This window comes from Saccopteryx bilineata, chromosome 3 (assembly GCF_036850765.1).
Source record: "Saccopteryx bilineata isolate mSacBil1 chromosome 3, mSacBil1_pri_phased_curated, whole genome shotgun sequence".
Classification (NCBI taxonomy): domain Eukaryota; kingdom Metazoa; phylum Chordata; class Mammalia; order Chiroptera; family Emballonuridae; genus Saccopteryx; species Saccopteryx bilineata.
In genome coordinates this window covers 180,105,264-180,177,352 of record NC_089492.1, presented here as the reverse complement: position 1 = coordinate 180,177,352, position 72,089 = coordinate 180,105,264, and the positions used below count along the sequence as shown (strand labels likewise).

The 72,089-nt window shown below is 41.4% G+C and overlaps 1 protein-coding gene and 1 non-coding gene across 2 annotated transcripts; both read left to right on the top strand.

Annotated features, from left to right (window-relative positions):
* Positions 1 to 26,190: 26,190 nt before the first annotated feature.
* On the top strand, positions 26,191 to 49,455 carry MYLIP (myosin regulatory light chain interacting protein). Its single transcript, XM_066268339.1, has 7 exons — positions 26,191 to 26,501; positions 27,629 to 27,819; positions 42,428 to 42,613; positions 43,897 to 44,094; positions 45,010 to 45,174; positions 46,326 to 46,746; positions 48,023 to 49,455. The coding sequence occupies exons 1-7, from the start codon at positions 26,415 to 26,417 to the stop codon at positions 48,110 to 48,112; spliced, it is 1,338 nt and encodes a 445-aa protein (XP_066124436.1). The 5' UTR covers positions 26,191 to 26,414; the 3' UTR covers positions 48,113 to 49,455.
* A 4,829-nt stretch (positions 49,456 to 54,284) lies between these two features.
* On the top strand, positions 54,285 to 54,390 carry LOC136332710 (U6 spliceosomal RNA). Its single transcript, XR_010730871.1, has one exon. It is a non-coding gene; the product is annotated as a U6 spliceosomal RNA (small nuclear RNA).
* Positions 54,391 to 72,089: the final 17,699 nt, after the last annotated feature.

Sequence of the window (72,089 nt, the reverse complement as noted above, 5' to 3'; positions counted from 1 at the left end):
GTCACCTTATTTAAGCAGAAAAGAGACATTGCTGCTCCATTTCTTCTGACTGCTGTTCTGTGGAAGAGAAGGGAGAAAGCTGAACATGGTTGCTCCCTTGCTGTACATCATGGGGTATACATTTCCTGTGCCTGCTATAACCACAAACCGGTGGCTTAGAGCAACAAGAATTTACTTTCTCACAACTCTGGATGCTAGAAGTCTGAAACTGAGTTATGGGCAGGTTTGGTTCCTACTAGATATGCTGAGAGGAAATCTGTCTCATGCTTCTCTCCTACCTTCTGGTGGCTGCTGGCAATCTTTGGCATCCTTTGTAAGTGCAGCACTCCAAGCCTCTGTCTCCATCTTCACAGGGCATTCTCCTCTGTGTGTGTCTGTATCTCTGTTTTCTCTTTTCTTTAAAGATATAGCTATTGAATTAAGGCCCACCCCAATCCAGTATGAACTCAACCTGATTACATCCGCAAAGACCTTTTCCCTAAATATGGTCACGTTCACAGGTTCTGGGGATTAGGACTTTAAAGTATCTTTTGGAGGACACTATTCAAACCATAAGATAGGATGGCAAAAAACAGCCATTGTTTCTGTTTAGTGTTCAATTTCCATCAGTGCCCTGGAATACCTTCTACCCTTTGCCTTAGCAAAAGCATAGCACAAATGATAGAATATTCCCCATAGAGAAACTGAGATCAATTAACCTATGCTCAGCAGCACTTGGGCCAGTTCCCCTGAAAGCAGAGCAGTACCTGCCAGGGTCTTGAATGACAGTTTATTGCCCTCTTTTTACTGATAAGTTTTGAAGAGAAGGACCTAGTATTGTCTACCATTTCTACATCTCCTTCCCTTGACCCTCTGTTTTGACTGTCAGCATAAAAACAAAAGAACATGTTGAAATTCTTCCTGCCCTGATCACTAGTGATATGGCACATAAAAAATTGTTGCAACTAAATAGGCTTTCTTCTTCCAGCTCTGTGGGGAAAGGTTTGAGGAATTATCATGGGGTGTCTTTTTTAAAACCTGCTCAACTCTCTGAGTTGACATTCTAGCTTTATATCAGAATGGATAACACCTCTCAGTTATGCTTGTCAACACCCAAACATTGGTCTACACTGCCACACCTCAATTATTTTCTTCTTGGTCTGCTAAATTCTTCTGTGTCTGTCATAAAAATAACATTTGGAATGAATGACATTCTTTAAAAATACCAAACTATTTGCATGCAAAATTTTAAACATTTTTTTAAATTATTTAAAATAACAGAATTGCTGAGAAAAAATTTTAATTTTAAATCACAAGCACGTTGCAAGATCTTGGGATAAAGACCAGGTATCTATCTGTAGGAGCTATTTAAATTTTATCAAGATCAGCAATGACCCAAATGCCTGTGGTAACACTCAGAGATCTTTAAGATAATATCAATTAGGCTGATGCATAAGAGTAGGTACCAATGTGGATTAGATCAATTCTTTGCTGTCTTACCTTCTATGAAAATAAGGGAGCGCACTTTCCCAAATTCATTCTGGGCACTATTTTAATTGTTGATAAAATGATTTGTCTTACAGATAAACAAAGGAAAGTAGACCATGGTGTCTGTATTATTGGCTTTTTAAATATAATCATTCAAGTTTTTTGTTTTGTTTTTTGTATTTATAAGAAAAAAATTAAAAGCACACAACACAGAATTCTTTAAAAGCAGCAATACACTTCAATTTCCCATACTGATTTTATTGGGTTATTTTAAATTGCTTTGAACCCTCAAGTAAGGCCATATTCACATCAAAAACACTTTGGCCACATTGAAAACATTCATAATCAATATTAATCTTTCAGCTCAGCTGAACAACAATATCTGATTTGAAGTATAAGTGTGAAGTCAGCCTTTAGAGGATTAAAGCTGATAGGCAATACAGTACAGGTCAACCTTGTTTCCAAAGTGAGACAAAGTCCAACAAAAGACCAACAGGTATGTGAAATCTGGTAGGCTGCAGTACATAATAGTCTGAAAAAAAGTCAGAGCCAACGCTTTGGTGGAGACTTGTTAATTATGACGTTAAATTTTGATGTTGTTGTACTGTCTTAGTCCATTCAAGCTGCTATAATAAAAATACCACAGACAAAGTGGCTTATAAACAACCAAAATGTATTTCTCTCAATTCTGGAGGCAGGAAAGTCCAAGGTCAAGGTGCTGACAGATTCAGTGTGTGGTAAGGAGTGCCCACATCTCTGTTCATAGACATTTTTTCACTGCATCCTTATATGCTAGAAAGGACAAGGAAGTTTTCTGGGGCCTCTATAGGGCACTAATCCTATTCATGGGGGCACCACCCTCATGAGCTCAACATGTCCAAAAGACCTCATCTCTTAATACCATTAATTTGGGGGTTAAGATTTAAAAATATAAATTTTAGAGTGACACAAACATTGAGCTCATAACATGTCCCAAGTATATTCCAAGTAGGTTTTTTTTTTTTCCAAGTAGGTTTTTAACTTAGTTTCCTCTAACCTTCAGAAATCTTTAAGATAATACCAATTTGGCTGACACATAAAGGTAGGTACCAATGTGGATTAGATCAAACAAGGTAATTTTTATATCAATTAAAAATACTGTATAACAAGCCCTGGCTGGTAGGCTCAGCAGTAGAGCATTGGCCCAGCGTGTGGAAGTCCTGGGCTCGATTCCCAGTCAGGGCACACAGGAGAAGCACCCACCTGCTTCTGCATCCCTCCCCCTCTCCTTCCTCTCTGTCTCTCTCTTCCCCTCCCGCAGCCAAGACTCCACTGGAGCAAAGCTGGCCTAGGCACTGAGGACGGCTCTGCAGCCTCCACCTCAGGCACTAGAATGGCTCTGGCTGCAACAGAACAACGCCCCAGATGGGCCAAGCATCGCCCCCAGGTGGGCATGCCGGTTGGTCGGGCGCACGCAGGAGTCTGACTGCCTCCCTGCTTCTAACTTCGGAAAAATACAAAAAAAAAATACTGTATAACAATTTTAGCTTTCTTTATATCATTAGATATATTGTTTATGAGTTATGCCAAAATAAAATGTTCAAAGAAAGACTACCTAGTCTATTAGTTATAATGGAAGCCAGGCTACTATTTTCTCTATATGGCAAAACTTAACAAAAAATAAAAAATTAAGCCATGGCTTTTATAAAAACAAATAAAACATCCGAAAACATGAACTATCTCCACTTTTTAAAATGTTTTTCTAAATTAGGAAAGGGGAACTGTTGTCTTTAAAACTGAATTGCTTCTTTTTTTAGTTTAACATATTACTGAAATTTATGGCTCTGTCCTAAGGTATAATTGACTAAAATTTAGCATGTAAAGAAAGAAGAAGGATTTTTAGATAAGCATGTAAAACCTGGGAATGGAGAAGTTTCTGAAGAAGTTATTTTGTTGATAGCTAATTAGGAGAAAGCATGTGAAGGTGAGGTTTTAGATAACTTCTTAATTCATTATTGACTTCAAACTAACATGTGATACATAAGGATGATTTATTCCCATTAATTTGATTTACCAAAGGATGTTTTCTATTGTAGTGCTGGGAAGAGTGGAAGAATATCTTTCTTTGGCAGACATAAAATGCCAAATAATATCGTCAGTCACAACTTGTTGTGGTTCAGTATACAGATCACAGAAACATAATGTGTTTTTCTATTTTTATTTTCCATATTGTAAAGAAAAAATAGCAGACTAGATGGTCATCTCTCTGGCCTCTATTCCCACAGATCCTCTGCCAGATATCTGAGGAAGCACGTGGTAAATTCGTTACCTAGGGAATGGCATTTTTCTGAGGGTCATTGTTTCTCCTTACTTTCTGCCCTGGAACTCTGGAGCATGCACCAAAGGTCTGATCACACTGTGGTCCTATCACAACCAGAGGATGCCGGAGTCCCAACTAAAAGTTTTGGAATTGTCGTACCAGATGATGTGTGTGACGGTCTTCTCCAGCAAGGACTGAGTTTTATCATTGGCAAATTGAAAACATTGATTGATCCAATAATAGCTGAAAAGAAACTTTCCTCTTTCTTCCAGGCACTATTTACAGCCTCTGTAAATGTTCATTTCCTTAAGTAAGTTGAGAGGCATTGGTTTTGGGTGCACTAACAATGATAGAAAGAATTCTGCTGTTAAATCCTTTTGGTCCTGGTAAGGAAATCCAGTAAAAGCATACTCTTATTGTGGCTTGAAAGTTGATTCATTCTCACTCAACTTGAAGAAGCTAAACTTTATGTTACTTTCAATCTTGCTGCTGTGCCTAGATGACTATCAAGTATTGCATTATGATAGTTATTTGTTGGAAAGTCTGGTTTGACAGGAGTAGGAAGATGAGTGGGAATGATCCTAACATGAAACTAGAGGTTTACATATTAAACAGACTGTTTTTGTGTAATTAACTGCAAAATTTCTCTTATTGGACAGAGAGCCAGAAATATGTTCACCTGCTAAGATGCTAAAGTTATGTTCAGAGAGCAGCTTATACCCACCAGATACAAGAGAAACACACGCACATTTGAATGCTACCTCTCATTAAATTGCTAGCAAGGAGTGTGACAGAGGTTCTGTTTCTCATGACCCCATAGGAGCTCTGAGTATGCAAAGGGGCAGGGAGGGAAATACACTCAGGGGCTGCAGGCTCATCTCAGGGGACATGCAGCACTACTGCAACTGTTTTCAGCTGGTGCCTCCAGGGTCTAAGACTGGGTGACTGACCTCTCTGTCACGTTAGTCTGCTCCAGAGAGAGAGGACCACCAGATTCTTTTTTTTTTTTTTTTTTTTGTATTTTTCTGAAGCTGGAAACGGGGAGGCAGTCAGACAGACTCCCGCATGCGCCCAACCGGGATCCACCCGTCACGCCCACCAGGGGGCGATGCTCTGCCCATACGGGCGTTGCTCTGTTGCGACCAGAGCCAGTCTAGCGCCTGAGGCAGAGGCCATGGAGCCATCCCCAGTGCCCGGGCCATCTTTGCTCCAATGGAGCCTCGGCTGCGGGAGGGGAAGAGAGAGACAGAGAGGAAGGAGAGGGGGAGGGGTGGAGAAGCAGATGGGCGCTTCTCCTGTGTGCCCTGGCCGGGAATCGAACCTGGGACTTCCGCACGCCAGGCCGACGCTCTACCACTGAGCCAACTGGCCAGGGCCCACCAGGTTCTATTTTTAAAGAGTCATCAGTCATTAAGAATAGCCAGGCACAAGCAACCCACCAGTATTTTAAGACTATATTGCCGTACACCAAAACCACCCTTTAGGTTTAATATAACATTCGCAACTATATTCAAACTGCTGCCCTATATCTAAACTGCATGGGCCATATGGCTATGTGAGGTTCACCAACTTCAGCTAACTCAGTGTAGTCTGCCAACCAAAGGAAGGAAGTCTGCTATAAAGCAAAATTTGTTTGAGAAAAATACATACCTAAAAAGTCCCAGAATTCTTGGGCCAAACACAGTGTTAATATCAAAGTTATCTGGCCTGTGGTAGCACAGGAAACAGAGCCTCAACTTAGAGTGCTTAGGTTGCCAGTTCAAAGCCTTGAGCTCTCTGGTCAAGGCACATACAATAAGCAATCAATGAACAACTAAAGTACAGCAACTATGAGTTGGAACTTCTCATTTCACCCCTCCCCATCATCTTTCTGTAAAATCAATAAATAAAGTATTTTTCAAAAAAAAAGTTTTCAGAGTTTCCATGGACATTTGGAGAATACCAGTTTCCACTGCAAGTCCCTGGCTGTTTACTCTTGAATATAATCTAAAAATAGCATTGCAGAGGAATCCTGACCCACTTCACTTTAAGAGGTAAAAGCTCACTTTCTGATTAAAGCTGTGTTAATTCAGAACCTCCTCTACTATGCTATTGTAAATATAGGAGGTAATTAATACCTGAATTCCTTCCCATGGAGACTGAAGGAAATAGCACGATATTCCGGAGGCAATTGTAGAACAAGGAGCTGTGGGTTCTTCTACTGCGCCAAAATTAGCTGTGTGATCTTAGGTGAAGGCTTTAAATCTCTGGGCCTGTTTTCCCTATCTGCACAATGAAAAATCATGTCTGGGTCTTCTAAGATCAGATTCAGTGCTAAAACACTAGGAATGTCTAATTGTGCTATAGCCTAGAAAACTTGTCCAGCATTTATTTTCAAGTCTTACATCTAGAAATTTACTTTACAACTTTTCTTGACTTCTTGAATCAATATTTGCACAGAAGAACTTCCACAATAATATTTTATAAAGATAGTCGCTCTTCCAAAAATGCAGAACTCTGAAGTGTTTTATCACTTTGTTTTTACATTTTCACATTGTGTTTTTCATGAGATTTTTTTCTTTTTCCTTTAGTTTTTAACATTTTAATATTGTTAACAATTACATCAGCCATGAGGCCACAATGTGCAGGAGCCAGAGTTGAGCTTGTTTGCATAAGAATGGGACCATATCAAAATGCTTGAAAGGTTCTCACTAGCCAAATCTGGGACAATTTTAACATCAAAGTAAATAACAAATTATGTACAATTGAATAAAATTGTTAAAAGTAAATAAATTGAAAAAATGAATGAATAATTGAAAAAGCCAATCTCTTTTAGATAGTAAGACATCAATAAATAAATGAAAAGAAAATGATGAATGAGAAAAATAAGTATTTGGTTAAATTTATAGTAATGATTGATTCATGCAAAAACTGTAAATGGATGCTAAAAACTACTGGGTGAGAGTTTGGTGAGGAATAGAATATCTACATAATCTTATAATATTTCTACACAAGGTACTTATTGATCAGAAAAGGGGAAATGATAGCATTACAGAAGGAAGCTGGTAGATACCACCTAGACCAAGTGACCAATATTAGCATCACTCATAATGGAACAAACTGATATTCTGCCTCTGTTTATCATGCATTGAGGACAAAATATTATTTTAGTGGTATTCCTGCTCAACATGCATAATCTCAATCTAATCTGAGAAAATATCACACACATCCAAATGAGACACATTATACAAAGTGGCTAGCTTGTACTTATCAAAAATATCAAGATTACAAAAGACAAAAACAGACTGAGGAGCTATTCCAGATTGAGGGAAGCTGAAGAGATCTGGCAATATGTGATCCCAGAGTGGATGGTAGATCAAATGTTTTTCTTCCTTTATTTTATATTATTTTTGTTTTAAAGCACATTACAGAGACAGCTGGCAAAGTTCAAATAAGGTGTGCTGATTAGATAACAAAAGAATCAGTGTTCATTTCCTGATTTTAACACATTATACACTGATTAATAAAAGGATATCTTGTCTTAAGAAATACATACTGAACCAAAAAATTCAAGAGGAAGAAAGACTTCCAAGCTCCTTTTATGAGGTGAGCATAATTCTGATTCCAAAACTAGGCAAAGACAACACACACAAAAAAAAAATTATAGGCCAATATCCCTGATGAATCTAGATGCTAAAATCCTCAACAAAATCTTAGCAAATCGGATCCAGCAATATATGAAAAAAATCATAAACCATGATCAAGTGGGATTTATTCTGGGGAGGCAAGGCTGGTAAAATATTCGCAAATCAATCAATGTGATTCATCACATAAACAAAAGGAAGGAGAAAAACCACATGATAGTTTCAATAGATGCAGAAAAAGCAATTGATAAAATCTAGCACCCATTCATGATCAAAACTCTCAGCAAAGTGGGAGTACAGGGAACATACTTCAACATGATAAAGGCCATCTATGACAAATCCACAGCCAACATCATACTCAATGGGCAAAAATTAAAAGCAATCCCCTTAAGATCAGGAACAAGGCAGGGGTGTCCCCTTTCATCACTCTTATTCAGCATGGTCCTGGAAGTCCTAGCTACAGCAATCAGGCATGAAGATGAAATAAAAGGCATCCAAATTGGAAAAGAAGAAGTAAAATGATCATTATTTGCTGATGATATGATACTGTACATAGAAAACCCTAAAGTCTCAGTCGAAAAACTACTGGACCTGATAAATGAATTCAGCAAGGTGACAGGATATAAAATCAATATTCAGAAATCAGTGGTATTTTTATATACCAACAATAAACTGTCTGAAAGAGAAATTAAGAAAAACAATCCCCTTCACTATTGCAACAAAAAAATAAATAAATAAAGTACCTAGGAGTAAATTTAACCAAAGAAGTTAAAGACTTGTACTCAGAAAATTATAAAACATGGATAAAGGAAATCAAGGAAGATACAAACAAGTAGAAGCATATATCATGTTCATGGATAGGAAGAATAAACATCATTACAATGTCTATATTACCCAAAGCAATTTATAAATTCAATGCAATACCAATTAAAATACCAATGACATACTTCAAAGATATAGAACACATATTCCAAAAATTTATATGGAACCAAAAAAGAATATGAATAACCTCAGCAATCTTGAAAAGGAAGAATAAAGTGGGAGGTATCACACTTCCTGATATCAAGTTATACTACAAGGCTATTGTACTCAAAACAGCTTGATACTGGCATAAGAACAAGCATATAGATCAATGGAACAGAACAGAGAACCCAGAAATAAACCCACATTATTATGGAGAACTGATAGTTGACAAAGGAGGTAAGAACATACAATGAAGTAAAGACAGCCTCTTCAACAAATGGTGTTGGGAAAATTGGTCAGTTACCTGCAAAAAAAATTAAACTAGATAACCAACTTACACCATTCACAAAAATAAACTCAAAATGAATAACAGACTTAAATGCAAGTCGTGAAACCATAGCATCTTAGAAGAAAACATAGGCAGTAAGCTCTCCGACATCTATCGCAGCAATATATTTGCTGATTCATCTCCATGGGCAAGTGAAACAAAAGACAGGATAAACAAATGGGACTATATCAAACTAAAAAGCTTTTGCACAGCTAAAGGTAATATGAACAGAATAAAAAGACAAACCACACAATGGGAGAACATATTCGACTATATGTCTGATAAGGGGTTAATAACAAAAATTTATAAAGAACTTGTAAATCTCAACACCAGGAAGATAAACAATCCAATCAAAAAATGGGCAAAAGGAATGAATAGACACTTCTCCAACGAGGACATACAGATGGCCAATAGGCGTATGAAAAAATGCTCAACATCACTAATCATAAGAGAAATGCAAATTAAAACCACAATGAGATATCACCTCACACCAGTCAGAATGGCGCTCATCAACAAAACAACACAGAATAAGTGCTGGCGAGGATGTGGAGAAAAGGGAACCCTCCTGCACTGCTGGTGGGAATGCAGACTGGTGCAGCCACTGTGGAAAACAGTATGGAGATTCCTCAAAAAACTGAAAATCGAACTGCCTTTTGACCCAGCTATCCCACTTTTAGGAATATACCCCAAGGACACCATAGAACGGCTCGAAAAGGAGAAATGCACCCGCATGTTTGTGGCAGCATTGTTCACAATAGCAAAGATCTGGAAACAGCCCAAGTGTCCGTCAGAAGACGAGTGGATTAAAAAACTTTGGTACATATATACTATGGAATACTACTCAGCCATAAGAAATGATGACATCGGATCATTTACAATAACATGGATGGACCTTGACAACATTATACGGAGTGAAATAAGTAAATCAGAAAAAAAACTAAGATGAATCCATACATAGAAGGGACATAAAAATGAGACTCAGAGACATGAACAAGAATGTGATGGCAACAGGGGTGGGGGGTTGGGAGAGGGGGGATGGGGTGAAGAAGGAGAGAGGGGTTAGGGGAGGGAAGGGGCACAAAGAAAACCAGATAGAAGGTGACAGAAGACAATTTAACTTTGCGGGAGGGGTATACAGCACAATCAAATGTCAAAATAATCTAGAGATATTTTCTCTCAACATATGTACCCTGATTTATCAATGTCACTGCATTAAATTTAATAAAAAAAATGAGCAAAAGATATAAGCATACGAAAATTCACACAAAAAATAATAAAAATGTCTTTTAAACATAAAAAAAACACACACACACAAAAAACAGTGGTACTTATATACAATGGTATTAATACTATGGGGCCATGAAAAAGAAGGAAATCTTACCTTTTGCGACAACATGGATGGACCTGGAAATTATTATATTTAGTGAAATAAGACAGACAGAAAAAGAAAAATATTATATGACCACACTCATTTGAGGAATCCAATGAACAATGTGAATTGAGGAACAGAATTGAGATAGAGGAGAGATCAAAGGGACCAGAGGAAAGAAAACAGAGGGAAATGGGATGATAGGAAGGGATAAACAAGAAGGGAAGGGGGGAGGACGTGATACGGAGTGGGGCAAGGGAAATGTTGAGGGGAATATGGGGGAGGGGGTATGCACTAGAATCTATGTAAACAAAATAAATTAAAATCAATAAAAAAAAGACAAAAAAATACATACTGAAGTGTTTAAGGATAAGGGAGAATTATGCCTGCAATTTACTGTCAAATAGTGTAGAAAAATATTACACTGGAGAGAGAATAAGAAAGCAAATATGGTAATATGTTAACAGTTGAGGAGTTTGGATGAAGAGCATGCAGAGTAATTCCTGTATGAGCAGCTCTTCTTGTGCCCTTCTGCATTTCTAAAATTATTTCAGAAAAAAACCCTACAGCGACAACTTTCAAATATTTTAGTTGATTGCTGACAAAATTGAGAATTTGGGCTATTGAGGAAAGTGAAGTGCTTAAGACAAAATGTTTAAAAGTTTGAGGTTGAATATTCACAAACTTAGACAAGTTGAATCAGAAAATAAAATTACCATGCTGGACTAAATTTTCAATATTCTACTGCTATATATAGATGTCATTTCAGAATGTATGCCATTTTGGTTATGATGCAACATCAAAAGTATTTTTAGATACTGTAATTAGAAAAGTAGAAGATAATTATGTATACCACATGATTACAACTAAAATTACCAGCTATAGTTTTTGGAATTGTTGATATGTTTCTTCAACACTATTGCAAAGATGATTTAATATTTTTTATTTGTACATAGTTTATGTTTGAAGTTTTTACATTAATCTGACTAGAAAAATTTAGAATAATTTTAATATACATTTCCATGCTGCTGCCGCCCAAATATGTTAAAATAAGTAATACATTTAATAATTCATTTAAAGGAGAGAAAGAATTACCCCTGGGATAAATGTGTCATTATTTGAATATTTCATGCAATTGTAATTAAAATTTAATATTTTCTATGTGTCAGGTTCATGTTCATAGTATCTATCTTTGCTATATCCAGAAGCTGCATTAATACTTTTATTTTTTTAATTAAAAGTAATTTCATTAACCTGTTATACATTACCTTAACCAAGGGATCAAGGCTGGCCACAGTCATGTTGTTATTTTGTTTTCCTTGATATGATGCACTGAGAATGACATTTCACTTCTGTGCATCAGACAAACTCAAATTGAGTGACATTCTACAAAAATACTCAATTTGTACTATGCAAAATTGTCAAGGTCATGAAAAATGAGGAGAGTCTGAGACACTGTCACAGATCAGAGAGACTAAGGATACATGACAACTAAATGTGATGTATTGTCCCTGAGGGGTTACTGGAAGAGAAGAAAAAAACACTAGTGAAATAAAAAAATATGTGTAGTTTCATTAATAGTAATGCACCAATGTCAGTTTCATAGTTTTGACAGCTATGCCCCACAGTCATGCAAGATGTTAACATTAGGAGAAACTGGGTGACAATTTGTAGATTATTCTAAAATAAAAGATACATATTTTTTAATGATTCCATTAATATAAATCTATTCCTAAGGTTGCTAATATATATATACTATATAACTTGAATATTTATTTACTCAAAAGTATTTAATGTACTACCACTAATTGTCAAATAGTCCAGAAAGGACCAATTTAACCTGATGAATGTATTTTTAAAGAAGAACTCGATTACATTAGCCCAAATGACATCCTATTTCCTACTTTCAAGACCAGAGGAGAAAATTTTTTGAAAGCTTTGGCTGAAGGTGGAGGAAATCAGATCATAAAATTATAGGCCAAAAATAACAACCAGTGATAATTCTATTTAAATAAAGAATTTTGAAGACTATTAACTACTGAAAAGTCAGACTGGTGACCTGGAAAATAACCCCTAAATGAGGAGGAAAAGACATGCTATTAGATTCTTTTTTATGAAGAAAGGGGAAAGTAGATTCTTTTTAACCGCTTATAAAGATCACAAAGATGAGACACTTAGCTTCCTAGAATCTGTATTACTTTAGATTATATGCCAGCTCACACTCCAGAAAATCTGTGCAATGCACAATTTAAGTCACAATCAAGCATGTGAAGATTGAAAAAGGAATGATATCTTTTTACTGAAATAAAAGGATAAAATCAGAGGAGAAAATTTCAGGACCTGAAAATTTTAAAAATATTATATAATTTTAAAACTCTGTATTTACTCTAAAATCAGCACCGGTAGCTTAAATAAACCATTCAGCATATGCCTGTTTGGTTAACAGGTCCTATTTTTTATTTTAAAGTTAAAAGTCTATCTAAGCATAGTAATAAAGAAACTGTCAGCATAATAGTTTAGTGATATTTTAGTAGTAATATAGTAAAGCAAAATGAGACATAGAGGTAACACCGATTCAGAACTATATTCCACACTTGATCTACACCCACCTAGATTGAGTTATATTGTCTATCTGTGATTGAGAAGGTAGTGCTTTTCTGCTGTTCAGCTACCACCACCTGTTTGGATTATGTTAGTAGCCATAACTCTGCTGAATAAATTGCAGTCATCATGGAGGACAGTGTTGACAGACCTACTTTCCAAGAGCCCAAAGCAGAGGTTATTTAGGACAATGCACCCAGTTCAATAAAGTGATAAATCGAGTTCAACAAAAACAACAAAAATGCAACCCAGGTTAAATATTTTGCCACATATTCAATAAAAAAGAAAAGAAAAGAAAAAATATAAATTTGAAATCAGTAGAATTAAACACAAAATAAAATATAATTAGTAAGTGGAATTTTGATAACGAAACTTCAGAATATTTATACTTGACAAAAATTATTCTAATCATTTTCCAAGTAAGTTCTGCTAAAGATAAACATATTAGAGGCATGTTCTTTCATAGGTAGAGTAAGAAATTTTGAAAATAATTTTGTGTATAATCTAACTACCTCCTTTTGCAATTTGAGGAACGGAAGCCCAAAATGTAACAATAGCCAATAATTACTGTAGGCTTGCTGGACACCAAAGATCTTATATAATTTCATTTAGTCCTCACCAAAACCAAATAAGCAAGCAAACTCCTGAAGGATTAGGAAGCTTAGGCTAAGAGAGGCAAGTAATTTCCACACAATTATGTAGGAAGTGGCAAAGCAGGGGGACTCGGGTCCTTAATTACAGGAATTGGCTGGTAAACTGTACATTGGGCATAAATTTATTGAAAAGTTGTACATTTTTCAGTTAAGTAGAAACATTTTAATAATCTAAAATTCTATTCATTTAAAATTCTGTTTTCTCCAAATTCCAATTTAGAATTTCAGGGAGGAGAACTGGGAGAGAAAAGGAAGATTGTGGTTTTAACTGCTCACCATTGGGAAGCGGCTCACTGCAACCCCTGATGTCTAGAGAGATTCGCTTTGCCCTGGGGTAGCCCCACTCCTGGAAAGAAGGAGGGTCTGTGCGCTCACCCCTCTCTAGGTAGACTTGGGATTTTGGTCTTTGTTAGGAAAGAAATTAGAGCTCCACTGGTAATATCTACCAAACATTTAGGAAAGAATTAACACCAATTCTGCAGAAACTCTTCCAGAACACACAAGAGAAGGGAACACTTCTCACCTCATCTTTGAGCCCAGCATGACTCTGATACCAAAACCAACAAAGATATTACAAGGGAAGAGAACTATAGTCAATATCCCCAGGAACATAGATGCAAATATCATTTACATAATATTTTTAAATGAAATCCAACAATATGGGAAAGGAAATTAGGACTGTTTGTATTTGCTTTAAAGTAAAAAAAATTTTTTTTTGGTAATTTACTTCAAACATTGAAACAAATCTTATTCATATCTTGTACAGTGTTATATAGTGTTTTCCTTTGCTAACCAGGAAGGGAGACAGTGGAGCTTCCTGTGATGTTGCTATGGTAGTCTCATGGAAAGTCAGCAGAAAGGACCCATATTCTGTATGACTCTTAAAAGAAAATACATGAATTATATCATTGCATGGTGCACGGAGGCGGATTTAATGGCAGACACACCGGGCACACCCGCCCTACGCCCCAACTGCTGAAGGGCCCTGCAAAACCCCAACTTTACACTTTTTTTTAATGACACCAAGTTTGGTTTCATATGTGCAATTTTAACATTAATAGCACATAATGTTTTTTACTTATTTAAAAATATGGTTAACATGTATTTTTACTTTCCCTGTCTCTCTCTTTTTTCTGCACCCAGGGCCTCAAGTGACTTTAATCCACCTCAGATGGTGTTTACTTTCTCTGTCTCTCACTTTTTTTTGCACCCAGGGCCTCAACCGACCTTAATCCACCTCAGATGGTGCATAAAATGTTTTTATAATTTTACATTATTTTATTGTCATTTTGTTAATGTACTTTAATCCTCTGAACTTTAAGAAACAGAAAATTAAGTCTATCCTCCATTGTCCATTAAGGAAAATACATCTGCTTTATACTTTGGTAGTGTTTTTATTCATCTCATTTAAACTTTATGACAATCCAGTGTATAGAGAGGTATTACTCCATTTTACAGTTTTGAAAATTGAGCCTTGAGTTGTAACTCTGATATGACACAAAGTCAGCATTAAAATCCACATGAGTATACTTTTCTAGCCTTGTCTCAAATTGAAGGTTGGTGATCTTACTGACCACATTTCCACTCTATGTGGAATGCAAGACTTTAAATGAGAACTTAGAGCAAAATGATCTTACAGGTAAGGAATAGGAAATATTGGAGGCTGGTAACAAATGTTTAACTCCCCTCATAAGTTTTTAGAGAAAGCAAGATTTTATTTCTCTCTAGAAATATCTCAGACATTGTCTTATTAAAATATATGCTTGGTGTATGTATATACACAGACATAGCTTTCTGTATGAAAATCTCTTTGGCGTGATACAGCTTGTTCCTCAAGTCAAATTTGTCCCTTTCTTTGTATCTGAAACTACATATTGGTGTTCCTTTTAAGGAAAAACCTTGAAAAGGTTCTCCTTTAATATTTGTTCTTGTTATATTAACAAGGTTTAAAGGATTTGCAGGTAATAAGACTGTATGGTATTTTTAAAAAATAAAAAATGTGGGTTTAATAGAATTTAGAGACTACCAGAATTTCCTACTATTTTTCTAGTAATCTACTTCTCTTAAGTATCAATACCTGCTAAGTATTATTTGGGGGAAATAACCTGAATAGTTCATCAGAACCTTGAATTGACAAAGTGGGTAGAATAACATTGACATTTATCCTTTGAAGTCCAACTAATGGCGATTCAGTCTATTCATAGTAGAGGTTCATATTGAAGTCTCATTTCTTTGGTTAGTTTAAAATACCTCAATAATATTTGAAGGAACTACAACACTTGACTATTTTGAAGTATTAGTTTTATAGATAATAAAAGCAATGGTCACTCATTAAAACAAAGTTCTAAAATAAAGAAAATTGAGTATCTCTTCTTTAATATTTCTTTCTATAATTTTCTGCCAACCAAAACAATCACAGCCAGTGTTTTGGTGTATTTCCTCCTAGGTATTTTCGTGCATAAATTTGGTGTGCATTTTACATTCTGGTGACATTACTCTGCTGGTTCTTGAACTTTAATTGGCAGTGAAGTAGGGAGGAAGAGAAGGAGCCATGGTATGATCTCAAAGGCTCTGCTGGCTCCATCAGCAATTCTGTCTGCTCTCTGAACTCTTCTTACATGATTTTTGCTGGCTGTGGCTGACCCTTCAGGTGCTGCTCCTTCTCAGAGGGCAGCAGGAGAATCTTTCTTTTCTCTTGAGGGAAATACAGAGACAAAGGCTGGGAGTGTTTTGAAGGTAAGCTCGGTTTGATTGGGCTCAGGTATTAAAACCACCTACACAGGACTTGCCTACTATATGCCACTTGATGCTGCAATATTTCTGCTACTTAGGTCAATGTGACAGCACATCTCCTTCCCTCAATGGGGGGAAGGAGAGCTGAATACAGGAGCACACACAGAAGAGCTGAAAGGCACGAGGCAACAAGCGATACCATCAACTGACAAGAGTTTCATTGCTAGGGAAGATAGGGAGGTGATGGAAATCTGTAAGCAGGCCAGAGGAACTGAGTAGTACCAGCAGATGAGGGAAGGAATGGTGAGCAGGAAACACTTTCCATAGATTGATTTCATTTGATGATGTCATCCAGTGAGGGTTTGCATAGCTTTGTAAAGCCTGCAGCATAAAAGTTAGACCAGTGAGGAATAGCCAACCCCTAAGAAGTTGACTTTCAACCCATTAATTGAATTTGATGGGAGAAAAATGTCACAGCAATGAAAGGCACATGTCTTAACCTTTTCTCATTACCTCCACATAAGATTCCAGGTCTGAAAGCCTCTTATATGACAATCAAATTAGAAATAAGCAAAAGTGTATGAGGGATATCATGGTGAAGATCCGGCTTTTAATAAAACTTTTATGCTTCTTTGGAAGGTGTGGATGACATTATGCTATCTTTGCTTTTACCTTTAAAATGATTGTTCTCAAATTGAAGGGTATTCTACAAGATCTAAACTCTTTAAAATATCAATGTCATAAAAGACAAAGAAAGACTGAGAAATTATTCCAGATCAAAGGAGGCTAGAGAGTGACAACTCAACTAAATGCAACACATAATCCAGAGGTTCTTCTTTTGCTATCAAAGACATTAATGGAACAATTGGTGAACTGAGTAAGGTCTGGATATTAGATAATAAGATTGCTTTAATCAGAGACAGGAGTGGTCAGTGGCGCCTGCGGCAGTGGCAAAGACTAACTTTACCGCAGGAAGCTCCATGGGCCCTCCTAGAAATGGGCCTTAGCAGAACCCCAGCATCTAGAATCCTGGGACCCACAGGTGCTGTGGGCCACGGCGAGCATTCAGGACTCTGGGCCTGTTGCTACATCAACAACACGAGGAGACTGGACCAAATCCAAGTCTTCCCTCCCTGGTCGTACCAGCCCACACTGCCACACTGTCTTCCTGGACCCAGATCTTTTCAGCGATCAGAGTCTGTGCTGCATAATTTAAGTCCCCACATTCCTTGGAGCTGCTTCCTGTGTGCCTTCATGTACACTCTTTAAAGCAGAGACCCCATCTTAAATGATTGCACCTCCCCCCCACACACACACACAAAATTGTATCAATATTATAGTTCCCTGATTATGATAATTGTACGTATAAGGTAATATTACAGAAGAGAAAGAGTTTGTCCACCTGGCACTAGGAAAACCAAACACTAAACACTGAGAATTTCAGTGGGAAAGTATTGGCTATTTGATTACGAATGGTGCCATCCAGGAGAACGGGAAGCTAGTGCTCAAAAGCCTGACCCCCCCAATGGCATGTAGGTTACAGACTATCCAGGACAAAAATCACAGCACACCATGGGAAGCTTAGGGGTTCAGTGTCATGCTGGGAGTTGATTGGTTGGAGGTGAGATAATAAATCACTTCTTCAGGTTCTGAGAACAGTTCTGAGGTCTGTTCCAGTGTCCCTCTGTCCGATTTCATGGGAAAATAGCCAGGAGATTGTTCTACTTTAGGACTCAGGAACTGAAACATAACTTAGGTCAGATTTTATCTGCCAGAGGTCCAGACATTCTGATCATTAGTCAGATCCAGGCTACTGTCTTCTGCTGCCTGGGGGGTTGCTGATTATTAAGGGAAAGGCAGGGTTTGAGAGAGTGGAGAGAGACAGAGAGAGATGATTTCTAGAGCTAGGATTTAAAGCCAAATTTAATCAGAGTTTACTAAGGACTTCTGGTTTCAGTAATATCCCTATTTTTGGATATTTGTATGTTTACTTGGGTTCATACTTATCTTGAAGTATTTGTGATTAAAGGTAGCATCAATATTGCAATTTACTCTCAAATAGTTCAGGAAAAGATTATATGCATACAAAGAAATTAATTGTGGTCAAATGTTAATATTTGAGGTATAGAACTTTATGGATATTCTTTGTACTGTTCTTTCATCAAAGTCTAAATTATGTAAATAAAATTGAAATTAAAAAGATGAATTTTAGCCTGACCAGGCGGTGGCGCAGTGGATAGAGCGTTAGAGTGGGATGCGGAGGACCCAGGTTCGAGACCCCGAGGTCGCCAGCTTGAGCGCGAGCTCATCTGGTTTGAGCAAAGCTCACTAGCTTGGACCCAAGGTCGCTGGCTCAAGCAAGGGGTTACTCGGTCTGCTGAAGGCCCACGGTCAAGGCACATATGAGAAAGCAATCAATGAACAACTAAGGTGTCGTAAAGCTCAACGAAAAACTAATGATTGATGCTTCTCATCTCTTCGTTCCTGTCTCTCTGTCCCTGTCTATCCCTCTCTCTTACTCTCTATGTCTCTGTTAAAAAAAAAGAAAAAAAAAGATGAATTTTAAACCTTAAAAATATTTAACCTAGTCTTACCGACATTATGTAAATATTGCAAGACACCACTGTAAATATGTAAATAGTTTTAATTGCTGATAATATGCATTTTTTTTCATGGCATACACTAAAATTGTAATGGCAAAACACAATCTTATATTTATAATAAGGGATGATCTAACTGATATTAGTATAGAAATATCACTGGGAGCAGCAACTCCCCTCTCATCCACCAAAAGAACTGTCCCCAAAGAGGACTAATTTACCACAATAGGACATCATATGCATAACAAATGCACATAGCACAGGTGAGTGATTTAAAGGAATAACATGATTTTACCACTGTACATTTGAATATCCCTTTTTCTTTTTAAAATGTTTTTGCCTGTATTATCTCATTTTATACCTTGCATTCAAGTACAATCTTAAACTTGCTGTTTTTCAAGCAAACATTTCCAAAGGTAGATGGAATTTTTAAATATACATATACATATGTATAAGTTATACATATGTATAAATACACACACATACACATATATGTTTGAAGCTAGTTAAAAACTACAATCTGAGAATGACTCTTATTGACTAAATCAGAGCTAGAAAAGCACATATTACAATCCTGAAATCTAACTCTTGTCTTGGGCAATCTGTCTATGATAAATCAAAATACCTTTTAGTCATGACAAGAACAATGATATCAACCCAAATGTAATCTTATTTTCATAAGTATATATTTGCTGTAATATATTACAATGAAGCTAATTAGAACTTTATATTATAAATATTTCTATCTAAATCAGTTAGAACCCAAGATAAAGTGATTTAGCATTTGAACATTGTCTTCTCTGTGTTTATCATTGGTGGACAGATTCTGAGAAGGGATTAAAAAGAAAGTTTTTAGTTTGATGGGGGAAAAATAATAAATTTTAACTTCTAGTATTTTGAAAGAAAAGGTAGGTTCAAATGTAAGGATTTCTAAGAGACAATTTGTCAATTATTCACATGTTTAATTACACTGAACTTTATCTGAAAAAACCTGTGGAAAATAAACACAGTGATTTTTAACAATGGATAAGATTCTGGTTCAATGTTACTCCTCTGCTTAAGTCCCCCTTACTTAGAAGTTCATTCCCCGCCTTCCCTTGCGAGGCAGCCATAAGGCACCTTCACAGGCTTTCAGGGTGACAATTTCCTTTCCCAAGAAGACTTTCCCACAGATAGTCATTCATAGCATGCCATCTATCTGTCTGTCCCTGTACCTTGTCTCTGTGACTTCTGCCATGAGCTTTCCACTGCCAATTATCTAAAATTATAAATTATACTCACCTCCTATGCCCATACATACTGTACCTCTCCCTGCCTTGCTTTATTTTATTTTATTTAATCAGCATTTACAGTTTACTTTCTTACCTTGTTTATGGTCAGCTTCCCTTCCTGAAATGTAGGTCTCATGAGGCAGTTTTGTCTTTTGCTCTATCAACTATGCCTAATACTTGCCTGGCATGTCATTCATTTGTTAAATAAATGGATGAGTAAATGCTAAAGACCAAATAATTGCAATAAGCAAATTTGTGAACTTTGCACTGACAAAGCAATTAGTTGTAAGTATTTTGGTTTCTGGTTTGTTTATCTTTACTTTTTTATTTCTTTCAATATGGACAAATAAAAGACTATGTTCAAATTTCCCAATAATGAATGCCACTATGGAAAACTGTGTGGAGAGATCTCAAAAAATTAGAAATTAAACTACTTCATGATCCAGCTATTACACTTTTGAAGTATTTATCCCAAGAAAACCAAAATACTAATTTAAAAAGATACATGCACCCCTATGTTTATTGCAGAATTATTTACAATAGCCAAGATATGGGGACAATGTAGGTGTTCATTAATGAATAAATGGATATAGAAGATATGGTGTATATATATGAAATAGAATATTACTCAGCCATGAAAAAGAAAAAATCATGCCAATTGTGACAACATGGATGGACCTTAAGGGTATAATGCTCAGTGACATAAGTCAAAAGGATAAGGACAATACCATATGGTTTTGCTTATACATGGAATCTAAAAAAGAGAGAGAGAGAGGTGAGAGAAAAGAGAAAAAAATAAAAAATTCACAATAGTGAATTCCAAAGCAGTCCCTCACCTGAGTTAACACTTGCATATTCTGTAAGATTTTGCCTTTGGCTAATAAGTTACTATTCTATTGCTCAAAGAAAATGTGAATTAAGCCTCAACTGATGAGTTATTAATATTTCCTTCCCTGGGTCAACAATAATAGACATTTATTTGAACTTAGCCATTATATAGAAAATATATTAACATGTGCAATGTGAGTTGGAATATGTGAAACTATTGCTTTCTTGAATACTATGGATTGAGTGTGACCCTCAAAATTCATATGTCAAAGCCCTAACCTTCAATGTGATGGTATTTGGAGGTGGGACCTTTGAAGGCAATTAAATTTAGATGAGTCTTGAAGGTGGAGCCCTCATGATGGAATTAATGCCCTTATAAGAAGAGTCATTAGAGAACTTGCTTCTTTTCTCTCTCTTACCATGTGAGGACCCAGGGTGACAGTTGCCATCTCTGCAAGCAAGGAAGAGAGATCTCACAAAAAACTGACCATACTGACACCTTGCTCTTGGGATTGCTAGCCCCTAGAGCTGGAGAGAATAAATTTCTGTCACTTAAGACACCCAGTCTATGGTATTTTGTTATCACAGCTTGAGCAGGTTAAGATAATGAATATAATTAAAAAGCAGATATTCCAAGATGAGAAACAAGATGTAAACATTCCATGTAGTGTAGGCAGCTGAACTTCTCACCTTTCTCCAGAATTATTCCTTTTAATTACTATTATTGTCTCTACACTGGCCCTGGGGCTGGGGATGGGGTAGGGCTACTTACTTTTGAGCTCAGACCAAAGTGAGGTCCTAAGGTCATTCTCACCAAAATCTGTCCAAAGCTAAGACATGACTGGGCTGTTTGGGCAAGAGTTTGCAAATGATTAAGGAGTAACCAAGGGCAGCTATACAAACACTAGGTAGGTCAGTGCAAGACCTGGTTTGCTCTCTGGCTTCCCAGTGCCCGTGCTGGCCTTTTGGTGGACACCAGATTCACACCAACCACTGAGGACCACGTGCTTGGATTTCTCTTTTTCTGGAAGTCTGGACCCAAAGAAGAACAGGCTGTCCTGCTTGTGTCAGTCTGGGGATGCCCACACCCCCCACCTAATCCCTGCTGTCTTCCTGGGCTCTGGGAGCTGAAATGTGTATTTTGGACATGGTGGGAAACACATCCAGATCCATCCTAGCAAGCAGGGAGAGACCAGGCCGCCTCCCCTTACACTGGCATGCAGATGGCTTCCTGCCTAAACTTCCCCAGGAATTCTAAACCAGGGGAGAGAAGAGGAAGGAGAAGGCAATTGATAGAGTGCTGGGTGTTTACAGCCAGAGAGATGGCCAGGAAGAAAGTAGACCTTTGTTGTTAACGTCACTTTTAAATAATCACAATCTCCAAGAACACTGCAAGTACAAAATATGGAATAACTGAAGGAGGGGTAATGCTTTCATATCTAGTGAACTAAACTCTACAGATGTCAGCAACAATACATGACCTGGGCAGAGATTGAGTAAAGCTTCACGAGAAGTTGCCTCATATTGAAGCACTCATAGTTTTATCTTGTTCTATCGTGTTTATGATGTTTGTGGTTTTTCCAACACATGTAGCTCATTTCATGTACTTTGGGTATTTCTAAAGCATTTCTAAAAGTTATTCACTTTCTCCCTGGAAAGTTGATACTCTAATGTTCCACTGATTTGAGAAATGTTCATCCGCACTAAGTTCTGTGTCACACCTACCCACGCAATACATCCTGTTGTCCCCACCTTACTTTGTAAAGGCAAGCTCAGACATAGTGTGAGGGGTAGGGGAGGTGTCTTTACAGATCAACTGGTTAGAACACCTACCAGTTAGGACAGGTTTGTAAGTCTGAACCTAGGGAAGATTGGGGCCCCAGCATCCATCCAACCTCATTCAAGATCAGAATGATAGCAAACCTTGTTGTGGGTGAATCAGCAACGACATATCACCAGATTTGCAAAGCAATTGTAACAATACAGACCTAATTATTGATCATCTTTATAAGTAAAAGACAGGTATCCAAATATTAAAATATTTTTGTTGTTAAACAAAACATGTCAAGTTGGAAACGATTTCCCAGCTCTGAGCATCTCTCAACTAAATAATATCTGCCAAAGAAGTAAGCATATCACAAAATCTGACATTTTAGGGCATATGGATAGTGAGAATAAAAGCAGAGGAAAGGTGGTATTTCAGAAAAAAAAATTATAAGATAGCTGAGAAACAGTACTAGTTGGATTTTTTGTGTTGATTGTTTTTCTGTTTATAAATTTCCTAACATTTATAACACTAGGTATAGATTTGGAACTCCCCACCCCAACAGTCTCTTGTTGTCTTGATATGTCTCCAGAAGTTCATGTGCTGTATTTGTTTATATCACAATAAAAATTTAGAGCACACTGGCATGCAAAGTACAAAAGTAAAACATCAATATGAAGTAGAAACATCTGATAAAATTACAGGTACATTTTCCCTGATATTTTTCACTTTTCCAAGTAGTCTACCGTGAATATGAACTATCCCCAGAGATTTAAAAAAAATCATTTTAACTGTCTGCCACCAGGGTCAAATTAAACTACAGTACTTTGAATTTTACAAGTCAATATTTCAAGTGAGAGATAGCAGCTCACTTGACACATTCTACATACTTGTGCAAAATGAAACATTGTTTATGTGAATAATTAGCTTGAATAATGTGAGAAAGTAAACAAGATGGTTTTGGGGCAGTCACCAAGTGTTCTTCCCTTCATGCTTTTATAAATGAACACTGAGAAGCAGGTGCAGAGAAGGGCTTTTCCTTTGATCCAGCACAGAGTTCCTGCAGTCATGAGTGCAGTGCTGAGAGAGAAATGAGCGAGGATAGTTACCTAGCCTTCCAGATCAGACCTGGTGCTCAACCAGAAGAGAAACTTCTCAGTCAGATTAGCATCACATCATGTTCTGCAAATACCACTTAGTGCTCAGTCTTAAGCTCTAGCATTCGAGACAGAACCACCATGGTGTGTTTGAACAGCCAGCACTCCACTGGCTCAGCCGACTCTTAAGTTATAATTTCTATTTTTAAAGATCCACCTTCATGCAGCTGATCTTTGTATTTCGCTGGTTAATTGTAATGTTATTTTTAAAAGGCAATGGCTGAGAGCAAAAGAAAGACACAAATATAATGTAGCACCTCTCTGGCTAATTCAGAACTGCTTCAGTCATATCCGGATGCAGTGCAGTTACCACCACAGGCTGAGGTGTTAGAGTCTCCTGTTTTGGATTTGGCCCAGCTGGGGCTTGAAACTGGCTCCAGACGTTTGGTAGCGTTACCAGATGGTGGGCTCCTCTGGGAAGTAAGTCTACTGACGGCTTTCTAGTTCCTAACCAGGTCTTAAAGCACACTGTGCATTCTCACCCAGTCACCAGCTAGCTCAGCCTTCTCATTCCTTAGCTAACCATATATGCTAAAAGTTAGTATCCTTTTTCCCTTCCCATTTATCAGGATTTCTCCCCGTTCCCCAAAGCCAATTTTCCTTTTTTAGTTTGGCTTTGTTTTGTTTTAAAAACAAACCAAAACAACAACAACAACAAGCCTTCTCAGTCTTATTTGATAATTCTTCATTCCAAAAACAATTGGAATTTTTACCACCCTTTTTATCGGAGGAGCATAGTCTGGGCTTGAATTAGAAACATGCCTGCCAAACCCAAAACCAAAACTATAATTTATTTTAAAGTAGTTTCTTCACAAAACAAGTATTTGGTTTTGGTTTTTGATTGTTTTGTATATTTTTGCTCTGGGCCAACCAAAAATTCTCCCTTTCTATTCATTTTTGTACATAGTCCCCAGTGACTCTGTAATTTCCCCATACTTGTGAACTAACTTCCTTTTTGCTTAAGTTAGCTAGCTTTTGGTTAGCTTTGGTTTAGCCATCCTAGTCTCTCAATAAATAAAAATATGAACCAATGCACCTTGCCTCACCTCTCTGTTCTAAAATTTCTGGTGGTGAAGCATAGATAGCAGTCATCCAAATGTTATCTCTCAGATAAATTTCCCAGGTCAGTAAACTGGAATTAAAGAAATGGGGAACAGGAGTTGATATATGATGGGGCTACTTCAGCAGCACAATATTGTGAGGTGTATCCATCAGACACTAAGAAAGGGAGATGGCACATGTCTGTCTATAACACTGGAGATCAGGACATTGACTATTTACAATTTAACCCATAGTTGGCTTTGGTGAAAGACAGGGGTAAAATCTTTCTGACTTTTCAGAAGTAAATGCTTTGAGATCTTTGGGAATAGGGAAAGGGGGTAAGAACAGACACTATCAGCAGACAGTGACAGAGGTATTACACATCTTCTTACATAAACAGGGTTATTCATATGATTTTATTAACATTATCTCTGTTGCTCTTCACAGCAATGTGGGGGCGGGGAAGGAAAGCAGAGGAGATATTGTGGTATCCGTGTTATTGTTAAGAACACTTAACAATAAACAGAAGATGGATTAAGTTTTCAAAGGGTCCAAGGCTGAAGCCCACCTCTGCTCTCTTTCTTTCAAGAAACTGATGAGCCAAGCTAAGCAATGTGTTGGCAGAGAGGAACAAATAGTAAATGAGTGAAGAGTTGTAGACCTTTAATTATGAATAGCTACTACTGAGGTTACACTACCTGTTAGGTTCTGAGTTGACTCCCTCACCTTTAAGATGGGGATAATATCTGGTTGCCTGAGAAGGGCGGGCACCACAGCAGTGCTCAATTAACGTTAATGGCTGAGATAAGACAGGAGCTAGAATGGGCAACCTGAGAGAGGGCCTTAGGTGTTTTGATTCAACCCAACAGGTAAATAGGATACGCTGGAGAGGATTCACGTGGAAGCACTAGATTTAGCTCCGTGGCTCACTGGTCAATAGCAAAAACTTTTGTACCCAAATTGATTTTTCAATGACGAGGTCTGAAATGGGGAACAACCATTCCGCCTTCCAACAACCTACTGTAACAAATCCCAGGAAAAAAACAGTTTTCCTTAGGCTTTGGGTTGCTCCCTTTCCTTTTTGCTTTCACCGCCCGAAACCCGTTTTTGGAGAGACCCAAGGTCTCTGAAGAATAGCGGCAGCTTGGAGGCGTTCAATCACTCTAAATTCAAGCCCAACGGAAAGGGATCCCCGCCTCGGAGCCCCAGGCTGCCGCTCGCCCGGAGCAGCGTCACCCAGCGGGCAGAGGCAGCGGGTGTGTGTTCGGGCCTCCCTCTCCCCCGCAGTTCCAGGCGCCTGAAAGCTGCCACCTCCCCAGGAGGCCCCTGGAACTCAGCCGGCGCTGAGAGGTGGGGCCGCGGCTGAGAGAGCGCCACTATTGGCTGGGGGGTGGCGGGGGTGGGGCTGAGCCTCCGTGATTGGCGGGGACCCCAGCCGGAGGGGGCGAGGCTGCTATATCAGAGGAGTCCCTGTTGCGGCGCCGGCAGTCGGGCTGCTAGAGTGCGGCGCTTTTTCTGTTGCTCAGAGAGCTGCCAGGCGGGCTGGCTGGCGAAGGGTAACGAGAGGGCGCGGCGGCCGCAGGGCGGGGGTTTGTAGGGCGGCAGCCTCCCAAGGGCCAGCGTCGCCGAGCTCGGAACTGGGTTTGATTGGCGGCGAGGCGGCAGCCCGCTCACACCAAAGAGGAGGCGTCTGTAGCGGCGGCGGCGGCCCCAGCCATGCTGTGCTATGTGACGAGGCCGGACGCGGTGCTGATGGAGGTGGAGGTGGAAGCGAAAGCCAACGGCGAGGACTGCCTCAACCAGGTGAGGCTGAGGGGCCAAGCGGGGACCCGGCCCGTCCCCCAAGGCAGAGGGGCCTCGCGGAGGCGCCGGGGCGCGCCGCTTGCCGGGGGTCGGACGGAGCTGCAGCGGCGACCGGGGAGCCCAGCCCCGGGCAGCGCGCCGTAGGCACCGGGCCGGCGCCCCCTCCTCCTCGCGGGCGTGGGGCGCGCGGCCTCTATCCCGGCGCGCCGGGAGCGCGTGGCGGGGGGGGGGGGGGGGGGGGGCCTGCGGCAGCTGGCTCCCAGCCCCCAGCATGGCACTTTCTGAGAAGAAGAAGGCGCAGCACACCTGCCGCAGGTGTGTGCATGATGCAGCCTGTCCGGTCACCGCGGAGCCTGGCGATGACACCTGCGTCTCAGGATGAGTTGTCCGGAGGCGGTCTCAGGTCCCAGGTTCCTTGGCAGACCAGCCGGGCCCTTGTCTCTTGCTGCTTCTCAAATGGACCATTCACCTGCATCTCCGGATTTGCGGGGGATGAGAGAACAGTAGGTTTTTGGTCATTTGCTACTCCTCTGTTGTCTTCAAGCACGCGGTGTTTCCTTAAAAGTGAGGAATGGTCCTAAACAGTGGTGGGTACTGATTTGGCAGACTTAATCTCAAGTGAAACCCTGGGCCCTCAAACTCCCTAGCTCTGAGATGTTTGGAAAACCTCTTGTAAAGCTTAGCAGACACTTGTGGTGTGTTTCCTCGATTTTTTTTCTTTTTTTTTTTTTCAGTCCAGATGGTTAAAATTGTCCAGATACTAAGCTGCTGTATCAGCTGTGTTGATTGTGCTCGTGGAGGGAATTCTGGTGATTGGAATGAGAAGGGAAATACCCTGAGATTACCCTCCTCAGTTTTTTTGGAAGGTTACTTTTGAGGACTCCTTTTTTCTTTATTGCCATTGGACATGTTTTAGGAATTAAAGGAAGGACAGGCCTCAATACTTCGTCTAGTGGTTTAGTATCACTGGAACCATAGCACTTTGTTCTCCCGGTTTACAACAGAAATGGTAACACTTTGAACTTGATGAAAAGTAGGCAGAAATATTAGACTCAGGTGGAGTCCTTGGGTTTACTTTGACTACGTGGACCATTTGCTCATCCGTGCTGCATTCATTTTTGTTTTAGGTGTGCAGACGATTGGGAATTATAGAAGTTGATTATTTTGGACTGCAGTTTACGGGTAGCAAAGGTGAAAGTTTATGGCTAAATCTGAGAAACCGGATCTCCCAGCAGATGGATGGGTTAGCCCCTTACCGGCTTAAACTGAAAGTCAAGTTCTTCGTGGAGCCTCATCTCATCTTACAGGAGCAGACTAGGTAAAATGATGCTGAAATAAACCAATGTCAAGTAAACCTTTGGTTCAGTTTAGAAAGGGCCATTACACCTTCCCAGAGATGTTGGTTCACAGGCAAATGTGTTTGATACAGAGTTACTTGGTTCCTAACTTAGTTTTCCATAGCACAGCCCTTTTATTGAGATGAAGATGAACACTTGAGATTAATGCCACAACTGAGAGAGAGTGAAAGAGGGAGGAAGAGAGGTGTTGAGGGAGAGAGAGAACCCAATTGACTTCCTGATAGCAGCATCTATTGCCCGAGAGTAACCTCTGCCTCAGCTGTGTTACTATAGGTCATTTTATACTGTTCTAACAGAAAGCAGGAAACAGTTCCTTTTGGATTACTAAAACTTGGTCAACTTCTTCAACCTGGTGTCAGGTTGCAATGTGTAGCAAAGAACTCTGACTTAATGCTAAATTTTAAAAGTTTTGAAATTTCTTGAAAACTTAGTAAGGCGGTTTCTTCAAGGACAGTGTGACTGAGCTCTAACCCACTGATACATTATTACATGTGACTGTTGAGTTTAGATTGTTTACTTCTAGAAAATCAATAATCCTGGTAGACAACTGGAACATGTGGTTTTCCTCTTTCAAACTGAAAATGTTTTCTTCCCTGGACTGGCTATAATTCTTTTCAGAAGGATGAGCCAAACTAGGAAACCAGTGTTTCCTCTTATTAAAGAGACATACAGTGACATGTCAAAAAAAAAAAAAAAAAAAAAAGGAAAACAACTAATTCTAAATACAGCAAACTTTGGGTCTAAGTTCTAATGTTTTTCATAACCCTTTCTTTGGCTTGAAAATTGGCCATGCATATGAAAAATGTGAGTGAAAATTTTGAGTAATGATGAGTAAACAGGGTACCATAAGAGTTTTTGTTTACTCAAGAATTGAGTTATTTTTGTTTACTCAAGAATTGATAGAAATGTATTTCGAAATACTGTTCATTTAAATTTGAAATCTCGCCTGACCAGGCGGTGGCACAGTGGATAAAGCGTCAGACTGGGATGCGGAGGACCCAGGTTCGAGACCCCGAGGTCGCCAGCTTGAGCGCGAGCTCATCTGGTTTGAACAAAGCTCACCCGCTTGAGCTCAAGGTCGCTGGCTCGAGCAAGGGGTTACTCAGTCTGCTAAAGGCCCACAGTCAAGGCACATATGAGAAGGCAGTCAATGAACAACTAAGGTGTTGCAATGAAAAACTGATGATTGATGCTTCTCATCTCTCCATTCCTGTCTGTCTGTCCCTATCTATCCCTCTCTCTGACTCTGTCTCTGTAAAAAAAAAAAAATTGAAATCTCTGCTTTGCTTTGTTATGGAGCTTTAGAGTAAGAGAAATGTACAGTTTTGTTTTGGAAGTAACTGGTATATTCTTTTAATTATTATTATTTTTTTTTTTTGTATTTTTCCGAAGCTGGAAACGGGGCAGTCAGACAGACTCCCGCATGCGCCTGACCGGGATCCACCCGGCACGCCCACCAGGGGCGATGCTCTGCCCCTCCGGGGAGCAACCACTCCAGCGCCTGGGGCAGAGGCCAAGGAGCCATCCCCAGTGCCCGGGCCATCCCCGCTCCAATGGAGCCCTGGCTGCGGGAGGGCAAGAGAGAGACAGAGAGGAAGGAGGGGGGGTGGAGAAGCAAATGGGCGCCTCTCCTATGTGCCCTGGCCGGGAATCGAACCCAGGTCCCCCAACGCTCCACCGCTGAGCCAACAGGCCAGGGCCGGAAGTAACTGGTATATTCTTACTGCTCCTAAAAATGCCTTAGAAAAATATTCAAGAAATTGCATTTTTAAGGATGTTTTAGCTGCCCTATGTGAATCAGAATGGTTTGGGTTTTTGTTGTTTTGCTTAAAGCTGATTTGTGAAAACTTTTTTACTTTAAAAAAAAATATGTAACACAACAAATTGTTATTTTCATTGTGTACTTGTATCATGATCTTGTAATCATTTCAGGGCCTCCAGATGCAAATCTATTTTGATGACACAAACTTATTTTTTAAATTGCAGAAGTTTAGAGGAGTGAATACATTATTTACACAATGGCTATAATTATAATATATAGTACATTTGTATAACGAATGCTTAGAGAGATTTTTTTTTGTAAGAGACAGAGACAGATAGGGACAGACAGATAGGAAGGGAGAGAGAAGTATCAGTTCTTTGTTGCAGCACCTTAGTTGTTCATTGATTGCTTTCTCATATGTGCCTTGAGGGGGGGAGGGCTATAGCAGACCGAGTGACCCCTTGCTCAAGCCAGAGACCTTGGGCTCAAGCTGATGAGCCTTGCTCAAACCAGAGGAGCCCATGCTCAAGCTGGCAACCTCAGGGTTTCGAACCTGGGTCCTCTGTGTCTCAGTCTGACACTCTATCCACTGCGCCACCACCTGGTCAGGCTAATATTTACTATAAGATGGTCTTTACCTGTGCTTTCTAATAATTGAGATAACTATTATCAAATCTATTTTATTCATGCAAGAAATGGAGACATTTTGTGAATTAGAATTGGAATCAAATTTTCTAATTTATTGACTCAGTTGACTTGGACTCTTGAGATTCATGCCTAATAGCACTCAATGAAGCACATACCTGGTTAGATTCAGTAATTTTAATTGATTTTAGATCTTTTTGAAATCTTATTGAAAAATTAGTGTGGTCTAATCTTTTGATTTACTTTTAAAATATTGGTGAATTTTAGTTGTTTTGGTGAGGTTGTCCGAAACACAGAATTTTCAGAAAAATGCCACCTCAAGTTTATATAGCATTCTGCCTTTATCACTAGATAAAGTGATTTGTAATTAGCCTTTGTACTTTTTAATTAGGATCAGAAGTTGTACTGGGTCCAGTTTAATCATAATTAGCATTATTTTTTTGTGCATGATACTATAGAACAAAAATACTTATTTCCCCTGATGTTATATTACCAAGATAAAACTGGTTGATAAACTTTTTGATGTTTATTCATTATAAAGTATTTATGTAAAATGACACAAAAATAAATTAGATGAACTAGTCTAGTTATGAGAGGTGATTGTTTACTGTCTCTAAGTCAAGTAATCAGGGTACATTTAGTATAGTGAAAGTGTCTGGGCTATTAAGTGGTGCTGAAATATTCTGGCTGAGTTGTCTTCTGTGGACAATTAAAGTAGTCTGCTCACAGTAGAGCTGGCCTAAGTGGGGGTACATTAATATGTTAGTCTGCAAACGATTAGGGAGGCTGCTGTGAGAGTGATGGGCAGGAAAGTCTAGTTGTAATAGCGAGGGTACTGGGGTCGAGGTCGAGACAGAAGCCCTGTATTCTAGGTCCATCTCTGCCTCCAACTGCCAGTGTAGTACGACTTCCAAGACTGAGTCAACTCTTTATCTGAAGTGAAAGCCTGGGACAAGATTGTCTCTCTAGCCTGACCAGGCGGTGACACAATGGATAGAGTGTCGTACTGGGACGCAGAGGACCCAGGTCCGAAACCCCGAGGTCACTGGTTTGAGCACAGCTCACCAGCCTGAACCCAAGGTTGCTGGCTTGAACAAGGGGTCACTCACTCTGCTGTAGCGCCCCCCACCCCATCAAGGCACATGAGAAAGCAATCAATAAACAACCAAGGAGACTAAGGAGCCACAACAAAAAATTGATGCTTCTCATCTGTCTCCCTTCCTGTCTGTCCCTATCCGTCCCTCTCTCTGACTCGATCTCTGTCATTAAAAAAAAAAAAAAAGATTGTCTCTAGACTCTCTCCTAGCACTAGATTTTTTTCCCCTTTGCTTCCTCTTACTCTCTGTGTGATTTTCCTCAATACATTTCTCTGAAGACGGAGAAAACATAAGTGCCTGCTTAGATTATTGTGCCGAGTTAATTGGTCTCTAATTTGGCCTAATTTCAGATTTGGTACTTTACCCAGATTATTCTGTTTGCTCTTGAATGGAGGTCTGGAAAGTAACCAGAGAATCTTGCTTAGACTCAGTGGGCACATTTCAGAGATGGAGGCAGTGGGTATTTCCAGCTGATGTTTGCTATGCTATGGATTCAAAAGATTCAAACTAAAAGTGAAACTAATGTATTCTGGAAGTAGGTCTGAGATTGTAACATTCGAAATACTTGCCTTTCAAAAGCTGTTGCATATTCACAGCAGTTCAGACCAGATTTTGTCAACGTTTTCAAAACCAGAGATTGCCACATTTTAGAAGAGTTCTGAGGTCTTTGCTAGTGGCACTCCTGCTTATGTGAAGATTAACACGAGAATTCTCTTTCCAGAAAAACAACCCCAGTATAAGGACTTGGTGAATCCTGAACTAAATTAAATGTTCATGGAAATGCTGTGATCCTGAACAGTGAATTTCATCAAAATTTCAATGATGTAAGCAGTGATGAGTGACTTATCCCTGGTTGCCATATTTCCCCATGTATAAGACGCACCTTCATTTTGGAGCCTGAAATTTGGGGGGGAAAATGTATTACATAGTTGCTCAAATTTTATTCATCAAAAATTCATACAACTCCTCATCACTGTCAGAACTCCCATGTATTAGCTTGTCCTCATCCGTGTCTGATGATGAATCACTGTCTTCGTTTATTGCCTCATCCTCAGTTCCATCTGCAGCATTTGAAATTGCCACAACCACTGTATCAGACGCACCCAGTTTTTAGAACCCTAATTTTTTGGAAAAAAATTGTGTTTTCTACATGGGGAAATACGGTAAATCCTGCCTTCCTTCAGACCTCAGCTCAGTCACCACACCTTAGGAAAGCCTTCTCTTGGTCTGCCCTGGAGGCTAAACTCTCAAGACATCGTGTAACTGTCCTTAGCATTTGATGAGTGTATAATGCTGCGTGTACTGATGTGACAATTTGTTTATTCTCAGCCGCTCTAGTAATCTAAACCCCATGAAATGGGGAACTGATCCACACTATATCCTCAGAATTTAACAAGTACCTGGTACAGAAATATTTGTTGAGTCAATGATTAAGAACTTGGAAATAAATAAAAATTGGGTTAGCTGATACTGATGATATACATTTTTTTACAGGGATTGAACTGTTTTGCCAGTTTGCTTCTATAAACTGAAGAGCTTGAGACTATCTAAAGGAAATGTCATCATTGAAACGGGTTCTGTAGCTATTATTCTCTGTTAGGAATTTGCTCAGTGCTTAGCATTCCTCTGCTTCTTTTGCCCTCTTCATCCCACCCTCTAGGCCAGGGGTCCCCAAACTATGGCCTGCAGGCCAAATGCGGCCCCCTGAGGCCATTTATCCGGCCCTCGCCACACTTCCAGAAGGGGCACCTCTTTCATTGGTGGTCAGTGAGAGAAGCACATTGACCATCTCATTAGCCAAAAGCAGGCCCATAGTTCCCATTGAAATACTGATCAGTTTGTTGATTTAAATTTACTTGTTCTTTATTTTAAATATTGCATTTGTTACCGTTTTGTTTTTTTACTTTAAAATAAGATATGTGCAGTGTGCACAGGGATTTGTTCATAGTTTTTTTTATAGTCCGGCCCTCCAACAGTCTGAGGGACAGTGAACTGGCCCCCTGTGTAAAAAGTTTGGGGACCCCTGATCTAGGCCGTTTGTTTATTGTTTTGTTTTGTTTGTGCCCAAAACCAAAATTGGCTCCAGGAAAGTAAAAAGGGTAAAAACAGACTTGTAGAATGTTGCCTAAGAAAGGATTAATTCAATTTCTGAACTCTCATTCTCTGTTTGTCTTTCTGCTCAGAATATAGGGTATTTGTATAATATAATGTTTCCTTTAGCCACAGATCTCCTATCTGGGCACCTTCAGTCCTTTTATGAATTTCTGATACTTATATATTTGTATGAAATCTTCAAAAACATTGGGGAACTGATTTTTATATAAGCGAAATGAACGTTTCATCTTGACCTTGTAGTTTATGAAAGAAATGTGAAGATTTAGATGGCACTTGGCCGCAGACTCGGGGTAATCAGAGGTGCATTGCTGCAGGGGACTAGGTGCATTTGTTTTTAGTTACATATCACTGCAGCCTGGAGCTTTGCCCATGCCACTAGCACTCCCCACTAATCTAGATTGTTAAGAAAGATGTCGTGGTTAACACTTTCTTTTTACTTATTCATTTTTTAGAGAGAGAGATAGAAGTGGTGGGGGGGAGGAGCAGGAAGCATCAACTCCCATTTTTGCCTTGACGGGCAAGTCAGGGTTTTGAACCAGTGACCTCATTCCAGGTTGATGCTTTATACACTGCCCCACCACAGGTCAGGCCATATTAACACTTTTAAACTACAGGAGTGCCTGGATTGTTGTTTGCCAAGGGGCAGGTATCTGTGTTGAGTAGTCATTCTTTAGAAGTGCAGATTTTATGCTTCCAAGTTATCGTTATTCTTCTGGTGTGGGTGGTAATTGCTTTTGAAGTTGGGAATGTTCTCCTCTGTCCCACCTCCATATCTTAATTTCTTGGAGCCTGAGGAGGAGCAGATTTATTAGTGATTCCCATTTTGCAGTTTTAGGCTTTGAGAAGGATTTCCTTAAACCTGAATGGAGACCTGACTTGGTAATCATTTGGTTGTGATGGGTTTCTCAATTGCAAACCTTCTGTGAAGTGTAGGTTTGATGGTTCATTTTAGGTAGAGCCATTCATTTGAATTCTGAATCTAGACCCTAAGCAATTTTCGCTAGAATTTTTTTTCTCACTCCCTTCTTAAGATAATTTTCAAACATACAAAATAAATTGAAGATTTTTACAGTGAGCATCCAGTACTCCCATTTAGATTTTACTACCAACAATTTACTTGCCTTATCACCTTTTTATCCATTTATTGATCCCTCTACCTCTTTTTTTTATCAGAAATCTTTCTGATACTTTTCAAAATAAATTGAGTATAATTATACTTTCTACTAAATGCTTTAGTCTGAATATCATTTACTAGAACTCAATATTTGCCCACCATTCTTTTTTTTTAATATAAAATTTACATATGATGACATGCATAAATTCTAATTATACCATTTAATGGGTGTAAAGCCAGTAGCCAGGGCCATGCAGGTTCGCATTGGATTCGGACAGTCGGTAAAGAAACAACAGAGCCAAATACTGGTGGGCCATCATCTTTAATCCTAACTTGCACCTGGCGGGCAAGTAAAAACACACACTGGGCTCCAAAACCCACTCATTCAGTGCTCACAAAGCTACTGGCTTATCCGAGTTTCCTAGAATCAAAGGTTTCTAGCTCACCAGCCTTATTCACCTCTGTTCCCCATCTCCTTCCTTCTCCCTGCACAAACTCTGCACAAACTGGCTTCTCACTCAATACTCCGCCATCTTGGCTGCTTCACCTGGCCTCCTCCACATGGCCTTTCTCTGCTCTCCTCTCTCTAATGCTAATCTCAGGAACCAAGAGAGAAAGCTCCCGTTCTGCCCCCATTTTATAGTGTAGAAATCAAAACCTTTAATCCAATATACAAAATAGGGAAGTCTCTAATACAAAGTCACTTATCAGGGACATGATGGGATTACACTACCCCACATCAAAAAGGGTGGGAAAGGCTTAGTCCTAAAACTAAGCCCCAGGCTACAAGGATCTTGCCAACCCACAGCCCACCCCCAACACACATTAACATCACCTGGGCAATGGCTTCCACATGGGCAGCGCCATCTTTAACAAAGTGAGCATAATATATTTTATCTGCCCAACAATGGGTTTTTGACAAATGGATGTGCCTGTTTAAACAAAATTCTTATCAAAAGTTTAGAACGTTCCCATCACTCTCCTCATGCCTTCTGCAGTCGGTACCCCCACCTCCCTCCCTACCCACATAGCCAGGTTTGTATGCTTTTCCAGCATCGATTGCTTATGCCTGTCCTGCTTCATGTAGATGGAATCATGCAATGCCTACACTTTTATATCTGCCTTCTTTTGTTCATCATAAATTTTTTGAGATCTATCACATTGTGTATATCAGGGGTTGGGAACCTATGGCTCACAAGCCAGGTGTGGCTCTTTTGATGGCTGCATTTGCCTTGCAGACAAATCTGTAATAAAAAAAATAACGTTAAAAATATAAAACATTCTCATGTATTACAATCCATTACCTCCTGCTCATGTTCATGGTTGTCGGTGGCTGGAGCCAATCACAGCTGTCCTCCGGGACAACACCAAATTTTTATTGAATAATGCGTAACGTACACGTGTTGGCTCTCACGGAATTACATTTTAAAATATGTGGCGTTCATGGCTTGCTCAGCCAAAAAGGTTCCTGATCCCTGGTGTATATTATCAGTGGGTTGTTCCTGTTTATTGCTTGATAGTATTCCATGGTGTGAATGTGCTAATATTTGTTTATCTATACTCTTATTGATGAAGACCTGTTTTCCAGCTATTATGAATAAAAATGTTATGAACATTCAAGTACAAGTCTTTTTGAAGACATGTGTTTTCATTTCTCTTGAGTAAATAGCTATGACTGCAATAGCTAGGTCAGAGAGGAGGCAATTGCTTAGTTTTATAAGTAACTGCCAGACCTTTTTCCAAAGCCTTTGTGCCATTCTGCACTTTCACCAAGAATGTATGAGAGTCCATTCCTCCACATACCTGCCAGCCTGCAGTTTTAATTTGTACGTCTCTCTTCGTTAATAATATAAACAGTTTTTCATGTGCTTATTGGCCTTTTGTACACCCTCTTTTGTGAAGTATATATTCAAGTCATTTACCCATTTTTATTGAGTTGCTGCCTTTATTTTTTAGCTTTACAAATTCTTAACATATACCAGTAGTTTGTCAGGTGTTTTGAAAATACTGTATTTTATCCAGTAGTTTCCCTGTTTTCTTGATGAGTAGAAGTTTTCAATTTTGGTCAAGTCTAATTTATCCATTTTTTTCTTTTACACTTTTCACTGACTGTGTCCTGAGAAACCTTTGTCTGTCCCCACATCACAAACACACTCTCCTCTGTTTCACTGTAAAAGCATTATGATTATTATGGTTATTTTATGTTTAGGCCAGTGAGCCATCTTGAAATTATTTGTTTCCCTGGAATTGAAGATACAAAACAAAAACTTACTGCAGTTCTGTTTTGATTTAATAGTTTAAAAATATAACTTGGCAGTCTTTGGTTTAAAATAAACTGATTTGGTTGAGTGACTCACTGGGCTGAGGCAAGCATACTCATGATTTCAACGGGGGTCTGACTAGGTAGAAGACAGACCAGTCACTGCTCAAGGATGAGGCCACGTTCAGTTAGGTCTTCTGGGGGAGAAATACTGTTCATTTATTGGGACTAGAGAGTTTTTAAAAATAGCTACTTAGCTTTTTAAAGATGTTTTAGGTTACTTAAATTTTGAGTTTAATAGTACATATGGATATAGTTATTTTATATTTGTGTTACAAAATGATTTTTAAAATGATATAACTGGAAAGATAACTGGAGGACATTAATTGAGAGTAACCATCCATCCTTGAGGAGCAGATAGATAACTCCTGACTGGTTCTACTCTGATTTTTAGATTTCTTTATGAGTCAAGCCACTGTTTAGAGAAAAGTTTGCTGATTAGAATTCATAAAAGATAAGTGACTTAATTCCTTAAAGCTATGGAAAGAAATTAATTTTTAGAATAGAGGAAATTTGAAGTACTTTGAAATAAAAATATATGAAGAACATGTGATTCTTTTATTTTTAATTAAAATTTGGCATATCCTTATGTTCACTTAATTTTTTTAGTCTTCCATGATGCTACAGTATGATTTTATTTGTACCCATGATGCAAAGGTGTGAGTTAGCTAGAATGTTTCACTTTGGCCCCCAAAAGTTAATCCATGTGTTGAAAATAGCCATTTTCTTAGTAACAGGGTAAAACTTGAAGAATCATGAATTTTGAGGTATAACCAGGAGAATGTTTAAAAAATGTACTTTTGAGTTTGTCTTTTGGACATATCACAGATATTTGCCTAAGACAAAGAAAATTGTTTTGGCCCTGGGCAGTTGGCTCAGTGGTTGAGCTTTGGCCTAGCGTGTATAGAAGTCCCAGGTTTGATTCCAGTCAGGGCACACAGGAGGAACAAGCATCTGTTTCTCCACCCCTCCACCTTTCCCATCTCTCTTTTCCTCCAGCAGCCATGGCTCAATTGGTTCGAGCACATTGACTCTGGGGCTGAGAATGGCTCTGTCAAGCCTCTGCCCCAAGCACTAAAAATAGCCTGTTGCAAGCATTGGCCTTAGATGGGGGTTGCTGAGTGGATCTTGGTCAGGGTGAATGTGGAAGTCTCTTTATCTCCCCTCCTCTCACTCGGAAAAGAAGAAAAAGGAAAAATAAAATCGTTTTTTACAAAAGCTTTTATTCTGTTTATGATTCTAGTGTGTAGCCTAAATTGAATTAGATGTGTCAAGCACTTTTGGTCTTTTGTTTAAAAAATAAAAACAATTTACCGCTGGCATGATCTCTTTGACCACATCTGCTTGTTTTTTGCTATTATTGGTAATCTTTCACCCACTTTACAAAAAAGGGAGAGGGGAAAACCTAGGTACCAGACAGCTATAGGCCAGATGGTTTGAGAGAAAATAATAGGAGAAAATACTTGATCCAGGACCATCCCTAACTGTGGAGCCGTCACTGGATTCCTTGTTGGAATGTGTGTCTGCACTCTGCCATCCTCTGTCTTGGAAAGAGCACATTAAATAGAGTCTGTTGATTGCTCAGCACAGCTGGTGACCTTTGCTGTCACCGCTCCATTGTGCTGTTCTGGAGAGCAAAGTGGTTGTCCAAAAGCCAATTTGTGGCCCGAGTTATTTTGATAGGATGTGTTCCTTCACACTAGAACGCTGTAAGTTCATCTAAAAAGGAACAGTCAGACTTGTCCACCCTCTAACCCCAGCATAGGGCTTGGCATAGACAGAATGCACAGGAAGTATTTGTTGACTTGAAATGAAAAGGTTGTTTTGTAGCTATGACACTGGAAAATGCAGGAAAGGCCCTATCAGAAAACTTACCTCAGCAGTAAGGAGGAGAGCTCTTCTGCTTACAGGATGATGACTGCATTCCAGCCTAACGTGGAGTATGTGGAACAGGCCAATTGTCCTCCACCCCCTTTCTTTAATTCTTACCCCCATGCCGGGAAATGATCAGTATTACTCTTGGGCTGCTGGCCGCCTGTTAATATTTTGTTACTGCTGCTTTGCCCTCAGTTTTGGCAGCTGTCTCTTCAGAACCAGGCATGGATAGTTTGGAGAAAGAAATTGGATTGATTTTGAAACTTTTGCAAGCTATACTTTCAAATAAAGCAGAGACTGGTCTTTAACTTGATACTTGGTAAATAACTTAGAAGATACTTTCATATAAGCAGTAATTAAGTTAAGAGTTAGCTTGTAGTGATACCCTTACAGTGTTTCAGCACATAATTTCTTCTTTAATACAAGCATATATTCAGATTTCATTTCCTACTAACATGTCCCCTGACGAATACAGAAACAGGTACATTAACCAAGGTGACATTTACTGATCATCTAAAAAAACCTTTAAAAGGCTGAAGCAGTGTAGTAACACCAACATTTTGTGGGAATGCTAGGCCTTGGCCCTCAGATTGCCATTTTAAAATAAGTTATTTTTGTGGTTATTTCTTCGCCTCAGTAGGGGAGCCCCTTCTCAGTTTAGCTGTATGTCAGAAATACTTTTAGACTAGCAGATGTTTGGGTTAATAAAAGCCTTGCTTATCTTCTTTCATTGCTATTATGCATTCTTACTGTGATTTCCTCATAGGGATTTTTTTTAATTTTTATTTATTTCAGAGACAGAGCGAGAGTCAGAGAGAAGGATAGACAGGGACAGACAGTCAGGAACGGAAAGAGATGAGAAGCATCAATCGTCAGTTTTTTGTTGCAACACCTTAGTTGTTCATTGATTGCTTTCTCATATGTGCCTTGACCGTGGGCCTTCAGCAGACCGAGGAACCCCTTGCTTGAGTCAGCGACCTTCAGTCCAAGCTGGTGAGCTTTATTTGCTCACACCAGGTGAGCCCATGCTCAAGCTGGCAACATCAGGGTCTCGAACCTGGGTCCTTCCGCATCCCAGTCCAATGCTCTATCCACTGCGCCACCGCCTGGTCAGGCTCCTCATAGGGATTTTGAATAAAGGGGAAAAAAACTAGTATTTGGCAGAGTCTGATCATTTTAAACATTTATCTGTCGTTATAGAAGGCACGAAACATTAAATTTAAACAGTTCTTAAAGGAAGATTAATGACTCATGTCACAATGACAAGACTAAATAGAGCCCCCCCCCCTTGTATTTTGGCTTCACTTTCTTCTGCATTTTCTTACACCGCTCATGTTGTCCCCTCCACCTGGGGTGTCATACAGACGTGTATCTTAAGAAAACAGTGTTGAGGACTGGAATAGGGTATCCAGCTGAAGTGGGAAGCTGACCTGAAGGGCTCTGTTCAGACCAGCATCTAAAGCTTTGCCCCAGTGGTTGTCACTCATTAATTAATGGGAAGAATGTTGTGGCATTTAGGTATGTTTAAAAGGCTATACCAAATCATCAAAGGAAGGTTATACCTATACATTTGCCAGAGACAAATTTTATAACCGAGGCTAGTCTGTCTGTGGACATTTATATGCTTTCTTGAGAATCGTGGGCAATATGGATCGGCAGGAAACAAAACCTGAAGTTCCCTTGAGTTTCTGAGTATGGCATAGCTTTTTAGTAAATGTAGAATATACTGTTGTGTACAATTAGGATAAGTCAGATGGAGTGAAACTACGGTGGAAATGAATATAAAGTAGTCACAGTATGCAGCTTCACTTACACTTACAGAGTTCTCAGATATTAGTGTCATTTAAAGGAGTTGGAATATGTAAAATGCCATAATAGAGGGATGGTTTGCATGTCATAAAGATGAAAGGGCAGCTAAATGAGGGGACAAAGGAATGGTCTTCAGGACAGGAGGCAGCAGGCCAGCCACAGCAGTGAATGTGGTTGGCTTTTCCAGAGAGGAATTGTTCCCTTCCTAGGGCATAGTGGCTGGAGGGGATGACAGAAGATAAAGCTAGAAAGTTGGGGCTAGTGGGTAGAGAAGCCTGGTTTCATGCTGACAGTGTGATTTTTTTCAAAAACATTGGATCCCTTGAAAGTTTTTTTTTTTTAACGGAGACAGAGCGAGAGTCAGAGAGAGGGATAGATAGGGACAGACAGGAACAGAGAAAGATGAGAAGTATCAATCATTAGTTTTTCGTTGTGACACCTTAGTTGTTCATTGATTGTTTTCTCATATGTGCCTTGACCGTGGGTCTTCAGCAGACCGAGTAACCTCTTGCTCGAGCCGGCGACCTTGGGCTCAAGCTGGTGAGCTTTGCTCAAACCAGATGAGCCCGCGCTCAAGCTGGTGACCTCAGGGTCTCAAACCTGGGTCCTCCACATCCCAGTCCAACACTCTATCCACTGCGCCACCACCTGGTCAGGCCCTTGGAAGATTTTGAGCAGAGAAATGGCAGGTACATACCAGAAGCCAGCAGCTTAGAAAGGGGATCAGCACAAAGTCTAGAAGGGAGGTCAGCTTAGAGGATACTGTAAATTCTCTGACAGATTAGAGATGCAAGTAGGGCAGAGAGGTAAAAATAAGAAGAATAAAGCTGGATTTAAAGAGTTTTCAGAAATAGAAAGTAGGTGGAAATTAGATTAATAGTCAAAAGTGAGTTTCTTGGGGAAAATAACAAAAAGACTGGTTTCCCCTGGGAGAAAAAAGCAGGTTTGGGAAGAAAGACAGTAAGTGGGTTTTTTTGTATTTTTCTGAAGTTGGAAACGGGGAGGCAGTCAGACTCCCGCATGCGCCCAACCGGGATCCACCCAGCATGCCCACCAGGGGGCGATGCTCTGCCCATCCGGGGCGTCGCTCTGCATCCAGAGCCATTCTAGCATCTGAGGCAGAGGCCACAGAGCCATCCTCAGCGCCCGGGCCAACTTTGCTCCAGTGGAGCCTTGGCTGCGGGAGGGGAAGAAAGAGAGAGGAAGGAGAGGGGGAGGGGTGGAGAAGCAGATGGCGCTTCTCCTGTGTGCCCTGACTGGGAATCAAACCTGGGACTTCCACACACTGGGCCAACACTACCCACTGAGCCAGCTGGCCAGGGCAGAGTGTGATTTTGAATGAGCTAAGATTGGGATGCTGGGAAATGTCTCCATGGAGAAGTCGTCAGACATGTGGACATTTGAATCCAATTCCTAGGAGAGAAGTTTGAGCTAACAGTAGAGATTTAGGGGTCGTTTGAAAAAAGGTGAGGGTTTTAAGATTATCAACTTCATGTCAAGATACAGTTTTTTCTGATTACCATCATTTCTCTTTAAAAATTATAATGCAGAAACTTGGATGTAATTATTTCACATTTTGTAACTTTAATGTTACTAAACTATCTTGGATTTGTTTCTGTTTGGTTTACACTTTGTATTCCGGAGAAATTTAGTCCTTACACTTAGTTTGCCTCAGTATTAGTGATAAGAACGGTTCTTGAATATAAGCATTTTAAGGGTGGCTTTTTAAATGCTGTTTTCCTTACTTAGAGGGACTGTGAAAATGCCAGCCAGGTTGAGTTTGATATGAAGTTAGTTCCGGGCATAACCATATTCTTGCGTTGGTTTGCAGGCACATCTTTTTTTTGCATATCAAGGAGGCCCTCCTGGCTGGCCACCTCCAGTGTTCACCAGAGCAGGCCGTGGAACTCAGCGCCCTCCTGGCCCAGACCAAGTTTGGAGACTACAATCAGAACACGGCCAAGTACAGCTACGAGGAGCTGTGTGCTAAGGAGCTCTCCAGTGCAGCCTTGAACAGGTGAGACTGCAATTAAAGCTTGTGTTTATACCCGTAGATCTAGCGAATTTATAAGACTTTCCAGAAGAAAATGAAGCTATGGTAGATATAGATAATTTGTGAAGTTAAGACTAGGCCATTGCTCAATTTAGCCAGTTATTTTCAAAAGATTCTTGGCCTTTTTTTTTCTTTTTTTGGAGAAACCTATAAACACAGCACATAATCCACACAAATAAATGCCCTTCTACGAAATGCTGTACAACAGGAATTTTAAAAATCTCTGACCTTTTAAGAATGCAAATCTCCTAAAATCAAAAAGCTATTGTGTACTGGAATGTTTTTTACCTTAGTGAGGTTTAAACCAAGATGCCTAACATATATGTCTCAGTGACAAGTCACACTGAAAATTAGTGGCTTAAAACAGCAGACATTATCTCTCAGTTCTGTGGTCAGAAATCGGGTCCTGGCTTGCTGGGTTCTCAGGCCCAGGATCTCATGAGGCTGCTGTCAAGCTGTTGGTAGAGTTTAACCTCAACCAAGGGCTCAGCTGAGGGCGGGGCCCACTTCCAGGCTAACCCGTGTGGCTTGTTGGCAGGCCTGTTCCCTCACTATGTGGGCCGCCCTGTGGGGCTTTTTCATTATGTGGTCACTGGCTTCACCTAGAACAGGCAGTCCAAGTCAGATCACGAGAGAGTGCCAAGATGGAAGTCAGTCTTTAACTTAATTTCAGAAGCGAGTGACATCCCATCACTTCTGTCATATACTGCTCATCAGAAGCAAATCACTACTCCAGCCCACATGCCAGTGAAGAACATTTCCAAGGGTGTATGCACCAGGAGGTAGAGATCTTTAAGGACTAGATGATAGGATATCCTCCACAATAGAGAAAATGAACCCAGTGACCTGCAGTTTTTTCGGTTGCAGATGAGCTAATCTATCTCTTATAATGCTGTGTTTTAATGAGACCTATTAAGTAAATGTAGGCAAATACATGAGAAGTTCCTACATATAAATTTCTTACATGTATTTTTAGAGATTTTCATAATTCTTCCAATTCATCCTCATCCAGCATTCCTAATAGTTTTTCTACTGAATATTTACTAGTCAAGACCTTGAATAGTGTCCTAGAAGTATTTTACAGTGTTTGCTAAGTAAAGGAAACATTAGTAACATATCACTTTAAGTTACTGTGATTCATGAAAGTGTCAGTAGACTTCACTAGTGAAAATGATAACAGATTTATCTCTAGAAGCTGCATAAGTTAATCTCTCTGTATACTTCTCTGCCTTTTTGGTGCCATACAGAATTGTTGCAAAGCATAAGGAGCTGGAGGGGACCAGCCAGGCCTCGGCTGAATACCAAGTCTTGCAGATTGTGTCGGCGATGGAAAACTATGGGATCGAGTGGCATTCTGTGAGGGACAGTGAAGGGCAGAAGCTACTTATTGGGGTTGGACCTGAAGGAATCTCAATTTGTAAAGATGACTTTAGTCCAATTAATAGGTAACCCAAGTCTTAAATTTTTTTTAGACCCACGTATATACTTTTGTGGATCGGATTGTGAAAATAGCAAATGGAGTGGGATTTCCTGAACAGCCACCCTTTAGGAGTATAGTGTTTCACTTTGCACGTGCAGTCATTTATTCAGGCTTTGATTACTAGTTAATTTCTGTGTGTGTGTGTGACAGAGACAGATAGACGGATAGGGACAGGCAGAAAGGAGGGAGAGAGAGGAGAAGCATCAATTCTTCATTGTGGCTCCTTAGCCTCCTTAGTTGTTCATTGATTGCATTCTTTTATATGCCTTGACCGGGGTGGGGGAGTAGAGGGGGTGCAATAGCAGAGCGAGTGACCCTTTGCTCCAGCCAGCGACCTTGGACTCAAGCTGGTGAACCTTGCTCAAGCCAGCAACCTCAGGGTTTCGAATCTGGGTCCTCTGCATCCCAGTCCAATGCTCTGTTCATTGCGCCACCACTTGGTCAGGCGATAACTTACTAATTTTTAAAATACTGACTCAAGTGTATTGATGTGCATCAATACACTTGAGTCAGTGTATTGATGAGTCGTACATCAAAAGAGGTGTACGACCATGCCCGGAGGGCTCTGTACAATGCCGGCGTCGTGGACCTGGTCTCCAGAGTGCCAGGCTTAATATTTGTTCCAATAAGTCGTTCACTGCTATAAAAATGTCATTTTTACCTACACACACTTTTCACCTATACACGCACACATGCGTGCACACACACACACACACACACTCCACCACAATTGCTTCAGTGTGCCTTCATGCCTAGGAAACAAAGTGCTTGAATGAGCATCTGAGTTTATTGCTGGTCATGAGCACATGAGAATCCTACAAAGGGGCACACACAATGACATCTCTCTGGGCTCGCTCACTCTTCCCTTTCTGTCTTTCAGGATAGCTTACCCCGTAGTGCAGATGGCCACACAGTCAGGAAAGAACGTGTACCTGACTGTCACCAAGGAGTCTGGGAACAGCATCGTGCTCTTGTTTAAGATGATCAGCACCAGAGCGGCCAGTGGGCTCTATCGCGCAATCACGGAGACGCATGCTTTCTACAGGCACGTACCGCTATTAACCTTGGCGTTGTCCACAGCTCAAAGGTTTTCAGGTGACAGGGAGGCTCCTGCAGTTTCTGGGGTTGTTGTGTCCATAAATTTTGCACCAACGTAAGCCATCAGCTGCTTTGGAACACTTCATTTCCACTGTCGCAGTGGAGTCCTTAACAATGTGTGCTGTTTTTTCCATAGAAAGTGTGTGTGTGTGTGTGTCCATGTGTCTCCAACCCACTCCCCACTGCCCCCCCCCGCTCCCTGCCCTGAGGGGGCCCCTTCCCCTCTCCCAGCAGGAGGACCCCAGTCGTCTGCCCTTTCTGGGAAAGCTGCTATCCTGAATCCTTGCTATGTCACAAGGATTTTTTAATAACAATTTTGATATTCATTTCAGAGGGTGATTTAGAGTTGTAGTTACACACAAATATTTAGAAGATTAAAGCTAAGAAATGTAATTGTCAGGCAATCTGAAACTTCTTATGCTAGCACAGACACACACATTGGAACAGAGGGGGAAAATTGTAGAAATTTTTAATGTAAAACCTAGACGTCAAAGAAGAATGTCCTGCCTGACCGGGCAGTGGTGCAGTGGATAGAGCGTCAGACTGGGATGCGGAGGACCCAAGTTCGAGACCCGAAGTCACCAGCTTGAGCACGGCTCATCTGGTTTGAGCAAAAGCTCACCAGCTTGGACTCAAGGTCGCTGGCTCGAGCAAGGGGTTACTCGGTCTGCTGAAGGCCCACGGTCAAGGCACATATGAGAAAGCAATCAGTGAACAATGAAGAACTAATGATTGATGCTTCTCATCTCTCTCCATTCCTGTCTGTCTGTCCCTATCTATCCCTCTCTCTCTGTCCCTGTAAAAAAAAAAAAAGAAGAAGAAGAAGAAGAATGTCCTTTTTCTTACCACCAGCTTCTTTGTACGGTAGCCACGTCCCCACAGGTGGAGGGGCACACTCACCATCCCCAACATTTCCAGCGCTTTCTCAGGGAGCCCCTGGGATCTTTCACACACAGAATGGAAGGGTCTACTTCCCAGCACGCACAGGAGAATGCTGACTGTCTGCCAGCACGGAGTTCTTGCTCCTAGCAGCACTGATGGGCTGGATCTTGGGGGTGCAAGGCTGTAAGTATTAAGGGGGCCATTCAATCTCCCCAGGTGCGACACGGTGACCAACGCCGTCATGATGCAGTACAGCCGAGACTTGAAGGGCCACTTGGCATCTCTGTTTCTGAATGAAAACATTAACCTTGGCAAGAAGTACGTCTTCGATATTAGAAGAACATCAAAAGAGGTGTACGACCATGCCCGGAGGGCTCTGTACAATGCCGGCGTCGTGGACCTGGTCTCCAGAGGCGACCAGAGCCCCCCGAGCTCTCCTCTGAAGTCCTCGAAGGGCAGCCTGAACTGCAGTGGCTGCGAGGGCCTCAGCTGCCAGCAGACCCGGGCACTGCAGGAGAAGCTGCGCAAGCTGAAGGAGGCCATGCTGTGCATGGTGTGCTGCGAGGGCGAGATCAACTCGGCTTTCTGCCCCTGTGGCCACACCGTGTGCTGCCAGTGCTGCGCCGCCCAGCTGCAGGTGAGGGCTGTCCCTGGCCACCTCGGCCCCCCTTCAGTGAGGGCCCGCCGCGTGTCGGGCGCTGCCCCTGGCGCACAACCAGGGATGTCTACCTGCAGCGGTGGAGGGTCTTTGTATTTGGTTACTGGAAAGGTATTGCCCTTTCCAGACATTTTGGATTTGGGTACTATTCTCAACAGTGTAATTACCCTAGACTTCTTTCAAGTGCTGGAAGCGAGGCTCAGATTCACAAGGCAGTGCATCTCGTTAGTGGTTGGGCCGAGAACGGGGGTCCCCGGCCTTCCCAGGGCTGGGCAGGACTTCCTCGTCCAGCTCAGGGTGCCTCTCATTTGCTGACACAGGAAAGAGGATGGTCTTTATTTAAAATATTTGGAAAAGAATATCTAGATTTTGGGTTTTAGTTAACTCTCAGTTATCCACGGGTAGATTGTTTACTCTGTGATTATTTGTGATTAATTTCCTGTTATTACAATATTTGCCTCTAGGGGCCCCCTGGAGTGGCTGTTAGCAATTCAAATTAATTTTAATATTAATACAAAAAAATAGAAGCAACTTATGTGTATAGCATTTTTTTCTCTTTTGTACCTTAATTTTTTCAATTCATTTTCATTTTCCCAAACTGTTTGCTAAATTTCACTATAGTTTTATGTAAAACTAGCCATAAATAACATCTAGTCCTTCAGAAAATGCTAATTTCAGAGCTGTTTTTAGAGCTACAGAATGAGCCAACAAAATGTGTGTGTCTTCCCTGAGATGAGGTGATGCTGGTATGAGAAGTTCTTTCCCCAGGAGTGGGCATGGCCTTGTCTGTTTCTGCCCTTTGCCTGGGACTCCCTTTGTGGCTCAGGCAGGGCCATGGAGACAGAAGCCTGTGACTAGGAGCAGAGCCACACTCACTGGCCCATGTCAGCCAGCCGAGCCAGCCTGCGTGGTCTCTGCACGGAGGGTCATCGTCTGTCCCTCTGGGGACCACAGCCTCACTGCATAGCAAGTAGTCTTTGAGAATCACTTCACTCATTGTGCCTAGTTTAGAGACTGGTGAAAAACCTGATCAATTTCTTTCAGTCTATGCTTTTTCACAATGTTTGTTTCTAATCCCTTGTAAAGTATAAACTTTCAAACTGGTTAGAAAACAAGTATCTCTACCAGTTGAGAGTTAGAAATAATTGTGACCACAACTTACTTAATAAACAGAAGGTGTACCAGGTGCCCTAGGTGAACCCTGAAAACTCAGGATGGAGGTGTCCTAACAGCGCTATTGGCTTCTCATTTGCAGTCGTGTCCTGTCTGCCGGTCACGCGTGGAACACGTCCAGCACGTCTATCTCCCAACCCACACCAGTCTTCTCAACCTAGCTATCATCTGATGGGCTGTGCACTTGCTGGACAGGCCACGTTGCTATGAACTGCACTGTTATAAACTGGGAAAGTGATAGACCGTGGAGAAGATAAATACTTCAACCCCCATCTGCCATGCAATGTTTAAAAAAAAATAAAAGAATACAACACTCCTCACCACCAAAACATGCCATCAGCACCTCCAGTGGTGGGGACCAGGACCATCTCGGGACCCGAATAAGTAAAAATCTCTGAGGTCGTTAGGTGGCAACAGAGCCAAAAAGTGGGTCCCTGTTAGGACATGATATTGTAAATCTTAATGTGCCCAAGGTGAGTTTCCTGCCTGTGGGCAGTGCTGTAAGAATGGGTCGTAAGAATTTAACTGGTTGATTGTTTTCTTTTGTTTTTCAGTACAGATAACAGAGCTCTGAACATTTTTAATAAGAAAATTTTTCTTAAAGAAATAGTCATTGTTTTAATGTCATTTCTGTTTTTATAACTTGTTTGGGATGATTGGAGGGCAAACCAATTTAAAAATCAGTTCTGTGACTGTTTAAAAGGGAGCAACAAAGTTGTCAGGTTTTCACCAGCCTGGCTAGTAGGCAACAGAACTCAGTGTGGGCGGCTTCCTGTCCTGTCTCCCACCCCACTCCTCATCCCCAAGCCTTTTGATTATAAATGCTACCAGTTTGGTTAAAAGATTTCAGTGGAGTAGTCAGCACTCCTTGGGTCTCTTGAGTTGGTGGAATATTTTATTTTAAGATTGAAAAGGCAGCATGTTCCTTTGGAAAGAATGCCCTCCCCACCAAAAGGAGGCGCTGTGGTGTACAAACAAGGGTGGTTCTCCCAAGCACTCTGCCCCAGCATCACCCAGTAGGGCCACTTTTGCTTGAGGCATCAAGCCTTTTACAGCCTTATTATAGGTATTTAGATATTGTATGCTTTTTTTGTAAATGCTTACATATCACTTTGGTTGTCCTCTCTATATGTCTTAGGGGTTTCAGGTGTTTTGTTTCTATATTCTTAACCATGTTTTCCACTCCCTCTTGGGCATTTTGGACGTTGTTCAGCTTGTGGGTTTTCTAGGATGTCGGGAAACCTGGATGACTGTATTGAGTGCAATACTAGCTACATTAAAGCTAGAAAGCTACACTGTCACTTTACTGAGATTTCTGAGTATACTTTTCATATTGCCTTAATGCAGCAGTAGTGTGTTTATGCATTTGTTTCTTTGCACAGACATTTTGTCAGATATTAAAACTCTACTTTTTTATGGCACATATTAGCATATAAGCCTTTATTCCAAAAGGTATTTATTTTTTCACTTGTAAAAAAATAATGTTTCCACATAAAGAACTCTGTTATATCCTAAGAGGACTTCTGTCTTTTATATTCAGGATAATAAAAACTTTAAAGCAATTATGGGTGTTTGTATCATCATAGTCATTGTTATTTAAGCCAGTTTATTTAAAAGGGCCTTGGCCTGTTGGCTCAGTGGTAGAATATCAGCCCAGCAAGTGGAAGTCCCAGGTTCAGTTCTTGGTCAAGGCACACAGGAGAAGCGACCATCTGCTTTTCCACCACTCACCCTCCCTCCCTCCCTCCCTCCCTTCCTCTCTCTCTCTCTCTCTCTCTCTCTCTCTTTTCCTCTCCCACAGCCATGGCTCGAATGGTTCAAGCACATCGCCCCCAGGTGCTGAGGATGGCTCCTAGGAGCCTCCACCTCAGGTGCTAAGACTAGCTCGGCTGTGAGCATGGCCCCAGATGGGGGTTGCCGGGTGTATCCCGGTTGGAGCACATGTGGGAGTTTGTCTCTATCTCCCCTTCTCTCACTTGAAAAAGAAGGGGGACAAAAAGAAAAATTTATTTATTTAAAAGAAGAGCACTGATAATATAGTTGGTATCTATATTGGCCCTATATGGAATATTTGAATATGTCTAAGGTATTGGTCCTAATCAAGGAGAACAGTCATCTAGTTATTCAGTCTTCTGTTTTCTGGTTATAGGATTGGAGTGTAAATGAAAATGGAGTAATATGTATCAGCAGGTGAAAAATAAAAGTGGGGAACAAACTGGGCAGTACTGGAGAAAGAAGGAAATGGTGAGGTTGAAAGTTAACAATTTAAACCCAGATACTGCTGCTGGTTAGTTGCACTGTATTCTATAGGATGTCTAGTGTGCTGCTTCTAGGACCTAACTGCTTTGTGGAAATGCTTTGTGGAGTACAAAACACTATAAAATTTATGTAACTGATAATTATCTGTAGCAGTTGAAGGAAGTGATTTTAGTTACTACAAAAGTTCAGTACAGGCCCTGGCCGGTTGGCTCAGTGGTAGAGGGTCGGCCTGGCGTGTGGGGGACCCGGGTTCGATTCCCGGCCAGGGCACATAGGAGAAGCGCTCATTTACTTCTCCACCCCCCACCCCCTCCTTCATCTCTGTCTCTCTCTTCCCCTCCAGCAGCCAAGGCTCCATTGGAGCAAAGATGGCCCAGGCGCTGGGGATGGCTCCTTGGCCTCTGCCCCAGGCGCTAGAGTGGCTCTGGTTGCAGCAGAGCGACGTCCGGGAGGGTCAGAGCATCACCTCCTGGTGGGCAGAGCTTCGCCCCTGGTGGGCGTGCCGGGTGGTTCCCCAGGTGGATCCCGGTCCGGCGCATGCGGGAGTCTGTCTAACTGTCTCCCCGTTTCCAGCTTCAGAAAAATAGAAAAAAAACAAAAGTTCAGTACAAGTACAGTTATTTTCAAGGAAATAATGGTTTCTAAAAATTGAGAGACAGGGATTTATTCTCTACCTTTCCTATGGCTAAGTCAGTCATTCTTCCATTAATTTCTAGGAATTAACTCATTTGTTCATTCAACACCTTTATTGAGCACCTACTAAGTTATTGAGCACTAGAAATTGAAAAGTGGTCAAGACGTGAATGATACATGATGCCAATGCCATGTACTTAGCATGTAACACACTGTTTTCTCTGTATGGAGGAGTTAAGTAAAATTCAAAATCATAGAATATCAGCATTAGGGAGATCTAGAGTATAAATTTCAAAATGCTAGCCAGATGGATGGCTAGCCAACAAATGAGTAAGATAATGTTCACCCACTAGACCCTGGATTCCTTAAGCTCAGTTACTAATATGAAAAACACCCTATTACACAGGAGTGTAATAGAACTATAAGGAAAGTACTATGGAGGTACAGAGAGAGTGATTAATTCTGCTTACAGGCCAAGGATAAGGGTGCTTCACAAAGGAACTCTGAGCTGAGCCCTGACACTTGTGGGAATTTACCACATGGAGAAAGAAAGTGTATGGCACACATAGGGCCAATTTGGTGGTGCTGGACCCCCCCCCCCCCCCTCTGTCAGTGAAGTAAGAAATTAGGCTCTGAAGAACATGATTAGAGTTACAGTAATGGAGGACTTTGAATTTCAGGTTTAATTTGGACTTGATCCTCCACTGTCTTCAGAGCAAGGAACTTTGGGAACAGAAGAGTAGAAATCAGATCTGGTTCTTGCACAAAGAATTTCTTCCACAGAGGAAAGGATAAGCAAGAGCAGGAGGAGAACACAGCATGCTCAATTTTGGTAACACAGACATGTAAAGAATGAGACAGATCAAAAGACTGCAGAAGTAACATCAGTAGTGAGACAAATTATATGAAAATCTTTCTAGCTTGGAATAAAGAGTCTAACAAAGGGAGAAACAGAGAGGAGGAAGCCATGGGAATAAGAAGTGAAATGAATTTGGTTTTGGCCATGATGCATTTGAGATGCTTGGTAACCAGCAAACCTGGAGTCAGTCAAAAAGCATGGGTTGGAAGCTCCAGAGGATGATCAAGGTAAAGAGAAGCATTTGGTAGCTGGTACATCTAATTGATGTTTGAAGACATGACAATATAAGAAATCAGCTAAGGGAAAGCATAAAGGGGTAGGAGAATAAAGCTGAAGATGGAACCCTAAAATGACCTACATCTGAAGTGGACAGTGAAATCATCAGAGTCTGAAAAAGGGCAAACGGATAAAAAAAATCAGGAGACAACTTCAAATGGGCAGATCAGCTACAACAAAGACTACATCAGAGTCAGAGAGCTGGAGTATTGAGGAAGGGCCATTGGACATGGCAATATTAGGATGTCCTAGGTTTTAAAAGTGGGTGCATTATGAGAAGTGAGGGGATTGTAAGGGCTGAGCGAAAATGTGAGACAAGGCTGTCAAAGAATCAGTGGTAGCCAACATGTGTATAGTGATGAGATGGAGCAAATCAAGATTGTACTGTAGGAGGAGGCAGGGTCAAGAGAAGTGTTTCCATCCTGTATTTTTAGTGGGAGGGCATGGGTGAGCATGGGTGAGCGCTGTGGAGAGAGTGGGGCACGATGTACAGCGGACAGGACTGAATGGAGAACCCAAACCCTTGCAACTCCAGGGAGGCTGAAGCCTCAGAGGCCATTCTGCCAAAAGGCACAATTTATGAGATTGAACATAAGCCTTCTTTCATCTTTTTATTACTGGTTATAAAAATAAGTGCTGAAACTAGGAATGTTTTCCCCCACCCTACCCATCCCAGTATATCACCATGTTGTCACAGTTGGGAGCACAAATGCAAATACAGGTAAGTCCTGGAGCTGTCTCTGACCTCTGCCATTGAATGTGGTGGATCAGAACACCATGGTGACAGCAACCCTTGCGTGAAATAATGAACTTTTCCAAGAAAGACTTGAGAAAGAAATACCCTGCAGAACAGAAATTAGGCAAATTTTCAAACACGAGCACGAGAGACAGTGCATGACCAGGTCACTGCAGGTGTGCCTGAGGAAGGAGGGGCGTGGGTGCTGGGTGTTCAGGGATCTCGGAGTCACCCACAGGCTACAACTGTTAATTTAGTTTTACAACTATTACACAAGGAAGCCTAGATGGAGCTGGAGCACAGTCAGAACTTAAGACCAAATGCAGCCCTATTTGTCTTTCTCGTAGCTGATATTTAGTGCTTTCTCACAGAAATCCTGTAACTGCAAATTTTATTCAGATTTGCAAAATCTGGAAATGGGGTTAAAAGCTGAAATATACTAAAGAGCCTTATGCCTTTAAAAAAGTAAAACGGTCAGGACCACACAAATTATACAGATTTAACACATCTGCCAGTTACTCAAGGAAAAAAATTCATGCAAAAGCCCATCTGCTGTTCATCAAGTGGGGCTGATGTAAGGGGAAGGAAGACATCAGTGGTGTGAGCCGACCTTCTATCAAGAGTGACTCTTCTAGTTGAGAAGAAAATTCCTGTACAAGTCTGTGTAACAAAAATATAGTTTCAGTCCAAAAACTAGATGCATATGGGTATACATAGGTGTGTATGGACATACATTACAGATAATACATATATAGCATGCATGTATATACATACTCTTGTAATTTTCCATCATAAACCCTGTTCATAAATACTAGAGAATGTGAAGCAAGGAGATGACTGGATTAGGCGAGCTAGGAAGGCCTTCAGAAGCAGAGAAGTTGTTCTTTGTCTTGAAGTAACGACAGAGTTTGGATCCAGGAGAAGAAAAAGCATGCTGATGTGGACAAGCTCACGGGCAAGGGGTGCAGTATGTGAGAGGGACGAGAGAAGGAAAGTAGAGCCCGCTCAGAGAGACTTGACTGCTGGCATAAAGGTTTTAGGTTTGATCTGATGAGTGTAAAAGCAACAGCAAGATCTTTTCTCATATGTTAATTCACTCAGTTTTTTATTCATTAATTGGGCAAATGTTTATTTAAGCACCTACTATGTATCAGGTTCTGTGTTAGAGCTACAGTTGTGGTTTTCCACCAGGAGCAACTTTCTCTCCCGGGAGGCACTGGGCAATGTCTGAAGACAATTTTTAACTCACACTTGAAGGTGGAGGCCTGGGATGATGTTAAACACCCTACAATGCATAAGACGGACCCAAGCGCAACCATCTTTTCCAGCCCAAGATGTCATTGCTGCTGTTGAGAAACCCTGGGCTAGAGGGAACAGATAGGCAAGCTTGGTCTCTGCCTTCTCGGGATCAGGGCGAGCTGGCGCTATAAACTAATACCACTCTTGACTAAACTTCACAATGAACTAGCTAGGTACCGGCTGCCATAGAGCAGCAGCAGAAGATGCCACTAACTGCTTGGAGTTGGAAAGAATTCTGGAATAAAGTCATATTGGAGATAAGTCTTAAGAGATGAGTTATGCCTGCTTTGGCAGCACTTATTCTAAAATCGGAACGATACAGAGAAGAAGATTAGCATGGCCCCTGCTCAAAGATGGCGTGCAAATTTGTGAATCGTTCCATATTTTACTCCTAGCTTAGATAGAATAAAATGTTTAAGGAGACCTAGAAATTATGGATGTTGGATGGCTTTAATGATACAGTTTTAAAAAGGAAAATAAAGCAATAATATATAAAAAAAAAAAAAGAAAAAATGAGCCACAGCTTACAGATAGCAAAGGTGAGTGGCAGGAGTGTTTAAAATGTGGCATATTTGGGACCAGTGGACAGTTTGGCATGGCTGGAATGTAGGGTATGCGGCAAGATGGGCTGCAGTGGGCTGGTGAGAGATAAAGATGGGATGTAGGTTGGGACCATACCCAGGACGGTGCTATGGGCCCTGCCAACCTTGTCCCCAGCCCCACTGGAGAAGAAAGTCCATGTCCACACAGGTTATGAAAGGGAATCTAGAAGTAGCTGTTCATGGCATTTTTAAAAAAATTAATTTTAGAGAGAGGAGAGAGAAAGGGAGACAGAGAGAGAGAGAGAAGGAGGGAGGAGCAGGAAGCATCAACTCCCATATGTGCCTTGATCAGACAAAGCCAGAGGTTTTGAACTGGCAACCTCAGCGCTCCAGGTCGACGCTTTATCCACAGTGTCACCTCAGGTCAGGCCTGTATGGCATTCTTGTCTGTAGATTTTATGTCTTCCTTTAGGTTCTAGCAAACCTGTGTCCTCTAAGTTTTGAGTAAAGTTAATAGCAAAATAAAACCCTTGCTAATAATTTGCCCTAGAAATGGGAGCTGTCAGATAATCATTCAGAATTAAAAATCTCATCTCAATATTCCTTCAGATGAAGAAAATAGTATGATAAAAATATAGCAGAGCTTATTAGTAACATCTTACCCATTTTTTTTCCTAAATGGTTAGAATACGCCTTCTTTCCCTGCTCTTTACATTAGTGTTTCTGTTATTAACGCTATTTTTCAGTTCTAAATCCTAGGAGGATTTCCCCCCATGGATTTAACATGGTTGAGGAAACTTGCTCCAGAGTAAAACTTTGCTGCAAATTATCTGACTGAGACTAGGCTTCTTAATAAAGACACCAAAAATAAATCATTGCCTTCTTGTAGCTTAAAATGTGGTTACCTTTCTCCTTCACCCCCAATTTCATGATTATTTATAATGGAAATAAGCAACCTTATAAAATGATTACATGTAACAAATGTTCTTATGTTCAAAACCAGAGGCTGCTGCTGCTACAGGCCAGGAGAGTATTTGTGTGAAAGAGTTGGAGGAAAGAAAGAGACAAAGCTCCCATTTCTAGGCCTTTCCAAAGGCCACCCTACTCACATAGTTTATTGCTCATAGGTGGGGGCTATGTAGGACACCCTTAGAGTCAGGCAGTCCTTTCTGAAATGTCACTGAAGTTATTTATTCAAGCCCAAGTCCCTAAAAATGTACAACCATGACTATTCTGGGTTTAAGTTATTCTATAAACTCTACAAAAAGCAGGTGTTACTTACACAAATGAACCAATTATCGTGGAAATGGAGAAAGTGTAAGGTATACTCCAACACTCTAGTCCATGGGAGCCATGAACTTTACCCCTATTTCAGCAATTGGTGCTAGAAAGCTTTTCCTCTCTTCATATCACCCCCTATATTTGAAAGCTCTTTTTCCTTTTGAAAAGAAGCCATGCTTCCCTTTACTCTGTCTTTTAACCTAAATTTACACACAGTACTGTTAAAAAACTAACACTGGTACCAAAATGGAGTCACTTATGCTAAGTCCCTCATCAGCAAACTAAGACTCAATTATAGTTTCAGCCTCTCCCAGGAATGTGACCTTTACTCAATCTGGAATTATCTGGTCAGCACTAGTGAGGTAATCTGCCTGATAGAACCCCACCCTTGCCCAAACAAAGATGATCTTGCCTGAAATAATCCACTCTTTACTAGAAACTTTTTTTCCTCCCCTTCTGCCAAAAAAATGGTTTCTATTTTGTACAACTCGTCAGAGCTCCTTTCTATTTGCTAGATGGGTTGCTGACCAATTTATGAGTCATTGAATAAAGCCAATTAGATCTTCAAATCTTCTCAGTTGAATTTTGTTTTATAACAGTATTTAAGAATCTTGGTTAGGTCCCTTAGCACCAGTGTTAAAAAAGGTCTAGCGCTAGATACTAGGCTGTTCTTATGGCTTTATAGGAATTAACCCATTTTATCCTCAGCACAGGCCAATGACAAAGATCCTTTTCATGGCCTCATTCGTAGATGAGGACCTGAAGCACAGAAAGATGAAATGACTTCTCAAGCTCACAGAGCTAGGAAGAGGGAGAACCAGGAGTCAAATTGTCACATTGTGATTTGTAATAAAAAATACATATTTGGAGCTCTGGCTGGTTGGCTCAGTGGTAGTGCATTGGCCCGGCGTGTGGAAGTCTTGGGTTTGATTCCCGGCCAGGGCACACAGGAGAAGTGCCTATCTGCTTCCCACCCTTCACCTTCTCTTTTCTCTCTATCTCTCTCTTCCCCTCCTGCAGCCAAGGCTCCATTGGAGCAAACTTGGTCCGGGCACTGGGGATGGCTCCATGGCCTCTGCCTCAGGTGCTAGAATGGCTCCAGTAGCAATGGAGCAATGGCCCCAGATGGGCAGAACATTGCCCTCTAGTGGGCATGCAGGGTGGATCCTGGTCGAGCGCATGCAGGAGTCTGTCTCTCTGCCTCCCTGCTTCTCACTTAAGAAAAATACAAAAAACAAAAAAAAAACAAAAAAAAAACATATTTGGTCTTCGTCCCTGTTTCTGGCACAGAGCTCCTAAAACTCTTGGAATTTTTTCTTTAAAAAAATTTTTTTTTAATTTATTGATTTTGGAGAGAGAGATGGGAAAGGGAGAGAGAGAGGGCTGGGGCCTGGAAAACCAGCCATGTAATGAGAGTGTCAGAACTCTCAGCTCCATCCCCCAACCTCCAGAGAGGAAAAGAGAAGCTGGAGGTTGAATTAATCACTAATAGTTCATCAATCATGTTTATGTAATTAAGCTCCCATAAAATCCTCAAAGGAGGAAGTTCAAAGAGGTTCTGGGTCTGTGAACAGATGATGTGCTGGGAGAGTGGCCCCTAAGACAAGGGGCGGAACCTTTCTGGCTGAGAGAGCCATGAACGCCACATATTTTTAAATGTAATTCCGTGAGAGCCATACAATGACCCGTGTGCGTTAAGCATTATCCAATAAAAATTTGATGTTGTCCTGGAGAACAGCTGTGATTGGCTCCAGCCACCCACAACCATGAACATGAGCGGTAAGAAATTAATGGATTGTAATACATGATAATATTTTATTTATATATATATATATATATATATATATTTTTTTTTTTTTTTTTTTTTTTTTCCCTGAAGCTGGAAATGGGGAGAGACAGACAGACTCCCGCATGCACCCAACCGGGATCCACCCGGCACGCCCACCAGGGGCCGACGCTCTGCCCACCAGGGGACGATGCTCTGCCCCTCCGGGGCGTCGCTCTGCCGCGACCAGAGCCACTCTAGCGCCTGGGGCAGAGGCCAAGGAGCCATCCCCAGCGCCCGGGCCATCTTTGCTCCAATGGAGCCTCGGCTGCGGGAGGGAAAGAGACAGACAGAGAGGAAGGAGAGGGGGAGGGGTGGAGAAGCAGATGGGCGCTTCTCCTGTGTGCCCTGGCCGGAAATCGAACCCGGGACTTCTGCACGCCAGGCCGATGCTCTACTACTGAGCCAACCGGCCAGGGCGAGAATGTTTTATATTTTTAAAGTTATTATTTTTTTATTAAAGATTTGTCTGCGAGCCAGATGCAACCATCAAAAGAGCCACATCTGGCTCGTGAGCCATAGGTTCCTGACCCCTGATCTAAGAGAACAGGGAAGCTCCACGACCTTTCCCCCACTGCCCTGGGCATGCCTTCCACCTGGCTGTCCCTGAGTCATATCCTTTTATAATACACCAGTAATCTAGTATGTAAAGCGTTTCTCAGAGTTCTGTGAGCCACTTTAGCAAATGAATTGAACCCAAGGAAGGGTTTATGGGAACTTTTGCTTTATAGCTGGTCAGTCAGAAACATAAGTAACAGCATGGGCTCGGCCTGGCCTCTGAAGTTGGGGGTGGGGCAGGGCAGTCTTGTAGGACTGAACCCTTAACCTGTGGAATCTGATGCTTTTTCTGGGTAAATGGTGTCAGAAATGAGCTGAATTCTTGGACACCAGGAGCACACCAGCAGGGTGTCTGAGAATTGCTTGGTGTTGATTGGAAGCTCCCCCTGCCCAACACCCATGTTGGAATTGGTGGTACTAGAATCAATTTACAAATGCAGGCTATTGGAGCTCTTAAGCCCCACCGAGTGCTGCTTCAGAATCACTCATGGCCTCAGATGGTTTCATGCAGAACATCTGAAGGGACAGAAAAGCAAATAAACTTGGTGTGGGTTTTTTTGTTTGTTTTGTTTTTTTTTAAAGTGTGAATAGCAGCTCATTCAACCCACCAGTGCCCTCGAGTTGAGGGCACAACTGCTGATTGCAATGACCCTCCCTGTTTATGGTTCTTACAGTTCCCTTTTGGAGCAGCCCAGTTCCACCCCATGACACATTTTACAATATATATTTTTAATTGCCATGTGTTTGCAGAAAACACACATGCATAGAAAACCCTTAAACAAACAATGAGAAGGCATACAGGTAGAGCCAAATGGGATTAGGATTCTGGGGTTTCTAGTGCTGTTGTGTTGACTGACTTGAAATGATCCTGGAAAACAACTAAACGACCTAAGTCTTGGCAAGCCTTTGTACTTTCAAAGTATCATTGTTAATACCCATTTCCTTGCCAGCCCTCCTCAACTGGCTTCAAATTTCCACTACTAATCCCTGGGGAGAGAACAAAAGCTTGGGCTGGGCTGGCCTTCCAATTGAAGCGAGAATGTACATGCATCACATCTGTCTCTGTAGCCAGTTCAGTGTACCCCCCAAAGGGCAGTCCTGTTCCAGGTCCGCCCCCACCAGGAAATGGGCCAAAATAATACAGCCAACTCCACACAGCATCTCTGAGAAATGGATACTTCACTCAAGATGTTGAGGAAAGATGGGGAAAGAGTCACGTTATACACATCATTTGGCAAAATGTCTAAAACCCCTATGCAAGCATCTCTTAAACACCAACAAAGAGAGGAGACAGAAATGAGCCTAATAAGTATAGGGCAGGAGAATATGGAAGAGGAAAGAACAAGGGAATAGAAATGGTTTTCTTTTTGTCTTTAAACTCAAGTAAATCAAATATCTTTGTTGGCTGTTAGCAAGGGAGTCAACTGGGGAATAATAGTGAAATAAACTTGTAAAATTGAAGTATTTGTTTCTTCTCATCTCTTTAGGGCTCTGTAATACTTGTGAATGATGAGGGTGAACTCAACATCAGGAGAGTGAATACAGTGGAACTCATTCCTTTCCAAAACTTATCTGATTATCCAGATATAATTTGTCAAGAAAAGACACACGCCACACCTCTTTATATAGGCATACCTCATTTTATTGTACTTTACTGCACTTTACAGATGACAGATGTCCTTTTTTTTTTTTTTTTTTTTTTTTAACAAATTGAAGGCTAAACGCTCCACTAACAAAAAGCTTATGACTCGCTGTATTTGTAATACGCACTTTATTGAAGTGATCTGGGACTGACCCCACAATATCTCCAAGGTATACCTGCATAAGCCTTCAATGAGGTTTGCTTCAAGAAATCATTGAGAGTCATTGATAAGTCTCAAGTTTCCAGCTCCCAAGTTGCTTAACTACAACTATAAAAGGATGAAGCTGTGAACCTCTCAGCGCCTCAATCTACTGAGTGTGGGAAAGATTACATTTTTTTTATCCTGAAATTATCTGAATAATAGGACAATGACACCTGTTTCATAAGGGAAACCAAAGACTCTTCTTGACTCAGTTCCACTAGGTTCCAGCCACCAAGACCAGCACCAACCCAGGTATCTCCTTGCACCTGGACAAGGCATCCAGCTGACACACTGCCATCTACAAACATCTGCTCAGAGCACTTTCCACATAAAACACTCAACAACTCCCCATTGCATGCAGAGCTCAACCCATACTCCTTAGTCAAAATCCTCATCACTTGGCCTCTACATACCTTTCCAGACCAGATTTTTGTTCCACCTATCATCTCACCCACTGTTGAGGCTGGGGTAAGCTATTCAGCTCCCCTGAGTGTGCTTTCTATCTCTGCTCATCACTCCTGGACCTTTGCTGAAATGTCTCATGAGAGGAGACTTCTTTCCCTCCCTTCCTACACTGTGGCTGCATTCATCTGGCCTAAACTTTCATCAGGGTCCAGCTTAAATCTCACAACTTGCACACATTCTTCCAAGAGTCTTCCCTCCTCAGTCAAATTGGATTTCTTCCTCCATCATCATCTCATAGGTCTTTGCACCAACACCTAACATCATAGGGTGTTATTTGTTTGTTTGTTTGTTTGTTTTAGTGAGAGAACAGACAGAAAGACAGATAGGAAGGGAGAGAAATGAGAAACATCAACTTCTAAATTGCATCACTTTAGTTGTTCATTGGTTGCTTTTCATTGCTTGTTTTTAATACATATTCCTAGATTACAATAATTCCTGCATAACACTTATCATTATCTACCATATTATACATTGTCTTATTTATTTCTTTGTTGTCTGTCTCCCCCACCAGAAAGTACAGGGGTTTTGTCTATTTTGTTTATTGCTGTATCCCCCATGCCTAGAACAGTGCCTAGCAAAGAGTAGGTCCTCGTTATTTGTTGAATGACTCATGAGAGTCTAGAGGTCCCACCAAGACTGTCCGGCTCACCTTTCCATCACCTGAGAGTAGCTGGGGAAGTGCTTTGCACATACTTCTTGAATCCAACCGTATTGACGAGCCAGCCACCTGGATCTGGCTGTACATATCTCTTCTGCTTTGACAAGATGTGAATTTCATGGCAATTATTCAGCTGTGGTGCTGTGAGGCAGGCAGACACAATCCAGGGAGAGACTCTCATAGGGAAACTCTAGGTTAAACTCTTATAGGAAACTCTAATGGCTAAATCTAGTTAGGAAGAGGAAATCAGTTAAATTAAGAATTCTTTCTGGGAGACAACCAAATAAGCAGCTGTTGGGTAAAATTTCTCACTCCTCATTCCCTTCAACAGCTTTCTCAGAGAAGACAGTGAAATAGCAGGACTTAGCAAGTATTTTGCTGGGCCAAAAGCAATGCTCCTGTGACTACAGATGCCAAAAGAAAGAGAGACCTGGTCTTTGGCCACTAAGTTTCTCTGGCATGGGTTTGAGAGGAAGCCGCTGCGTTGTCTCTCATGAGATCTTAAGGATTATCACTGAAAAAGATCAGCCTCTCAGGCTTGAATCTTTGCCAACATGCTTCCAAATTGGAGGACTAATCATCTAATTGAGCAAAAGCACACCTGTCCCCCACAGAAGCAAGCGACACAGAAGCACTGTGTCACCTCTATTGGTAAATCAGTTACTTATATTGGCTTCAGTAATTTCATCTAAAAAGAGAGATTTTTTCCCTTAATATTTGCAATTTTTATTGTAGTTACATCATCAACTTCTGTAGTACTTTAACTATCACAAGGCTCACTTCTCTTTTTCAGAGAAACCCAACAAAAATATATTAAAGATATTTATGGTAATATGCATATCCATTATAATTACCAAAATAAATTCCAACAGAATTTTAAAAATTATATCCATGCTCACACATGTGCACATGTATTTAGAAGCAGAGTGGTAACTTTAGCACTAGCCCAATCAAGACGCGAGGGAAGCTCTGTCACTTAATAACCATGTGAATTAGGGCAAGTGATAGAAACCCCCTAAAATTCGATTTCCTCGTCTGTAAATAAAGATAAAAATAATACCTGTCCACAGTTTTCTTTAGGACATTAAATGAGATATTTCTTGTATAGCACTTAGCAACACACCTATAAGGTAGTAACACTCCATAAGTGCCAAAAAAATAAGTACCATAACATACCATCGGACACCTTCCAACTACTCATCCAGGCCTGCTTCACTCCTGAGACAATAGGGACTTTTCTCATCCTGTAGTCCTGAGACTACTGTTTACAGCAGTACTGACTGCGACCTAAAGACACTGTTCAGAGTTCACGACCCAAGGAATCGTATGTTTACTATTACAATTTTACTGCATATTCACAATGGTTTTCTAATAGATGGAAATAAGGATCAGGAGGAAGGGGAGACTTTTTCTGCTTTGCACAAAGGCACTAACCAGGCCAGTGCTGGCCCCGGGCAATTAAAGGCAAGCACTGGCGCCAGCTCGCTGGAAGAAAGCACCCTGGGTTAGATGACTGCGGTTTCAGGCACAGTTGGGCTCATTCATGGGCCTTTAAACACTGCAAGTATTGTTGAAGGGGGCTGAAAAGCTGCTCTCACCAGACAGTCTTCGGGTTTGTAAATGTTAGCTACTGTGTTTGCTACTCTTATTATAGTCATTATTTCATTAACTATATTATTGATTGTGTTCAACCTCATTCCAGAGGCCACACCTGTCTCCTACAATAGTCCATCAGTCCTGCCATAATATTTTTTAATCAGAGGCAAACCTATGTTAGCACCACACAGTCTGGAAGCACTCCTGTCCTCCCTGGATTAAGGCACTCTGCAGACTCAGCCTCTGTCTTTAGGCTGAAAACAGGTCCTGAATCCTGACTCAGGGTCACACTACCTCAGCTAACTAGCTGGGAATTGACAAGAAGCATAGGCAAAATGAAGCAAGGTTGGTGAGTCTTAGGGAACACAGGAAACAATCAGGTCAATAAAGGGTAGCAATAAGAGGTGGCCTTTCACCTGGCTACCTGGGAATCATAAACAGTCACCAGGACAAGATTGGTCATAGCTCCAGAGTAGGAGTCTTTTTATCTTCAAGCCCCGATAACACACTGTTCTTTCCTCCCAGAACTGGTCTTAGACATTGCTTGGCTGTCCTCCTGGAAGTGTGTAAAGGACAAAGGATGCAATGTATAAGAACCATGAGTCTCTCTTGCTTGTTTATACCACAATAGTAAATCCATGCTGGTTGATCATGAATCCATCCACTCACTTTCATAATCCACTTTTCTATATCTTAATTATGTTACACAACACTCATAGACCTGTACAACACAAAAAGTGAATATTATTGTGTATAAATTAAGAATGAGAGCTTATAGCAGACACCACTGCTGTTCACCCCACACCCCTTCTCCCAAACCCGCTTCCTTGCTAACAAAACCCTGATTCTATACAGGCACTTATCTGACTTAGGGAAGGCTGGACCCTCCTAGCTTCTTGGAGATACATCTTGATTAAGCTAAGCCAATTGATAACTTGATTCCACTTGTTACTGGTTGGTTTAAGAATGACATTTGTTGAGATTCTTGTCAATCTAAGATGTGAGGGTCTGAAAGGTTCAGTTCAGATTCTGTTTCTGTTTAAAAAGGGGTCTCAAGACAATCTTGTGCTCTTTCCTATTCTGGCTCTTAGCACTGTGTGAAGATGTGATCCTGGAGCTGGTACTGGGATCTTGTGAGTAAGAGGAGCTAGCATGCATGTGGAGGACAGCAGACCAGATGGGCAGAAGGAATCAAGGTCATACTGCCAGCACTGGGCAGCTGAGTTCACTGATCCGGTCCACTCCTACCACCTCCTCAACTTTCTGGTATGGGAGGTAATACATTTTTTTCCCTATTGTTGAAGCTGGTTTATTTGTTTTTCCTATTACCTATTACCAAAAGCATCATGATTAATACACTGGTCCCATGCTGTTAGAAATGGGTCAGGCATCCTCCTGTAGGCCAATAACAAACACACCCAGGTGTCTGTTATACTAAGGCCAAGATACCTTGTGTTTGTTTTGTTGCAGAAATTGTCTCTTGATTATAGGTGGACTACTTAAGGAGCCACTTGTACCTAATTGAACCAATAAAAAAATGATAGAAATTTAAGCCAACAATGCCTTTAAACCTGTCAGATTGTCTTGGGGTTTTTTTTGTTTGTTTGTTTTGTTTTTTGTTGTGACAGAGAGAGAGAGTCAGAGAGAGGGACAGACAGGAAGGGAGAGAAATGAGAAGCATCAATTCTTCGTTGTGGCTCCTTAGTTGTTCAGTGGTTGCTTTCTCATATGTGCCTTGACTGGGGGCTACAGCAGAATGAGTGACACCTTGCTCAAGCCAGCAACCCTGGGCTTCAAACCAGTGAGCTTTAGGCTCAAGCTAGTGACCATGGGGTCACATCTATAATCCCACGCTCAAGCCAACGACCCTCCACTTAAGCTGATGAGCCTGTGCTAAAGCCTGATGAACCCATGCTCAACCTAATGAGCCCAAGCTCAAGCTGGCGACCTTGGGGTTTCGAACCTGGGTCCTCTGCATCCCAGTCCGATGCTATATCCACTGCACCACCACCTGGTCAGGCAAGAATGTCTTGTTTTTTATTTTATTGTTCTGATTTTATGATAAATTTCCATTTTCTCCTCTTTTTCTAGGTTCTGGCTTGCTGGATGCTGAACATTCATTTTCAGCTTCTCATATGTGAAGTCTCTTGCTGAGTCTATTCTCAGTGAGGCCTGCTGATGGCTTTTTGTTGCCTTCATCTGTCTAAAGGTTTATCTTTCTTTGGCATTTATCACATCTAAAAACTCTATATTCTTCCTTTCTCTCTTTTCTTGATCTTACATAAAATTAAGGTTGTGCACTGAGAGTTATGTTTAAGACTCGATGTTAAGAGAGATCCAAGATGGTGGCAGGGTACATGGCTATTACACTTACCTCCTCCCAGAACCAAACTGGAGTTACAGTTAAATTTAAGAACAATCATCCTGAAAAACCAACTCAATACTAAATGAAGAGGAGTCTTATATCTAAACCAGAGAGGATCACCAGGAAATCAAACGATCATCCTCCATGGAGGTAACATGGGACACCTTGGTGGACATAATGCATAACGCCTCAGTGATGTTATGTGCACTGTCAGGGATATATATACAATACTCTGTTTAGAGTATGGCACAAGTGCTTCCTTGGACAGTGGTAAACAAATCAAGACCATATGACATTGCAAAACCACCTTTCATATTTGGGTTACTTCATCATTAAGAAGGGTGATGGCTCTATTGGACTGGATAAGAGCTAGGACAGTGTGCTTAACCAAGGTGATGATTGACTGGTAAGTCAGCATAGTGCCAGCAGGGGTATGAAAAAGGTAGTGGATGGAACCCTAATTCTGTTCTCTGCACCCTATGCTGTGCTTGAAAAGAGTCCCAATTAAGGGACAAGTAGGGCAGGGGTTTTAGGACATGCCCAAGGATATATAGGGAACCCCAGGTGCATCGTCCTGTCCAATTATATCCAATTATATGATGAGTATGGCCACCCATGGGTGCCATAAATCCAGAGAGTTCCCCAGGGAGCAACAAAGGCCCTGGCATACAAAGAGGCATTCTGTTTTTCCCCCTTGGTCCTCTGCAGTGAGGACTGAGATGTTGTGGCAGAAGAAAGGGGGCAACCAGCCCATAGGTCTGGCAGTGGAATTTCCTGTCCCATTTTGATGCTTTATACATAGAGTCACAGGTTCACAGAGTTGTACTTGGAGGGAAGTGAGCCAACCCACCCCATCCCAGACTGAATATCCCAGTCATGGGCAAGGTTTGTTGACCTCCTCCCTGACCAGAGAGAACACATGAGCCTGGGTGATATTATAAGATGGCTGTGCTGTGTTCCACCCTCAGCATAGTTCAATCTGATTCATTGGCTGGAGCAATTTGCCAGGGAAGGCCAGTGGATGTATATGCTGGGAATTCAGTGCAGACCCTGCAAGCTGCCTGGTTGCTCGCCGTTGCCATCAGGTGGACCCAGTGTAGGAAAGTGCTACCAGTGATCAGACTATGGGTGCTAGGATAAATGTTTCAAGAGTACAAGAAAAGGCAGATCCTGTCCAACTGGCAAGACACAAGGGACTATCCAGTCACATATCAGGACTATGAAGTTGTTGGAGGAAGGCCTGCATGCTGGTGCCAGGCATGGTCAGGCTCCATGTCTTGCACATGCATGGCAAGGTGTGAAGGCCATATTTTCCATACGGAGACCATATGGGTACCCTTAGAATCAAAGTTGTAGAAAGGTTGGTGCAATTCAGGGTAATGGCCATGAGGCCAAAATGAAGGGATAGAATATAAGACTCTATGCTATACCCTACCCCCAGAGAGTCACCAGTGAACACCAATGGGACTCTACCTGGACCTTCCATGACCAGGTAAGGGTAGATTTCCCCAGGGCTATATCTGAGGGTGCTGGCAAAGGAAGTATTCTATTGCCCTATCCCTGGATAAAGGGTTTTCTTATCAATTATCATGGTAGGTATAACTCTTGTCTTACTTGACCAGACAACCCCCGAGAACTTGACAGAATAGCCAGGACCCTGGATTTGTTGGCATTGATTGAACATCCTCAGTCTTGCAGGTGAATCAAGAAGTGGATGCTGCCTGCTATAGGTCTGAGAGAGATTAGCATAAGGTCATCTATTTAGTGATACAAGTACATAGTGCTGGGCCGGGCCCAGGCTGCCATGTCTTCCACCACTAGCTTGTGACACATGATGGGACCAGTGGTGGGACTCAGCCAGTTCGCACTGGTTCAGCAAAACCGATACCTAATTTTTTGTTGAGTTCAGCAAACTGGTTGTTAAAATGGCACTTGTAATCAGGATTCTCTCTAAGGTGGGCGCCTGAGCAGCCACCTAATGTGAAAATCACAAATTTACATTCCTTAGTCTTTTTTTTTTTTAATTTTATTTATTCATTTTTAGAGAGGAGAGAGAGAGAGAGAAGAGAGAGACCGAGAGAGAGAAGGGGGGAGGAGCTGGAAGCATCAACTCCCATATGTGCCTTGACCAGGCAAGCCCAGGGTTTCGAACCGGTGACTTCAGCATTTCCAGGTCAATGCTTTATCCACTGCGCCACCACAGGTCAGGCCTCCTTAGTCTTTTTTAACATTCATCTGTGCAACAGTATATTCTAAGTACCTGTAGTAATGTTCATTCTGTCCATAGGTGAAAAAATTTGGCAAACTATGCTTGTAATATTTATTTACTCATTTCATAAAACTCATCATATTTTTGATGAAATACTACAAATTAATTCCCTTGCGTTTGTTAGATTAGTAAACAAACATACAATGTAAAGAGAAAAGTGCCAAACAACCAGGGTGACAAGCTGTCATTGGAAATATCTTAAGTAACAGTTTTATTGTTTTTTGTCAGGTATTATTTAATACTTTTCATTAATATTTTAAAACTCTTTCTTATAACATATTCTAGTTTTGTGTGCCTCTTTTATTGTTCTTATTTAAGTATTGAATACATGAAATAATAAACTACCTTTTGATACATCATTTTTTAATATTTAAAATGGTCATTGGGGCAGAGAACCAGCTGTTAAATTATTTGAATTCCACCACTGCATGATACTATGTAGGTAGACTTGGAGCAGACGGTAAAGGTTCATTGCCAGCCTTCCCATCTAAGGCAAATTGGTTCTGACTAGCCTCATGGACATCAATGGAGAAAAAGGCATCTCCTAAGTCAGGTACATAATGATATGTAGCCAGCTCAGAAGGGAGGGAGTCCATTAAGGTTGCAATGTTGGGGCAGTAAACAGGAGCAGGATCACTTTGTTTAATATCTGATAGTCAATGGTCATGTGCCAGGTCTCATCAGGTTTCTGAACTGGCCAGACAGGTGAATTACAGGTGCTGTGAGCAAGCCAAAGATTTTCACTTGGCCAACTCCAAGATAAGTGTTTCGCATTTCTTTATGGTCTCTGGGCAGATCGTACTGCTTGGTGGTCACAATCTGGTGTGGGGCAGGAAGCCTCACTGAGAAGGGATGGGGCATTGCTTAGCATCACCACGGAGAATGGCCTTCACAACTCAAACCCGAAAGCAAAATTCTCCACAACTGCAGATCAAACAGAACATCTACTCCAAGTATATATTCAGGGGTGGGGGACATAAAACCAGTATGGAGGTGGGGAGGTAGACACCCTAGAGTGAGGATCAAAGACACCCTCTGCACCCAAATGGACTTTCCTCCATAACCATCAGTGGCTGACAAGAGTCCTTGAAACTTATCTGAATTGTCATAAATAAGGGTACATTCTGCCCCAGTATCTACCAGGCCTAGCATCCACTGACCATTCTTGGGAAACCAATAAATTATTAGTTCTACATGAGGCCTCCAACCCCAGCAAGGTCTGGGTTCTTGCAACCCTTGGCCTATTTCTTAGCAAAACAGAGTGCCCCACAGGTCATTGTCAGGATGAGCCAGGTGTGGAGCCAGGGAGCTCCACCCCCAGAGCAGAGAGAAGGAGGTGCAGGCATCCCCAAACTACAGCCCGCAGGCCACATGAGGCCCCCTGAGGCCATTTATCCACCACCACCACCCCCGCCGCACTTCCGGAAGGGGCACCTCTTTCATTGGTGGTCAGTGAGAGGAGCACTGTATGTGGCGGCCCTCCAACAGTCTGAGGGACAGTGAACTGGCCCTCTGTGTAAAAAGTTTGGGGACCCCTGCGAGGGGTGGCACCAATGGTTGCTTCTCTGCAGTGGGGTCTGGAGTCCATTCCAAGTCTGGAACCACTGAGTAGGTTTCAGTTGCTGCCACAGAGTGACCAGAACACAGTTAGGGTGCTTATCAGTCTTATTTTTACCTGATCCAGCCTTAATAAGGTCCACCCACAATTGCTTGAAGGTTACTCTTAACCCTTTAAGTAGTGGGTTTTTTTCATGCTCACTGTCCCCTGGATGTTTTTATTTTTTTCAAAATGGAATTAGTTACAGTTAGAGTTTTATTAACTTAAAATCATGTTTGTTTGATAACCAACTTATGGAAAAAGAATATACATTTACCTTTTTTAATGTTGCCTTACATATTTTTAAAATAAAAATTTTTGTTATCTCATGCAAATCTCACATACCTCCCATCTGTAAATAAAGAAGTATTGTTATTAGCAGAATCTGAAATATGTACTAGTATATAATGATATTTTTAGGACAATTTATAGGTATTTTTATTTATTCCTTACGTTTAAAATTTTTTAAAACTGTGGTATTCCTCAAAACATGGATGCAGCAAAGTGGTTTGTTACATTCAATGCTCATCACCGTATGTGCCTCTGGTTACGCCCCTTCTTGTAGCCTGCTGACATACGAAGCATTTTTGTTGTGGCTTATGCTGTGAGGCTGTTGCGGGGACTGGCTTTGGGAAGTGACGCCCTGAAAGATGAAGGCTGTCTCCTATGGAGATGGTCGGCCTCCTCTGGGTAATTTCCTCTCTTTCACAAACTCCTCCAAAAGCTGACCAGTGAGCTTCAGTCTGAAGTCAATAGCTGTGGTCTTCTTCCAGTCTTCATCTGATTCACAGTGTATGAGTTCAAAACAGCAATGCCAATTTCATGGGAAAAAAGTGTTACATACCATTTTATGGTTTTTCTTACATTTCCTGTGAAACTTATTTGCATATCAGCTTTGTCAATCAAAACCATATTCTCATTATATCTAACCACACTTAGTGGCTTGGTAATGCTTTGCCCAGTAGTGTAATCACTTTTGCCAGTTTCAGCCATCAAGTCCTCATGAATTGTAGTTAGCATGTTGACCTCTCTTTTGTCACGCCATCTTTGAGTTAACATGATTGTAGTATGTCTTGAGATGCATTCACCCCTTTTTATATTCTACAGCTCAAAGTTTAAAGACATGTACAATTGTACTCTGGATGGTCAGGACGCACGAGGACGTACATGAACGTTCAGACTACTCAAAGGGTTAACAGGCCCCTTACCTGGTGCTTATGCTTCCCAATATCCTTTTCCTTTTCTCCTCCTGTCTGCTCCCTATCTTGCCCTGCCACTTGCCCAATGCCCTTATTCTCTCTCATTATCTCAATCTCTCCTAAGTCAGCAATGGCCTATGCCACCCCCTGTGTGGGCTCACCCACGAGAGCAGAGAGGACTGGTATCAAGGTGCCATAATAGGCTGCTGGAGCTGTCTGAACAATCTTATCCTCCATCCTGGCTGTGAACGTTCCCACATCAGGTCCCTGTGATTGGTCATTATAAATGGCAGGCGTCATACCTACCTCATGGAAAAATGTCGCAGCTCAGGCATAGAGCCTCAACGTGAGAGAGCTGTGGGCAGTTGTCCCTCACTGAGGCAACAAGCATTCAGTCATGCTGCCATTAGCCAGTGTAGGAGATAGGCATTCTCAGCTTGGAGCAGGGCAGCTCTGTGGCTTCTTTGCCGTAGGGAGGGATGAGTTGTAATAGGCCATACGAGTCAGTTCATCCCCAGATAAAAGAATACCAACTTCTCTGGTATCCCATAGGTGCAACAACCACCCCACTATGGATCCTGTCCCCTTCTGGTGGAACTTCACTGCTGGCTGCACAAGTCTTGCTGGTGTGCATGGCCAAGAAATGGGAGGCAAACACTCCATTGTGATGGTGGATTAGCAGGGCCCCGCCCCTCTGGCCTTTCCTGCTGTGTTTCAGCTTCTGTGTTACCACAGCCTGCCTGCTAGTAGACCGTTCTCTCCTAACACTAGTTCCTCCCCTGAATCAGAGTCACACACCCACTCGGCCAGGTCCCGATCAGACTGCCTGACCACCAGTGCATGCCCTCATTGAGGTGCTTCCCCAGACCCATGCAAAGCAGCATGCCAAAGCGTACAACTATTCACTAGTCTGCTCTAATTGACACCCAAGGGTATCCTGGGTGTCTGCCTGCATTAACCTCCTGTCCTGTTCTGACTTCAACTCCCCCTCCAGCTGCACAGCATGAGCCTCCACTGGAGTTGCTTGAAGGAGCAGCCAGCCAACAGCTGCGGCGACACAGATCTTTCCTTCTAGCGTACTGGGCTAAGAGACACACTTCACTGACCTTTTGCAAGGTCTGTAGCATACCCACGGGCATGTTGGGGGCATCCATCCGGTTCTGCAAAGACCCCATGAGTTCAAGAGGCTTGCCACCCCATACCACGTGGTGCCACAACTACCTCAGGATTCCCACTGTGACTCCCCCTGGACTGCCCCCCCAGCACTTCCCCAGAATTGCCCATAGTCATCCCCCAAACAGCATATCAGTAGCAACAGTGCACTTTCTGGAATATCATTTCAACTACGCCAGTTGCAACACAGGAGTTCCAAGCTTGGAATGTCAACCTGGTAATTGGATATTCCAGAAAAACCACCAGGAGGACCACATGCAGAAGACATAGCCATTTGTTACTCATGTTACAGAGGAAAACCCGGTGGCAGCCTGTGGGACAAGCAAAAACTGTCCCTAAGCAGCTACCCCTCTGCCACTTTTTTAAAAATCTTTTTTTTTTTGTATTTTTCCGAAGTTAGAAGCGAGGAGGCAGTCAGACTCCCACATGAGCCCGACCAGGATCCACCCAGCATGCCCATCAGGGGGCTATGCTCTGCCCATCTGGGGCATTGTTCCGTTGCAGCCAGAGCCATTCTAGCACCTGAGGTGGAGGCCATAGAGCCGTCCTCAGTGCCTGGGCCAACTTTGCTCCAATGGAGGCTTGGCTGTGGGAGGGGAAAAGAGAGATAGAGAGGAAGTAGAGGGGGAGGGGTGGAGAAGCACATGGGCACTTCTCCTGTGTACCCTGACCGGGAATTGAACCTGGGACTCCTGCACGCCAGGCCAACACTCTA

Bases quoted from the DNA above. Each gene is read 5' to 3' on its own strand.
- MYLIP (XM_066268339.1), top strand. From the start codon at position 26,415: ATGCTGTGCTATGTGACGAGGCCGGACGCGGTGCTGATGGAGGTGGAG. The intron at 27,820-42,427 runs GTAAAATGATGC...GTTGGTTTGCAG, and splicing joins ATCTTACAGGAGCAGACTAG to GCACATCTTTTTTTTGCATA. The intron at 42,614-43,896 runs GTGAGACTGCAA...GGTGCCATACAG, and splicing joins TCCAGTGCAGCCTTGAACAG to AATTGTTGCAAAGCATAAGG.